We start from the raw sequence: 72,089 nt of genomic DNA, 5'->3' as shown, positions 1-72,089 counted from the left end.
ATACAAATGAATGAGTCTGAAGCAGTGTGTTATCAACTCTCGCACAGAGAGAACTGCAATCTTGTCCCAATTATACAGCCACACTTATCAGAGCCTGTACGTGAACTCAAACCAGAATCTCTGCCCACAGCCAGAGTCAGTGGACAAAGAGAATGATAGCAGAGAGAGAGAACAAGAATTATCCACGAGTCTGATCTTCTGCTGAACAACATTCTGCTTTCCAGAAGGTTCAAGTCGACATGGAATCAAAACTGACCCCATTCACTTTCTTAATGCATGTTCCTGGCCTTATTGAGCACAGCTGACCACAGAGCATGTTCATAATCTTCTATCAAAACCTAAATCTACTCGCTCCACATATGAAAATAGGGTCAAAAAGGGTAAAGCAACTTAATATAATGAGGTTTTGAGATTTACACACCACCGTTAAGATTTGTAATGTTTTAACACCAGATATACACGATCCAATCAATTCCTTATGGATAGAATCAACTTTTCAGTTAATGTAAGAAAAACAAACAGAGCTAGCATGATATCCAGCATTTAATGACCTTGGCCTTTGTCCTTAAAGTTTACTTACAGATTTGATTAACAAGTAGCCGGGGCAGGTTTGACGACCAAATAAAGCCCCAGACGGGGTCATAAACACTGTGGAGCAAAGCAGCACTGAATTAAACTCACACACAGACAGCGATAAAGGTCCTGCCTACCTAGAGGCTAATGAAGCATGAAATCTTCTCAAACCAAAATAACAAACTCACTTACTTGGTTTTTAATGGAGCCAATCTTCATGTATAAAAAAACCATTTCACCCCGCATAAACTCAAACATTTCACGTCTCCTGGAAAACAATTAACGTGCATAAGCAAACAACTAAAAAGCTCTTGCAAAGCTATTACAGCATGTCTGTAAATGCAAAGCAATGAAATGATGGAGAAAACTAGTAAACACAGCCCTCTCAACCAAAATGGACAAAAATAAATTCAGTTTACATATTTAAGTCACTGAAGTCTCAACTTTGAATAAGATATTTCCTTATAAAATTAATACACACAAAATCCTTGTATAAAAAGATTACTACAGGGTTTCGACAGGTGGTCATATACATTGTAAAAATTATTTTGCAAAGATGTTAATAAAACAAAAACTACTAGAGAGAAAAAATACTACAAGAAAATACTATATTAGTCTTTCTACTTTCAAAATGTCAGCGTGTAGTCTGTAGTTTCTTTTTAATTATTTGTGAAATTTACTAGCAATTTCTGAATTTTTTAAGTAAATCCTACACGTTTGTTAGTTTTTTTCAGTGTACTGGACTGAAATGGACGTTTGTTTCTACTACTGTATAAAAAATGAAATTACTTTTTTATCTTACATTCCTGACGTTTTCCCTCACATTTCTAATAAACTTTGAATTCTCACCTTTTTTTTCTCAGAATTGTGTGATATAAACTTGCAATTCTGACTTTTTTCTCAGAACTGCAAGATATTAACTTGCAATTTTAAGTGATAAAGTGCCAATTGTGAGATATAAACTCGCAAGTCTCAGAATTAGATTCACAATTGCAAGTTTAGGCTATATTCCACAATTGTGAGAAAAGAACTCAAAATTGCAAGAAAAAAGGTATTGCAAAAAAATGCAAATTGTTACACATATTTCTTATATATAAACTGATATTAATCGACCAAACCTAAGCTATGTTATGTTTAGAAGCTTCATAAAACCATTAATATTTAGTTACAGGTATATTCAAGAAATTTGTTTCAGAAGAATGTGATAACATTTTTATTTCATATCAAAATTTCAGTAAGTTCTCAGTAAGTCCGAGAACAGTTTTAGTCACTATACTGAGATCATTTTTTTGGGAGAGATGTATCCTCCAAAGGAAAAACTATAAAACAATATTTGATATTTATAAGATCTCGTGTGATTTTTCTTTCCTGTGGTTTGAGCTCTCTTAAATATTTAGATTTCTTTTTATTATTATTCTGTCTCAGTTTTTTTAATTTACTGAAATAGTCAGAAACACCTTTCTGAGGTTAAAAGTTCCTCTTTTCAACACTTTCACAAAACTATTAACATTCATTTATTCCAAGCTGGAGGCGAAACAGTTGTTTCTCTCTCTTCTTCCGTGCAGATAAACGTTTGGTGGTTTTGGCAGTTTAATGTGCTGTGGAGTTTAAAAGCAACACATTAGCATGTCTGTTTCATATTCAAATGTTTGTACAAAACAGCAGTTGTGTTAATTGGTTATAGCTGGAGGAACGCCTCAGAGAACCTATAAGAATAGACCATGTGAAATGACAAATGAGGACAACTGGGAGAAAACCGGGATGTGAAATAAATAAGAGACGGATGGGGAATTTGATGTTTTCCCAGGACACCACCACTGGTGCAGCTACCTGTAAACTAGATTTTAAAGCACTTGGACAGATGCGACGACTCTGGAGAGCAATTCCAAGTCATTTCATCTGCAATAACCACAATAAAACTTTATAATAAATCCAGCAGCCCTCATGTAAAAACAACATCATGTTGCAAACTGCCTATGGTAAAATACACACACCATCCGGATCATTTACTGCCATAACAACAGTTTGTTTGAGGGTTGATCACAATATTGTCAGCTTTAAAAGTATTCTGCTATTTGTGTGTGCGTGTGTGGGTCTGCGTGTGTGTGTGTGTGTGTGTGTGTGATCACAACTGTCAGGAGTACAAGGTTTCACTTTGGATGTTTAAAAACACTCAAACCTTTTATTACTGTATTCAAAAATAATTCCCTAAAGATCTTTCATAGGTGTGCAGAGCACTTAAATGAGGAAAAATGTAATAGTTAAATTGGCTTCTACTGTTAAGCAAGGTCAGATTTCTTAAATTCAACACAAAGCCCCACAATCAATCCATAATAAGAGCCTTAAATCCATTTTTAACAACCATGACCGGGTTGTGCTTAACACTTTGTCATTTTTTGACTCATTTTGAGAGTTCATACTTTTAAAAGGGTTATTTCTGACTTTAATTTGGGACTGAATGAATTGCACTTGAACCTGTAAAATAACTGACACACACTGCAGGACTGGAATTCAATGTATTGTTAAGCAAATTAACCAACTCTCTTGGTGGAATAATATATTTTGAATATTAAATATAATTTAGTGAACATGTCTTTGGCATAATGTGACGATTTTATCATAGTAAAGGGGGTCCCTTTATTTGTAATGCACAGCCTTTTAAAGCTTTATACATTTGGATTTATTTCCAAAGGTTTTACCCGGTTAGACTTCAGAGAAATTTGAGGGAGGCCTAGTCAAAATAGCAGCATTTAAATTCTTAAAATAGCACTTACGGAAGATAAATATTTCATATTTAGATGAGTCAGTCAGTCGCTGCATTATTTATTCTAAACTCAAGATGTTTTCTGATAATTCATATCATTAAACAGGAGTGTTTTAATGATGTGGTATGCCTCAATTTAAACAATGTGGCGAAAACTTAATGAATCTTAGGTCTGAATAAAGCATATTTATGTAATATCTAAATATCAAATATCTAAATATTTGAAGAGATTTTTGTCCCATTTGTCCCACTGAGTGGCCATTAAAAAAATAAAGAAATATTCATCCACTTAAACCTGCTGTTAATTAGGCATTTAAGAAGCACTTAAGAAGTTCTTCACTATTTAACTTTAGACTCCCTGCAAATGCTACAAAACGAGAGAGAGAGAGAGAGAGAGAGAGAGAGAGAAATTAAAAACATCCAGCGAATACAATGAGTAATTCCTTTTGGACTGCACAGATGATAATTTTTCCTCAAGGACAAAAGCCTCAGGAACAAAACTATTCATTTGCTCCATCAAAAGACTGGATTCTTATTCTGTGTTGTGTTTTGCTGGAGGTACCTAATTCCCCTTCTCCAATTTCCAATCTCCTCTTTCCAAAACCACTAACAATGAAGGCAGAAATGCTTTATGATTGCGCTTCAGAAAATCAATCAACACATGGGACAACACTGGAGACTGAACAGTTGTACTAAATATAGCAAATAAATAAACTGCTATGAGGGGACAAAAATCAACTCCTATGTTCCAGGAAAAAGCATGGTTAAACACAACCTGCTCTGTCAATTACACATCAAGATGCAAAAATTGCATTAGCAACCTGTTTTAATGCAGTAATACAACAGATTTCTGAGTGGAACAGAATATTCAAAAAGACAAAAGGTATCCATCTAAATGAACTGATTTGTGCAGATGGAGACATGTAATAAAGGGAGGGAGTGTCGATGTTTTTTTTTCTTTTTTTTTTCTTTTTTTTTGCATTACCTGGAACATTCCTGCAATAGGTGAAAAACAAATTTGAATTTAAGTTACTATTCTATACTACTGCATTTTAAAGCAAAAATGGCAGAAGCCTTAAAGGGTTAGTTCACCCAATAATCAAAATTATGTAATTAATAACTCACCCTCATGTCGTTCCAAACCAGTGAAACCTCCGTTTATCTTCGGAACACAGTTTAAGATATTTTAGATTTAGTCCGAGAGCTCTCAGTCCCTCCAGTGAAACTGTGTGTACGGTCAGCCTGATCTCACAATCAAAACGTACATATTTAGACGTGAATTAAAACTGTCCAATACGTATGTGCCTTTACGTATTTACAGTGTCATTTACGTATTATCTGGACGTAATTACAGGTTCGATACGTTTCGAAATTTACGTAAAAACAACCTCAAATACGTACAGATAGAACGTGTTCTCTGAACATTCAGTTATCCATAAAAATTTGCTCATGAAGCTGCTTTTCAATGCGTATCTGATTAATTTGTTTAAAATGTATGTATATTTTCCCTTTTTACATTTTTTTTTTGATAAATGTAAGATCCCTATACCCCACCCCAACCTAAACCTACCCATTTTATACAGAATGTTAAAAGAATAAAACATAATAAAACACAATTTTAGTAAAAATATAACATTAAAACGATATTTTGAGCCATTAATGTTAATCCTACACCTATTTTCAAATTCGAATAATAACGAGCGCGAGCTTTGACTGTGACGGACGCTGTTGCTGAGAATGAAGATGAAGTTCGATTAATAAAGGGCTGAATTTGGATATGTTCCTTGCAAACATCTGGATTCTAAAGATATGCAGTACAGCAAACAAATAAAATGGATGTGATTTGTAATTGTATACTGTGCTTTTGTGTGTATCTATGGTTTGCAGCATGCACATAAATGTTGTTTCCTATTAAGTAGACGAGTAAACAGCTTTAAATAAATTGAATAAAAACATGTATTGATATGACAATTAAATACAACAGATTTAAATCATTAAAGCCACGATTTTAATATTCATACATGGGAATTCATATACATCCACACTTTACGTTAGAATATTTACGTTTTTTTAGCTGCTAACACGTAAGTATTTGTACGTTTTACTGCTATAAATACGTCTAAATTGTACATTTTTATGTGCATGAAAACGTAAGTAAATGTACGTGTGGTAGAACAACATTTAACGTAAAAATACACACGTATTCTCATGAGATCACGTTGGTACTGCATACTGTCCATGTCCAGAGAAAGGTAAGAAAAACATCATCAAAGTAGTCCATGTCAGAGATGGGGACTCGAGTTTGAGACTCGGACTCGAGTGCGACTTAAGTCGCACAAACAGTGACTTCAGACTCGACTTGAGACTCGTCCTCGAAAGACTTCAGACTCGACTCGGACTCGAGCTCCTGGACTCGTGAACAATGTTAATTTTTAGTAAACGTCAGATGAGCTCGCTGTTAGAGTTGTGACGTTCGCGAACGAACCGATTCTTTTGAACGGCTCATAAACATGATCGATGGGAGCCGAGTCACGGCTGGAGGGGAGCCGTTCTTTCTGTCGCTCTTTTTTCCTATGCGTGTTTCAGAGCGCGTGTTTCACACAGATGCACACAAAAGAGCTCCTCCGCGAGACAGAACAGTTATAGGGGGAGGGGCGCACCCAGCGCAGGCCAACCCTTTATAGCGTGATGATATTAGTTATTAGTTGTGCACGCATCCTTCACGTGAGTACTCCAGTGGAAAAAAAACCTGCGTGCCTCTGTCATTGGGTAGGAGCGGAGCCATGACGTTTTGCACAGATATTCATTGCAGCCCACTTTGTTATTGTTCATTGACTTGAAGGGGCTGATGTCCTATTTGCAAAGTTTACAGTAGTAATAGTATGTAGACATTTCCATTTTATTTATTCTAATTTTATCTACTTTAAATATTTTTGGTTCTCTATCAAAATGTTCTTGTGTGATAACAATGTTCTTGTGTTGAAGTGTTTGTAGTAAAAGCTGTTTTGCACAGAAATTCATTGCAGCCGGCTTTGTTTTTGATGTTTATTTGTGAGTAGGTATTGTATGAATAACATAAGTCAGCGTAGCTTTGTTCATTCTTAAGCCAGACAAGAGGTGTGCAGCTATACAGCCAGGACAGACAGAAGGCCATTACTGAATCCATAAATGCAAAATACAGATATTAACTTAAAAGTAAAGCATTCTTGGTGTTTTTGTCATGTTGCAATAGCCTGTTTACACTGATTATATACCAAAATCAAAGTTGATATTGTATGCTAATAAATAGAGTTGTCATAATAACATTACATGCTTTGAATTCCTTATATATAGCTATGCAGTGTTCTAAGCAGCTTGGATGGGTCGCTGTACGTGATGCAACATTTATTATAACCAGAGACTTAATATAATAAAGAGACTTGAGACTTGACTTGGACTCTAGCTCAGAGACTTGAGACTTGACTTGGACTCTAGCTCAGAGACTTGAGACTTGACTTGGACTCTAGCTCAGAGACTTGAGACTTGACTTGGACTCTAGCTCAGAGACTTGAGACTTGACTTGGACTCTAGCTCAGAGACTTGAGACTTGACTTGGACTCTAGCTCAGAGACTTGTGAGCATCTCTGGTCCATGTGACATCAAAGGGTCAGTTTGAATTTTTTGAAGCATTGAAAATACATTTTGGTCCAAAAATAGCAAAAACTTTGCTTTATTCAGCATTGTCTTCTCTTCCGTGTCTGTTGTGAGAGAGTTCAAAACAAAGCAGTTTGTGATATCTGGTTTGCGAACGAATCATTCGATGTAACCGGATCTTTTTGAACCAGTTCACCAAATCGAACTGAATCGTTTTAAACGGTTCGCATCTCCAATAAGCATTAATCCACAAATGACTTAAACTGTTAACTTTTTTAAGTTAAAATAAACCAATATCCCGGAGTAATATTCTTTGATCTATTGCCGTTCATAGTCTTTTAAAATGTCTAGGCCATTTACATACAATTTTACAAGCTTTTTTTCTGATTTGGGATTATTTTTTACCTTTTTTTTTTTTTTTTTTTTTTTAAGAGTAAGCCATTTCTTTAATTAATTTGCAGGGCTAGTGTTGACATCAACTGCATGCAAAACACTATTTTGCATCTCTTACACGCTATAACAAAAATGATCACCAAAACTTAATAAATAAATAAAAACTTGAGACTAACTTTCACATCACATAACAACCTAAACAAAAGTGTTACTTTCTCTCCCTCCCGCTGAAACCATCCCATGGAGAGAGGCTGGGTTTTCACAGAACCTTGCTTTGATTTGAAGGTCAGTCATTGGTTTGCATTTTTCACACATGAGTGCAACATCGATTCTTCAATTTTATATCATTCTTATTATTCTAGGAGTTTTTATGTTTCTTGACAAAGACGTGTGTGTGAGTGTAGTGCGTCTGCGTCCTCCCTCAGCTATCCTCTGAGCTACGGAAACAATCAGCTGCGTGGGTCCTGTGTGCGGGAGATAGCAGAACTGGCTGTGAGGAATGATCTTTGCCGTAGAGCAGAATACCTGCTCATCTCTCACCGTCTGCACAGAGCTGCCCCAGCCAACACTTCACACTGCCGCAGAGACATAACCTACACAGAGATGCATTTGTCCTTGAAACAATCTCTCTTTTATTAAAGCTCTCACTCTGTGACTGACAAAATGTTTCCGAAGGACATGATACACCAAGCTTACACATAGACGCACAGTGGAATCATAAAGAGCCACTGCGTTTCAGTCAATCACTGCATGGACTCTTCATCACTGTCAACATGAAATCTCTCAGAGAACTGAAAGAGAGAGTGAAATGGCTTTTGAATGGCAGGTAAAAAATAAAAATTAAATAAAGCAATAGGAATACTAAAAACTATTTTGTTAATATATTATTAACATTTTATTTTTCTTTAAAATACATTTTTACTTTTATTCAGCAATTCTGCAAAAAAGCTTTTCTTAACGAGTGCATATGAGGACATTAATGACTGAATAAACTAAATGTGAGAGGAAATACGTTAACAAAAGTGATCCTCAATCACCAAATGACTTGTGAGGGCAATAACTGCCAATGCATTTCACAGTCTTTCAGAAAGAATAAAAGGGATTAGTTAGCATATTCACCAAAATAGCACGCATAAGCAGATTCATATCTTGACCTGATGTAGAGCTCCAGACTAAAGCCCAGAGCAGACGGAGCGAGACAAACTAATAGTGACTGATGTTTAGAGTGCGTCCCTCTCATCTATGCATCTCTCATCTTTCTCTTCTCTCATTCCTTCAGACTGACAACCAATACGCTTTGGTAAACAGCCAAAAAAAAAATGTGCAGGGCCAGATTCATTCATATGTGTTTGAAGGTGGCCAATTCTTGCTCCTCCTTGATAGCAGGATGGAAAAAAAGAAGAATTTGATTGGAATGATAGAACGGAAATGGGAGCAGACGAAGAGGGTGAGACGGAATGACAGAAAGTAATTACCCCAGAGAAAATAGGAGGAATAGAAGGAGCAGCACTGCCTCAGCGGAGGTGCCGAAGATTTAATGTCCGAATGATCATGAAAAATCACCATCATCTCATGAATACACAGGAAAAGACGCTGACAAGAGACAGAAAGATGGAGTGTGACACAGGAAGAGAGAGAGCATGCAAATCAGGAAAATGTACCAATGATTCAAGTACATCCAATCAGAAAATGATCAAATAAATCAGTGCAATCGCTCTCTAGCGTTTCACTCTCCAGAGTCTCGAAATATTACATACACAAAATAAAAACATGGGAAATTACCACCAATTGCTTAATTGAACTGCATAATTACACACATTTGTTCTGAGGGGACTACTGAACACAAGTGAAATGAGTTTTGGATGACAGGCAAATGAACATGTAATTACTCTGAGGTCAGTAAGATTTTATTTTTCTTTGAAAAATTTATTTTATATAGCAAAGTCCAGTTAAAAGAACAGTTTTCAAAAGTGAAAATCCGTTGAGAATTTACTCATCCTCAGGCCGTCCAATATGTAAATGAGTTTGGTTCTTTAACAGAGCAGATTTCGATAAACTTATCATTACATCACTTGTTCACCAATGGATTCTCTGTAGTGAATGGGTGCCGTCAGAATGAGAGTCCAAACAGCTGATTAAAGCATCACAATAATCCACAAGAAATCCACACAACTCTAGTCCATAAATTAATGTCTTATGAAGTGAAAAGGTGTTGTTGTTGTTTTTCAGGCAAACATATGAGTCCTTTACTCATAATATTGCTTTTTCCGGTGAAATCTTGTCTGACTCTTGTCTGACTGAAATCTAAATGAATACTTTGGCAGATCTTGATGTGAGAGAACAACAAGGGATGGACTTTTTCACTGAAGAAAGTGTTGTATTGGATTGATTATGTATACTTTTAATTATACTTTAAGTATAACAGTATAACAAACTTTGAGTACACTACTACAGTAGTTTACCTCTTTACCTATGTTTGTAGTTTGTACTGCAATTATACTAAAAGTGAACTTATAGGTACACTGATAGTTTAGCAATTAAATACTTTGTACACTTTGAAGTATAGTCTCAGTAAACTACTAGTTTAGTAGTTTTATCAACGCTATCTCACGGCCAATTCGTATGTATTTTACGAGGTGGCTTATTCGTACGAATTTGTACGACCTCACTCATATGATTACGATTTTATACGATTTGTCTAAACCCCAGTGACGGTTAGGTTTAGGGGCGGGGTTAGGTGTAGGTCATTCGTACAAATTCATACGAATTGGGCAACTCATAAAATACGTATGATTTGGCAACATTCGTATGAATTTGTACGAGTGTGGTTGTACGAATTAGTACGAATAAGCCACCTTGTGAAAAATGTACGAATGCCATGAGATCGGGTTGGTTTTATAGCTACTGCAAGTATACTCATAAGGTTTACTTAGGTAAGTTTACATACTTTAAGTATACTACTATGTCCCTATTTAGGTTTTAATGTATATATATATTTTGTTACATGAATATCTGAACATACCAAACATACAAAGAAAGAACAAAGAAATCTTCTTGTAAACAAAAACATTTTATTCATATTCATTGTATTATTTTTGAAACACTTTAATGTGTTTCATAAAAAAAATTAAGAAATAACATTTTGAACAAAAAGCTGAAAAAGGACTATGAATTGGATTCAGAATGATAATCAAAACATAGATGGAGTCAATCAACACCCCAAAGCTTGACTGTAGTGTAGTGTTGCACGGTGTACCGATACTTCAAAAGTATCGCGATTCTCGCAAATTAAAAACGTCACGATACCTAAATGTATTAGTATCGATACTTCAGGGAATGACTGCGTTCCAGATTTGTAAGATACGTATTTCACGTTTGTGTGTGTGTGTGCAACGCACGCTTCCAGTGCCTCCCTATGGACTGCTGTTTTTTCTCCTTATACACGCAGCAAAAAAACACTACAGCGAGCGAGATGCCTGCATTAGTGGCTTTGCTAAACTGATTTGGCTTTACTAAAATGTGTGCATAATCGCATTAAATAGTTTGAATAAGTTTTTAAGAGTAAGTACGATGTTTTCTTGCATAATTAACATTTTAATTGTTTGGTCAGACAGTTCATATTTTTATATTTTGATATTTCATATTTTGTTCAAATGTTTAATATATCTGCTGTTCATATGTTCATTTATTAGTGTTATATGATTAGAATGTTGTCCCGGTTTTAAAATAAAGCACATCAATGATATCTGAGAATGTATTTTCCCTTTACGGGAAAAGTATCGAAAAAGTATCGAAATCACAATTCTTGACTAGGTATCGGTATCAAAACAATAATTTTGGTATCGTGACAACACTACTTGACTGTAATTATTACCTCTTCATCTGTCATTTTATTTCATAACATTACACTTCTGATGCTGTTTTATGTCAGATGCTCGTGTTACATGTGTTAGTATCTGGTGTTTTTTCTTCTTCACTTGTGTTTTTCTGGAAATTCGGTACAGAAGATGTGCGCACTCTACTCTACACGGATTCTAGGAGTATAGCTCAAATATATTTAGAATAGTATAAGTATACTTAAACATCATTTTAAGTATGAGGAGTATATAAAGCCCATTTCTGAGAAGTAAATAAAAAGTATACTAATAGCACACTTGAATAAACTTCTTTTTCATAAGGGTTTGAATAAAGTTTCAATTAATTTTAATTTTGGGGTCAACTATTCTTATTGTAACATTATAGTACAGTAAAGACAGTTACTTTTACATTGTTAAAAAAATTTACCAGTTCAAATAAATACTGTTCTTTTTTTAAGAATTTTTTTTTTTTAACACTTTCAATAAAACAAACGATACACTCTCCACAGTCCTGTAATATTTACAAAGTACAAACATGGGAAATTAGTAAATTGCTTAATTGCACTGCAGAATTGCACCCATTTGTTCTTACAGCACTACTGAACACAAGAGAATATATTCCAAACTCCTCGCACAGTTAAACTCTGTCAACAGCTCTTTGGGATAGTTTTAAATGGTTATTTTTAAGAAGTTATTAATGAACACTTCAGATCTATAGCATGGCCCAAGCCGACATCATGGATCATGTCCTAACCTCACTACAGGAGGGGTGAGAGATTAGCGTAATGCGGCATCCTCTTCCAGCTAGGAGACAAATAACTCCAATGAAGCCATAATTACCCATGCACCCAGAGCACGCTAATTAGCATACCCACAACGGATTGGCTCACAACAACAGAAGGTGTCCCCAAGAGGAGGCTCATGGCAACGTTACCCATATTTCAGTGACCAGGTTAACACTAGTGCTGTCTCAATGACCAGCTCATATGTATTAGACTGACTGATGTCAAAAACATAAAATTATAATATATTATCTCTATTCTAAGTAAATATATCAAATAATTTCCAGAAAGTATATTTCATATTAAGAAATAATTATAGTATATTTTCTATTACATTATTGGATTAAATTTTCTTCTTTTATTTTTTTTTTGTAGTACAAACAAAATTTTTCCAGAAAATATTTAAATTGTTTTACAGAAAATTATATTTCATAATATAAACAATTCTTATTTTATCTATTATATTACTAATATATATATATATATATATATATATATATATATATATATATATATTAATGCTATAAATTGTATACAAATAAAAATATTATAAAAATAAATATGCAATAAATATTCACCACAAAAATATTAAAAATAATTTACAAATAATAGTAGATTATTTGGTTCGGCTTTAGTTAAATAACAAAAAGCTAATCATTTCAATTTGAAAAAAAAATATCATAAACAGTCTACAGAATTATGAAAATTCAAGGCTGAAGAAGGCCGTTCTCTATTGTTCTCTGAAGAAGATAAAATGGTGTCTACAACTGCAATTCAAATTTTAGATGTTTAACTTGGGTAACAACATGTCCTTGTATACTGAGGGATGGTTATGTTTACTTTAAAATATTAAATAAAAAATAAATAAATAAACATATTTCTGCTTCTCTGAGTTTGGTCCTTTGTCCTTTTTTCAAAGTGGTTTGCTTGAGTTTTCCGATCATTTTTATGTCTGTATTTAGTTGATGCATTAAGTTTTGACACCTTTCTTTCCACAATGCACAGTTAGACACAAACTGAAAGAGAAATAAGCAAGGCAAAATCAGTTGCAGTCAGTTTAATTGTCTTTTTATTATACAGCATAGCACAATTTCTCAGACCAAACAACCAGAATATAGTCAAAAATCTTGAAAGACTTCCTTCCAGTTGGCACTGAATGAATACTAACTTAAATGAGAATCAAATGAGCTTATATTAAGCTGTGTGATGGCTTGCATAAAAATCATGACTCTAGGAATGTGAACTCTGGGTGGCATTGTTTAAAAAAGATATAACATGGACAGACTAAGACAAGCAATTATGTAGATGAGTCAAAATTTCTCTTTAGAGGCTGAAAGTCTTTATTTTAAACCACAAAATATCTCATAAATGCACACTTTTCAAAATTCTTGTTATTTTTGTAATACAAAATAATCAATTTCAAAAAAAAAAAACTTGTTAAACATCTCTATTAAACTGCAATGAATGAGAGCTTTTGAATAATTAAATGACACATAATGCCATTAAAGTGACAAAATATTCTTCATATTCAACACACCAGTCCAAACTAAAGAACCACAACCAAATTACTAAGGCATTTATACTTTTTCAGAATCTTTCGAACCAATTCAATGAACCAAATCATGTGATTCATCTAAATTGTATCTTTATCCAGAATTATATATTCTTAGGTGACTTATTCCTTTAAGTAATCACCAAATGTGTATATTGTTTCCAAGACATGAACAATTACAGGGAGATGCAAGTATCACAGCTGTTTGTCCTCTGAGAGACAAACCAATATGTTTAATTAGAGCAACGCTGCTCAAGTCCTTGAATAAGTGCACGATACTGACCTTTCAAGGTCTCACTAAAACTTATTAAATTACACAAGTGCCATCCCAGTGCACCGTGTCCATACAGTTACATTTCTCCAGTCGGGATACTGCCATTTATTCCATGTTTGAGGTATTAGCTTCTCTGATATGAAAATAATTCACAATCCTTTACTTAGATCATTCATCTAGTAAATCACTATCATCAAATAATGCTTGATAGACTATAGCTGTCCACAAATGTATGTTCACTGTAAGCCAAAAAACTACAACAAAAAAAAACAGCAAGAGTGTTTGTGATGGTGGGGGATGATGAGATTGTCCTGTCTGCCTCTCACAGTTTTGGATGAGATGTGACAGCAATGCTTCATAGCACCATCTGGCTCTGGGGATAAAAATCATCAATGCTAAAACCTCCCCAACAAAGCAAGTAATGAATGAAGAGGCTCCTTTGCCAAGGAGATGTACAAAGACTGGCCCAAACTTTCTCATCTCCCATTCTCCTCTCTCTGTTGTTTCTGCAGGAGAATGATAAACAGCACCATCCGAACAGAACAGACCCAAGTATTTGCCCACAGCTCAGTCCAGCTCACTGGGAATTTCACATAACAAAAACCAGCAAACTCCTCAAACAAGCCAAAGCAATGTAATGAACAAATCCCCATCTGAAATGACCTCTTCTAATTAGAAAGAATAATTAAAATCTTAATATGCAATGGGGTCTAAAAGTCTGAGATGACATTAAAAATGTAATTTTGAATAAATAAACCAAAAAAATCAGTGAATAAATAAACATTTTCTTTAATGTTAAAAAAGTTAAATAAAACAACAATAAATATTTATGTATATTATAGTGAAGACAGAGAAGGAGATATACACATACTCTACATATATACTGTACATATATAGCCTACCACCTACACACACATTTTTATTTTTTAAGTTTTACAAAATCAATATTTACTCTATTAGAATTCATATTAAAAGCAATTAGAAGGAATAATTAAAACATAAAATAAAATAATGCAAAGATAAAATTATATACATTGACATTTTATATATTAAATTATGAATTATATAGAGTTAAATTGAAAAGTTAAATAAAAATAAATAGAAAACAGAAATTAATTCTGGCCATTTAGTGATTGGTAGACGAGTTACAAGCAGTTATGGCCTTATAAATTACTATATGACAACTGAATTATTGATAAACATTAACAATTTTTCAATCATTTAAAAGAGCACTGACTCAAACAGATGCTGGTGTTTCTAAAACATTTTCTATGAAGGATCCAAGCAATGCTGCTTTAGAATGTGGCTTAAAGAAGGTGTCTTACAAGAAACAGTCTTTACAGAAGCGTGCATGTCATGATGTCAAAAGCTGCCTATAGGCAACTCACTCGTATTTTAAAAGAACTATTGTGTTCTGAAACCACTGAATAACTTTTACAGTCCACAGTATGAAAAAGCAGAAAGTCAAAGGCCACATCGCCTCTAAACCTGCAGGGAAAGGATTATTTTGGGTATTGGTTTGAGTATTTGAGGTTTCCCTCAAATTCCAGTTTTATTAGACTTTAAAACCAAACAATAGCTACACACGAAGATGATGATATCTTGCTTCAGTCATGGGGTAACATTACACAGCAATTCATTAATTTCCATCCATTTATCTCAATATCTGTTAATTAGGGCCAAGAAGAGAAGAGCTAATGTTCAACACATGTTGTTTATTTGATGTTATCACCTTGTGACTTTTCTCTCTTTTTAGGTTATTAACATAAAAAGTACTTGACATTCTGAAAGACAACTTCATTTTAGTTCTAATAGATCCCACCTGTCTCTCATGAATATTCATAACATTTTTTTTATTAGGAATTAATGAGTTGCAAGATACAGCTGGCAATCTAAACGCCTGACTTCCTTTAAAAAGTCCAGTTGCAGTTTCTGCAGTCGCTTCTGTCTTTGAAAAGTAATTTATATCTTGTTCCCATCTAGATGATGCAAACTGGCAATAATGAGCTAAAAAAAAAAAAAAAAACCTTCGCATGACATTCATTGAAATACCGTCATAATTACTTAGCCTGCAGTTAATGCAGTTCAATTCATTCCTGCAACAACAGATTTACTCCATTTGAGGAAGAAAAAATTATATATAACCCTACATTTTAATTTTCAAAAATAATTTAGCATCAAGATGATGCTTTCATAATTGATACTTTGATCAAATTCATTTCTGATTTATACAGATCACTCATATAGAATCTCAGTCTCCAAATTCAGTTTATGGGAAAAAAGACTAAGAGCAGAGAGCAGAGAGCAGTTTTATCTCACTCCATCATTGCCAACATGATACACAACAATGCATGAAATATGCATTCTTATTGATTTCACACCCACTCTGAATGAATTAACCTATAGCACAGATCCATACTCTCGGGACGCACCAATATGCCCGGAAAAATATAAAATTATATTGGCTAAAATATATAATTAATATAAATGGTAACACCAACCTCCCTTTTAATATGTGTTCACACACAAATGGTGAAACATAGGACCAAATGAGCTGCAGGACATCCCAAGCGGGGCTGTTGTGATCACACATCACTAGCAATAGATATATCATCTGATCCTCCAAGGATAAAATGAAAGATTTCAAGCAGAGAAGTAAATGATTTGCCTTCAGGACTATACATGGATATTTTAAAGGGTTTATGGACATCTCAGCTATTCAAACTTGAGCATCAAATTCTGTCGGTGTATACACATGCTCAAAAGTTACTGTTCAAAAATGACTTACTTAGAAAGGACTCATTCAGTTTATTTAAAAATTACAATAAAACATTTATACAAATAAAATAAAATACAATAAAATACAATAAAAATCCAGCACACAATTAAAAAAAAAAAAAAAAAGTAAATTAGATTGAGGTTTGTGAGATTAAAAAGTATTAGTCCTGGTGGTCCTGTTTATTTTGTAAAAAAAAAAAAAAAAAAAAATCAGTTATTTCATTTTTCATTTAAATCAAAAAAATATGTATATAATTGTGACTTTTACTCTCACTATTCAGATTTTTCTTCCATAGTTTTCAGAATTGAATCAATGGAATTGCTTTGCACTGTCATTGACATGAATGAAAATACTCATGCTTAGTGCAGTTTTTACAATGTTTGTGACTAATACATTTAACTCAAATGTATCTACCTTGGTGTTATTGCATTAGAGGTCAATAGCCATTGATCACCACAGGCTCATTTATGGATCAGATATAAAGGAGAAATTAAATAAACGGCCCATAAAACAGTAACACAGAGCAAACATCGACACACAGCATGTAATCGATCCTAAAACGCTTCTGCAGATATGATCTGAATGTATATGTTGGTGCTATAAGCTGAATTGAATTTTAAGTTGAAGTTTATCGACCAAACACGGTTTGACTTAATCTGGAGTGCGAACTGAACACCCACATGCAAGTCAGCACTTAAACCCAGCAGGTCAAATGAGTGAGAGACTCTGACTCATCAATTAAAGGCCGTTTTAGAGTGAAACTGGTGCATGGTGTAAACATAGCTTTATCGGTTTTATTCCATCAGTTTTTGCTTCATTAGACCCTCCCAGGCACTCGATACCCTCATATATGATTAAAACTTCTCCCCCATCAGTAACCACATACTGAGAGCCAATTCAATGTCCCATCCTCTCTAAGTGCTCTAACAATCAGAATATTTACAAATGCAGCTCTTTACGAACTGCATGAAACTGATGCTGTTTTAGACAGTAGCCCAGTGGTTGATCATTACGTTCAAACTAAACAATGAATATTTATCACACCAGTAAATCACTGGCCATGTTTACAAGCACATCATTTTCTTTTATTCTGACACACATACATCGCAGCTATAGGAATATTCCAGTAGATATAGATATATATATATAGAAATGCACATATCCCAACTTCATAAATAAATAAATAAATGGTAATGCTTATCAAATTCTTTGCAAATCATGAATAAATAAATATATTACAAAAATATTAGTTTTTAATAATAGTTATGTTATTCTGTTGTTGTTTTTGTTGTCGTTATGCACATTTCTCAATACAAAAAACACTAGAATAACCCAATTAAGCTAATACTGTGGATATTTTTTCTACAAAATAATTAAATAAATTAATGTATGTGTGTGTGTGTGTGTGTCAAAGATAATAATTCAAAATTATATATTTAAACTTTGTTTTCCATGAAAGTAATTTCTTTCTTTTTATCTTTTTTTTTTTTTTGTAATGGTTTGAAAATAACTTTCCACCCATACCTCACTGAGTATATGTGAATCCATAAATATGCTAATTAGTCCCCGCCTCCACCTAATCACAGAAGCATCCACGTTTACTCATTTCTGAAAGTTATCACAAAGTTCTATTATAATAAGATCCGTGATAAAGGATTAGTTAACCAAAAAATGGAAATTAGCTTGTGTTTTACTCACCCTCCAGGCATCCTAGGAGTATATGACTTTCCTCTTTCAGACGAATCCAGTCGGAGTTATAAACTGTCCTGGCTATTCCAAGCTCAATCATTGCAGTCTGTGTGTGTTGCAGTTGAACAGTCCAGAAGTTGTCAAATAAAGCACACGCATTCATAATAAAACATGCCACACACTGCTCCTAGGGGTGAATAAAGGCGTTCTGTAGAAAAATATCCATATTTCAAATGTAATAAACACCTTCCTCTCACTTTTGTTATCTGTCATTTGTCACTTTTGTTATCAAGTCGTCGTAGTACGTCGGCATTACGTGATAAGTGACGAATGCGGAGAGAGTACAAAACAAAACCCCAGTCACAGATTGACCGAGGAGTACAAACTGAGGATTTGGAAAGAAAAATGTTAAAGGATTTCGATATGCTTCCTTTGCTCCTATAATCAAACTCATGAGATTAGCATTTCTTAGAGGAGCACGCATTGTGCATGCGTCCTGCGTCATCTGCTGGAAAGGCTTCCACGTTTGACAGATAACGGAAGTTAGTGACCTTTATTCACCTCCCGGCACGTTTTATTATAGAGTAAAACGAAAGCTAATGTAAGAGTTGCTGTTGACCATAGGAGGAAACTTCCGTCTCTTGAGAATGGGTCTGTCGAAATAATGTAGGCATACACATAAACTGGAAATTTACGGTCTTTTATTTGACAGAGCTCAGGATTGAATTTTAACTCGCAGCTCGCATTACAGACTTTTCTCCCTTGACACACTCCCCGCGGCACGGATGCCCCGTTTCACTTGACAACTACTGCGCATGTCCTCGCGCCAATTCAGTGTGCATGTCCTCGTGCCAACCGGTCATTCACGTCACATACATAAACCAAACAGATTATCCTACTTGTATAACAATTTACACATAATATAAATAATCAAAAGAAATCTCACACTAATTTTAATTTTTGGGTTAAACGTTAATGAATCTTTTCTTTACTCATAAGTCTCAACACTTATGATTCGAAAGCTTGCAGAACTGAGTCTGCCCTGTAACAAAAACTCCAGCATTTCAGCTGTGAGTGGATTCTGAATTTCTGGCTGAATTAAATGCCTCTGATTGGCCACTGCATTCAAGAAATCAACAAATGTGTCTGTGATTGGCTACACTGCAAACACACATTGTAAATAGAAACCTTGGTCACACTTTATTTAAAGTCCAATTCATACTATCAACAAACCATTAACTATGACTTTTGCTCAAACTCCTAATTTGCTGATTATTAAGAGCCAAATTAATATTTTGGGTAGGATTATAAATGTGGAATCTGGTCGTGCAGAATATGTGCTCCGTAAGTACTTATAAACAGTCAATATGTTAATAATAGGCAACTAGTTCATAATGAGAATGGGTCCCTAAACTAAAGTGTGTTGACTGATGAAGTTGCACATGGAAATAACATTAAAAACGTAATTTTCTCCATGGGGCTCTTTAACTTTTATTAGTCCACAACAAAGTAATGCACAATATATGTCCTCTACCTTTTACTCAAACTAACACATAGACATATCCAAATGTACAGCTGCCGCTTCCTTCAGCATCTCTTAACAGCGTTTAAAAGTATCATAAAATCCTCAGCTGATTGAATTGGTTCCAACATCTCTCATGTTCCTCTGCGTTAAGTATGACACCCTGAGGTCTGACAATTTTATGCTTAAGTTTATTGGCTGCAGTAAAAGACAAGTGAAAGCCTCCTGCCCTTGTCATCTTTAGCAGGGGATCCGTTGCATCTGTGTAAATGTCTGTGTAACTTACAGCCTCGTTTGCTTTCAGTGCCATCATGACACCTGCATTCGGAGCCACTTACGAAATGTGAGCCCATCCTGTGCTGACACGATCAGAGGGAAGGGTTATGGGTCTCCGCCGGTGGGTTAGGTCATCATGACATAAACTGCATCTTTAGAGCATGTTCAACAGCTTCAATTAATGCTGTCACTCTTACCTGAATATAATTTTATGTCCTTGAATTACAGATCTGTAAGGAAAGTCACAAGAGAAGCTGAATTCACACTGTAATTTACCCACAAATACACTCGTGAAAGTGTCATGTCGTATCGTGTCGTGACTTAAAGCCGAAGTCAATTGAAACAGGTGCTATTGCTATTGAGTCTGACCTGCTGCTATAGAAACGTGCAGAGAAATTGATCTAAAATTATATTTTTTTTAATTTTTATTTTTGTAGCCAAGGACCCATGTGATTGAATGTTTCTAAATATTATACATCTGTGACCATGCATCAGTTTAAGCTTTAAAAAGCCTAAAATGAGCTACAATAATTGGTGGATTAAATAGATTTTTTTCTATTTGTTTTTCTATTCTATTTATTATATTTTGTAAATTAATTTATCAAAATATTAGAATATATTGAAACAAAGTTTATTAAAGCACAAAAAAAAAAATGTAATTACATTTGAGTTGTTTTTTTATATTTTCAATAATTCTGGTAAACTGTTCTATTCCTGCAGTTGCAAGAATTAAACTTTTGCAATTAATTCAGCCTGAACCACTTAAACACTAATTCAACCTAATCAATTTTATTATTTGTAAACCTCAGACTTAGAAAAAATATTCTAATCAATAGTAATGCCTTCATTGGGAAATGTACACCTTTTTGCATACTAAATTGTGAATGCTCTTATCTTTGTTGCATATGACCACTGCAAGCCATGTTTCCACTGCACAGTTAATGTTTCATAATGATTCTTATAACAACAAGACAGTTCCTGAGTGCCATGACAAAAGAATTTCATTTATACAGAACCAAACCATAAAACCTAAAATTGTCTAAAAACGTAACAGCAATTTAACAAAATTTCATAAATTTCATAAATTGAAAAGTTAATTTGAAACAGGAACTATTCGAGGCGTTCGTGCCAGACTGGAGAGAGAGGTGTTGTAATAATGTAAAATATTTTCAAAAAACCTAGAGAGCCTGTTCTAGACTAGTACACTCCCAAAATACTAGTATAATAGGACCGCTTTAAATTCTCTATAATACTCTTCAACAGAAAACTGTTGGTGTATATCACATCAGTGACATCTAGGTCATTGATTTTTCTGAAACACAGACAATGTCACTGGCACAAACAACCAAAAAAAAAAAAAAAATGACTGATAATAATCTCCAGCACCTATAGAAAAGGTCATCATGTGTGTTAAGTGGGTAGCATGACTGCACGGATGTGTTCTGAATGTCACTGCAAATCTGAAGGTCTCATTAGCAATAACCTTTGTAGTACACACACTTCTCTAGATATTTAGAGTTAACACATCATAAACACAAGCTGCATCGTATGAAAGCTTATTGTTTCCACAACAGTGTTCATCTTACAATTCAGAATTCAATTTAAAAACGGATATAAATAACTGATTCTGAGATGAAAAATCTAATCCAGAAGAGTCAGAAACAAAACAAAAAAAATAATAAAAAAATAACTGTGAGATGTGCCAAAGAAAAGTCTGATGTGTAAACTAAGACTTCTGAAAGAAGAAGAAGAAAGTCAGACCTGAAGATATAAAATCAGAATTGTGTGATTTAAATTCAGAATTCTAAGAAAAAGTCAGAAAAAAAGAAAGACAAAATTCTGCATGGCTAAAGAAAAACTAAATTCTAAACTGTTAATCAGTTAGTAGTTGAACTGAACAAACTCAAGTTAAAGGAAAATTAACCATGCCAATGATCCACTGTTTTTTTTTTAATAAAACATCATAAATATTAATTGGATGATTTGTCCTTTGATTCAGAAGGGGAATTAAATATACACAGTTTCACATTTTTAATCCTTAAATCAAATCTAGACTTGCTTTGATAGTCATATAAGCTAGATGGTTAGAGGGTTGGACTCCCAATCGAAGGGTTGTGAGTTCCAGTCTCGGGCCGGACGGAATTGTGGGTGGGGGTAGTGCATGAACAGATCTCTCTCCACCTTCAATACCACGGACTTAGGTGCCCTTGAGCAAGGCATTGAACCCCCAACTGCTCCCCGGGCGCCGCAGCATAAATGGCTGCCCACTGCTCTGGGTGCTCATAGTGTGTGTGTGTTTGTGTGTTCACTGCTCTGTGTGTGTGCATTTCGGATGGGTTAAATGCATAGCACAAATTCTGAGTATGGGTCACCATACTTGGCTGAATGTCACTTCACTTCACTTCTATCTAAAATGGTTTGGCATAACTGCCAACCAGAGAGCAAACCGAGTTGAACCTTCACCATCAACATTGTCACTATGTAAAATTATGAATCGTTTGGAATCTCAAATTTTTCTACATTAGATGGTTCAATCAACCTTTAAAATAGCCATGTGTGACAAATTAAATGTTGGATTTTGTACAGGGAACAAGCAGGCAGTTGTCTAATGATGCGTGTCCTATACTATATAAATAAATAAATAAATAAAAATACTGTGGCATTCTTGTGAGAAACCGAATTGCTGCAAGAGGATTCAGTACTTCAGATTTCTTCCTCTTGTTTTGTTCTCCCTTTCTGCCTCTCAATTACTACTAAAGATGAATATTTCAGCAGATGGAGCCACAGAGGTCCAGTGAAACTCCACTTCTCCAGCCCTGTCAATGAGAAGAAAAAAGTCTGTTCTACTTCATGTGGATCCAAGATGAAAGATGTCAGAACCTTTCACATGCATTAAATCCTACAAGCCCAATGCTTCATGACAGATCAACTCATCAGATACAGCAGGTCCAGTTGTCTCTCTCTATCCTGTCTTTCCTCTCTCTCTCTCTCTCTCGCTCCAATCCATTTCCCATTTAAAGTGTCCTGGAATCTTCCTGCAAATGTCAATTAATAGACAAATAGATTTCATCTCCTTTGCTGTAGTCCTGCGGTCATGGTGAATGAATCTGACCTTGTTATTGTTTGATATGTTTGTTTTTTTTTACCTTATTTTTGGTGGGCTGGCAGGAATGTTAAACAGTATATTGCTTCTGAATGTCCTTTAAGAATTTTACTGAACAAAAACAAAAATGTATTTGTAAGTCAGAATTGGTTTGGAAAGTACAAAAACTAAGTTGAGTATCAGCAATAGTTGATAACATTATCAGGGACTGAAGCAATGCATGGTTTACATCAAATTACTGGAATAACACTATTCATCACTGATATAAGAGAAAAAAATGTTGCTACATCTTCTGGAATTTTACTTAAGTGGAAATATTATAATAAAATATTTATTCCTCTAAAAAAAACTAAATACGTCTTCATGTTTTTGTCAAGGCAGAGACTGATAATCTCATATTTGAGTGTTGCCAAAAATTGCTATTGTCAAAACCAAAATATTTCAGCTGTCAAAGGGACATAAATATAATACTTAATTGAAAAGAAAATGTAGAAAATATGAGTGTCAAAAATATTCAATATTTATTTTATTTAAAAAAAAGTTGTTTTATCCAAGTTAATTTCAGAACCTGGCAATGCCCTTGTACACAGAAACTGAAAAATTCAAAGAGAGACACTTGATGAATTGTTTGGGCATGGCATTAATAATTAGAATTTTTTTTTTTTTTTTCTAAATGAAATATTAATAGAGAACATTGAGGACATAAGAGCCACTGCGTGTGCTGTACTTGAGCCTGGAGCATGTGTTTCTGCTCTTTAATTCAGTCTTCATGCTCTTGGTCTGTTCACTGATAAGAGCTGCTTTACAAACCCCTCACACACTCACATATTCTAGAATGATGTCTGACTCACACCTAAACAAAGCTGCACTGTAGAAATGAGCAAATTAATTTTATAGTGAACCTGTTGATCTTAAAACAATACAGAAACATGTTGGAATAATATGATCATTAGAGTATCCTTATTCTGTGGACCCTTTAGTTTTACTTTGAATCAGAAAAAAAACACCACAGTACTCAAAGTTGTTTTAAATAATACATATCTTAAAATTGCAAGCAGCGATGAAAGGCACCTCGCACCTGGGCTTACCACCACTCAGTGGCCATAGGAAAACAGTGAACAGTGGGCAATACTCTTTAAAAGTGGTAAATATAGGAGGAATATATCAAAGTCATTTATATCTGCCAATTTCCCTGCTGCCAACAGGTGGCACTATGATTATAACCGAATACTGGCATGTAGATGTCTTCAGCCCAGGACTCTTACCAAACTTGTGAAGTTCAGGGCAGATCAGACATTGCATGTTTAAGTTGGTGTAAAACGAGTCATTTCCTGTTGCTAGCAGGTGGCAGTATGATTATAACTGAATATTGGCCTTACTTAGTAAGTAAGTCAAGTATATAGCACATTTATCACAGCAAAGCTTACAAAGTGCTGAACTAAGTCAAAGGTAAACATAAAATAAACAAAACAGATGATACAGTAAAACAATGGAATATAGATAAAATCCAATAAAAAAAAAAAGCGAGCAATGGATGACTGAGGAAGACCAAAATATAATGAATTACAGTAGTCAAGGCGGGAGTTAATAAAATCATGAATGACTTTCTCTGGGTCATTAAGAGATGAACCGTAACTGATAAAAACTGTTCTTGACAACTGTATTAATTTGCTTAGTTAAGCAAAGTTCAGAGTCCAGAATGACACCAAGGTTCCTTAGATGTTGTTAAGGCCAGGAACCTATCAAACGTGAAGTTTAGGGCAGATCAGAAATTGCATGTTTGAGTTAGTGTGAAACGAGTCATTTCCAGCTGCCATATGGTGGCACTATAATTATAACTGAATATTGGCCAGGACTCTTATAAAACATGTGAAGTTTGTGGCAGATGGGCATTGTATGAATGAGTTACAACAACTTCCTGTTTCAAGGTATTAATAGCATGCTTTAACACTTAGTAAGTGTTGCTAGCATGTTTGAGCATGTAAAAATTCCAGATTGAATCACTATTTGTAAAAAAATTGCGAATGACTTACTCATAAATCAATAAAAATTCTTAATAAATCAGTGAATGAATAATTTGAATCAATTATTCAATGACTCGTAGAGACAAAGAATCACTTGTCGCCACCTACTGGCATTATGATGTATTCTCCTTCAGTTGCTGTTTCCCATTGAGATGTATAGTGTTTTTTTCAATACTAGGGAAGTCAAAGGGGAGAAGCAACTGAAAGGTGAACTATCCCTTTAATAAGCACAAATGCCTGCTTGAACTATACGAACAAAAGAGCTTCAATAATTTTCCCCAATCAGTTCTGTTTAAGATTCTATTTGTTTCTATTTACACTTACTGCAAACAGAATCAACAACTATTCACTCTAATACACTCAGTTTAAATAGCTTCTCCTGTATTTGAGAGCATAAGTGTTTCTGCTCCTGTTCTGACACCTTGACCTCAGTTACTAAGAAAGATAGAACAGCAGAGCGACTCTATTTCATTTCCGATGCTTCCTTATCTTTTCTTTGCTTGGCTTACCTTGGTCTTCCTCATTATTGTCATGTACGAGCTAGAAAAAAAAAATGCCTGCATTTTGTTTTGCTAATTTTTACCCTTGTCCTGACTCTTTCATTATAATAACCATAAAATCGCCTTCATATGTAAAATCCATTAAGCCTTCATGTTTTACAATCCTGAGTGGCATCTCAATCCGCAGAAGTCTGAGTCACTCACAATGCTCTTGTTGAATTGACTGACATCTTTGACCTTTTTTGTTGTTGTTTATGTTTGTCCTTGGGAGCAATAATGTAATTTGCTAATCCACCCTTTTCTTCAACGCAGAAGTACGCCTATGGGCAAGACTTCCCGTTCATTAGACGCTATAGGGAAATAAGGAGAAGAATAACAACGTGCAGTAAATGGTAAAACTGTTTGCATTATAAACCAGTGTGTTCATAATTAAGACAACACATTCAAATAATATGGTAAGACACACCAATTTTTCAATATCAAGCTGCAAAACAAGCGGTTCTGACACGGATGAGACCGGAAGCCAGACCGATAAAATTTACAAATGGCCACGGCCATTTTATGAGAGGAAAAAGGTGGATAGACGCAGCCTATGAACAAAATAAATACCTTCTACAGCTTTTCTGCTGTAGCTATAATATAGAGCCAACTGGTGAGACTTCAGTAAGAAATCAAACACTGCTGGAAACGTCAAGAATGTTCTTGGAAATAAAACAGGCCAGTGAATTATATTAGTACGGCATGTTAAGGTTCAAGAGTTTCTCTAAAGAAAAAAAGCAGAACAAAGATTCACATGAATATTATTTCATTTGAATTCAACCGCAACAGAATACAGGCCTTTCAATGAGAGCTAATGTTATTCAACCTTAGAACAACATTCATATCATTTGAAAAAGATTAGTCTTTCAAAGATACAAAATACCACAAAACAGCTCTAATATGCCACCTTTCACAGTCCCTATGGATTTTATTTACAAGCCTTTGACGTGACATTTCCATTGAACTGCACCATAAACCTATTACATTGGAGGTTAACTGAGGTTAACTCTCTTGCTCAAGGCCGCGTGGTCATAACTAATGAATCACTGTTTCAATGAATCAAACCAACAATGATCTGGTTACCAGCCCTGAGACTTCACCACCACACCAAGCACTGGCCATGAACCTCTCTACGTTTATCAAACCTACAAATATCATTCCAAAGAACCAAACATCAGACATCCATAAGACTGTTAAGAAGACGCATTAGGAAACTTTTCCTTTGGTTTCATTCAAGGTACAACTAATAGTAACGCCTTAAGAGCATTGCAGACCTCAGCATGTGCAGTTATCACCCATTTAAAAGCCTGGTTTTGTGAGAGTGCACCTACTGCTCAGCAGAATGAAAATATATTCCGTTAGGATATCCAAATGGTGTAGAATTTGTATTTTTAAGTGCACTACACAGCAGCATAGTAGTAAAGGTTTGTCCGAGTCATAAAACAAGAACATTCAGCAAGATATTCTCTGAAGATAAAGTGGAACTGGCCCTTCACTAATAGTAAGAGTCCTACCTTAACATTGCTATATGACACTTAAGAAAACCTTTGTATAGATAGATTTAAACAGGATTCATGTAAAAACATTCCCCATCTCATATTTTTGATTTTGATAATATTTTTTTTCTGAAGATTGACAGGCATGTATACAGATGAATGTTAAATATTAAATATCAAGGATAAATATTGACTGAGTAATCCACTATTTTGTAGAGGGGGGTCAAAATGATTCAGAAAGATGTCAGCATCATAATGTTATTTTTACACAGAGATTGCAATCTTGGAATCTTTGTTGCATTATGTGCCAATGGTATCCATTCAAATATGGGGAAACTGCACTTTTCACGTTTTTTCTCCAAAGTTTGCATGCCTGTATCTAAAGAAGTATTAATATATATATATATATATATATATATATATATATATATATATATATATATATATATATATATATATCTTAATGTCCTTTTAGATGGGTCTTAAAATTTCCTTTTGGTATGTTCAATTTTTAAGTCCCTATTTGATTCAGTTCCAGAGATATTGATAATTTCAATATGGCTCTAGGAGCAAATTGGTTAAACGTACACATTTTCAATGGTCAAAAACCAAAGGTGGGTCAATTTGCATAAATATGATACTTTTTTTCTTTAAAAAAGAGGAAAGTCTGAAGAACAAATATTGTTTTAAACTAGAGATGTATCTCGTTTACTTCTGTCAAAACAACTGCATTGAACATATACCTCTCTGAAAGCCATAAATCTTTTTTTTTTTTTTTTTTTTTAAGTTTGCATGCCTATAACTCAAGAAGTGTTAAAGATACTGCAATACGATTTTGGATTCTAGTTCTTAATAAACTTTTCTTTTGGAATCCTCATTTTCAAGGTCCTACATTGTTCAGTCTCAGAGTTACGAGCATCTCAATGAGGCTCTGTGTCCAGAATGCCAAATAAATACTACCTACATTTAGTGGTTGAAAACCAAATGTTTGTCACTTTGAATACAGCTGATACTTTTTGTATATAAAACAGATTGTCTGGAGAATAAGTAATGTTGAAACTAGGAATGCATCTTGTTTCTGTCTATCAAAACAATATGCACAAAACATTCCTGTTGGAGTGCTAAAAATGCCCTCTAATGGTCACGTTGAGGCACATTACCTTTCTCTCAGTAGTCTATTCAAAAGATTCTATCATTTTAAATCAGTTTCTGGAATATTTGTAAGAAGGAATGTTGTTCATCTTATCTACCAAGAGTTCAAACATGCAGTATTTGAACATCACTGTTCATACTCTACCTAGATTTAACAATTAATCCTGGTTATTCATATACTGATGTGTCACACTGTACATTCCTAAACCCTGGGTTACTCTTATTATTAGCATGGTCAGCAGTGATGATAAAAAAACAAAACCACATTTGGTGAGAAAATGGTAGGATACAGCAATTTGGACATAGAGCTGCAGGATAAACCCATAGTTTAATGTCTTCAAAATGAAAATTCCAAAAGAAAAGTTTCATAAGAACCAGAATCTAAAATCATATTGATGATAACTTTATATAACTTGAGTTACACAGACACCCAAATTTTGAAGAAAAAAAATGCATTTGTATATGTGAACATTACATATTCTTCAGACATTCTGCTTTAAATACAGTTAATATCAGCTGTAAACAAAGTGACCAAAATTTGTTTTTCAACCACTGAAAATAGGTAATTTTCAACAATCTGAAAATGGAGCCTCATTGAGATGCCCATAACTCTGTGACTGAACGATGTAGGACCTTGAAAATGAGGATTCCAAAAGAAAAGTTTATTAAGAATTAGAATCTAAAATGGCATTAAGATATCTTTAATAATTATTGAGTTACAGACACATAATGCAACGAAGATTACTGAAGCCAACAGATTTACCAATCTCTATCTAAAAATAACATTATGATGCTGCCATTTTTATGAAGTAATTTTTACCCCCCTGTAATTAGGTTTTGAAACTCGCATTTTGACCCCCCTCTAGAAAATAGTGGATTACTCAGTAAATATTCATCCATGGCATTTAATATTTTAGTTTTAATCACTATACATGTTTAAAATTAATAAAATGAATTAGTCTATGTAATGCTTCAGCTCATAAAGCCTACAGTACCTAGTAAGCTGTTAACTTTAACAGCCTAATATTGTTGGCTGGCTAGAGCTGGTCTTCCAGCCTGGTCATTGTTGGTTTGCGGTTGGTTTTAGAAGGGTTTGGACCACTTCTATAGCTGCTCAAGGCAGGAGACCAGCTGACCAACTGAACACCAGTTTAGCCAGACAGCTAAAACCGCTTCCAACTTATGCTGGTTTTAACTGTTGATTTATATCACTTATAGCCTAATCACTCTATATCTTAACAAGGCTATCATTATTTAAATAAGTCATATTTTATTGTTAAATAAGCCCAGAGTTTCCTGTGAAATAACAGCAAGAAAATACTTTAGTACTGAGAAAGCATGCAATGATGCCCGAGTTTTTAATGCATTCATATCATGGATCAGAATCAATTAATGAACAGCTGTTTTTATTTGTTTTTGTTTTTTCCTTCAAAAAGACAAAAAAAAATAGAAAAGTCAGTTGAATCCGTCAGTTTAAATCAATAACAAGTTCTTATTACCGCAAGTAATAGTTTAATATATTATTTTTCCCAAAATAGAAGCGAAAATTACATCCTGAAATACTATTTGTAGGCCTATAGCATTACTTAAATTAATCAGAAGTGCATTGCATTGGGGAATGTATATCGATAGCCTACCCAGCCGTAATTCACTTAAACTAATCTTGTAATATCAGTAATCACTATCAAATAAGGCTTTTCTTTTTAGGTTTGTGGTATTTGCCTTGATTAAAGTGTGGAGACGGCAAACCAAATCATGTCAGTGTAATTGAACAATTTCTTTAAAAAAAAAAAAACATCTGATAAATGCTTTGCAATGTCACACTTCATTCCAGCCCACGAGGGAATATCCATTTAAATGAAAACTCCATTTTTTGAAAATAGACTAATTTTCCAACTCCCCTAGAGTTAAACAGTTGAGTTTTACCGTTTTCTAATCCATTCAGCAAATATCCAGGTCTGGCGATAGCACTTTTAGCTTAGCTTAGCATAGATCATTGTATCTGACTAGACCATAAATATTTAGCTCAAAAATGACCAAAGAGTTTCTGTATTTTTCCTATTTAAAGCTTGACTCTTCTGTAGTTACATCATGTACCGAGACCGATGGAAAATGGAAAGTTGTGATTTTCTAATAATCAAGGAACTTTGCTACCGAACCATGGGTGCAGCAGGGGAAATGATAGTACAACCTAAAAATACTGTAGGCTTATTAGAAGTTACCTAGCTCAGACTAATTTCAGGTGCTGCATAATATCACTACGCCTGCTTCACCCATGGTACGGCAGCAAAGTTCCTTGATCATTCCTTGCCGGAATAAGAGTATAGTTCCTAGCTATATCGGCCTAGAAAATTGCAAATTTTCATTTTCCATCTTAGTACACAATCTAACTACAGAAGAGTCATTTTTTTAAATAGGAAAAATACTGAAACTCTTTGGTTTGAGTGAGAAGCTAACCGTCTAATCAGATTCAATGATCTGTGCTTAGCTAAGCTAAAAGTGTAACCACCAGACAAGGAGATCGGCTGAATGGATTCAAAAACGGTAAAACTCAACTGTTAAACTCTAGGGGACTTGGAAAATGTGCCTATTTTCAAAAAAGTAGAGTGTTCCTTTAATATTGACCACTTTAAGAGCACATTTTAAACATGCTGTTAGCAGAAATATCTATGAGGGGCAATGTCTAGGATGGGGCATAGTCAATCATAATCGCTTCAATAAAATGCATCATGCTTAACTGTACAAACATTTTGAACTGTAAACAGAGGGGCGGAAGATCAAAATGAATTATGATTATGATATTGCTTCGATTCATGAAATAAATGATTTGGATGCACATGTTTGAGCACTATGAGATAAAGCTTGTCATTTTAATAAAGAATCAATTCCACTTTTAATTAGTTTCTCTCTTTTCCTCCTTCCCTCCATCTCGATCCCGCCATATATTGATTCACTTCAACAAATCACATTTAAACGCTTCCAGCATGATCAATGGACATACCAACACACAATACTGAAGAAAGGGGTCCAGCACAGAAGTGTGCAAATAAAACAGCGTTTTTTTTTTCTGTCTTGTCTCAAGTTCATCTCAAACAAACTCTCACAAGTGTCGTAAAGGAGAAGCATGGATCCTGAAGCAAAATAACCAAGAGCTCTTTCAGAACAACACATAGAAAGCAATATAACAAGCACATCACGTACCCTGCTACATATATCATGGAGTGTTTTTCGTTTTCCACTGAGTTTCTTGCCAGGATCTGATGCCAATGGATTAAGTTCTGCGTTTCTCTCCATTTCCAGTCTTTCAATCAATGCGGCCAAACAGGAGCCACAGCGCCACCAAATGAACATGCGAGGAAACGCACACACAGTAAGACAGCCAAGAAATATAAATATAAAATATAATGTATGTCATGTATGATTTACTAATTCAGAGCTGTGAGAAAGCATATGAAATGTTTTCCGATTTACACATGCATACATGCTTAAAATAAAGAGATCAAAAGACATTGGCAAATGCAAATGCAAAAAAAAAGATCTTAACCCAATAAATTCCATTTTTGTGTTTTTAATAGACACCTCAGAGCTGAGCTTTTCTGAGGCATTTGATGGGAAATTGCTTCTGAGCTTCCAATTATATATCAAATTACATTCAAATTAGGAATAATGGAAAATCCCTGCAGTTTAAAGAAGAGAAGGAGGATTGAATGACAGTGAAAGTGTAAATGAAGAAACACAGCAGGACAGCAGCGCAATAACTGTGTGCTTATCCACATGAAATTTAATTTACATTCATTTGTCTGTTTTAATCTATTTTAAAACAACTTGATTATTATGCTGTGATGTCTCCGTCTTGACTTGCTTGATCAAGTATTAAAAAGAAATCTGCTTTTTTTGCACTTAATTTGCATAAATTAAGAAGTCTTTAAGCTTCAGAAAAGAATTAGGTAACACTTTAGAATAAGGTTCCATTGGTTAATTTATTAATTAACATGAACAAACAATGAACAATACATTTATTACTGTATTTATTAATCTTTGTTAATGTTAGTTAATTGAAATACAGTTATTCATTGGTAGTTCATGCTAATTCACACTGCATTAACTAATGAGCACAACTTTTGATTTGAATAATGCATTAGTAAATCTTGAAATTAACATTAACCAAGATTAATAAATGCTGAAGGATTGTTTTTGTTTTGTTCATGTTAACTAAAGTAGTTAACTAACATCAACTAATTGGACCTTTTTCTAAAGTGTTACCAAGAATTAAAGTAATTGTTTTTTGTTTTTCCGTTTTCTCATTGTGATTTGTCTATATTAAACTGTAGAACATCGCAAAATTAGTTTTGTCCAGTCTCTAATTATAAGAGCCATTTGGTGGAAAGTGTTTCTTGTTGCTCATGTGAGAGATAGTTCATGGATAATAACAAACTTTTATGGGAGAGATGAAAACACAAAGCAACCATTAGGGAGAACTGTAAGTCAGTGAAGAATCTGAAGCTTTCAGCAATGCTAAATTTATCCATATTATCACAGGAGAGGAGTGCTCTTATAACTTTTAAAGCATAAGAGAACAATCAAGGGCTCTGTCGGTTGAACATTTTATGCTTCACAGACATTTCTAGTCCATTAGACATTTTACACACATTATGTTCTGAGATTTGAGACATTTAGGGTAAAATGTCAAAGGAAAAGTATAGCTTTAAAATGCTATTACAATTAACTTAGTTGGATCCTTCCAACAAAGAATGTTAGCAGCATAAAATCAGTTCGACATTTTTAAAACTTAATTTTATTTTGAATTCTGTATATTTAATGTCATACATAAAGGTGAAGGAGCAGGAAGCAGTGATTTGAAGTTTACTTGCGGTAACTTGATGAGAACTGGTATCGTGTGGATTATTGGAAGGTTTTTATCAGCTGTTTGGACTCTCATTTTGACGGCACCCATTCACTGCAGAGGATCCATTGGTGACCAAGCGATGTAATGCTACATTTCTCTAAATCTGTTCTGATGAAGAAACAAACTCATCTGCATCTTGGATGGCCTAGGTTTGAGTAAAGTTTCCGCAAATTTTCATTTTTGGGTGAACTATTCCTTTAATGACTGCTCACTGCTAATTCTGTTTTGTTCATAAAAAAAATTATATGTAATAAATAAAGTATTTCACCCATAACATGTTTTATGTAGAGATGTGATTTTTTTTTTTTTTTAAATGTAAGTGAAAGGAAAAGAAAGAAAGAAAGACAGAAATAAAGACAGAAAGAAAGAAAGAATGCATGCATGCATTCATTGTATAACTTTACATTTATTAAAAAAAAAAAAACATTGAGCATGTTCTTGGAAAACGTTTCTTATTTTCAGACAATTACAGTTCTTAAGTAAATTTACTAATGTAATTCAATATAATATAATTTGAATGCATTGTTTTTACAGATTTAAATCAGCCAAATTTATTTTTAAATATTCATACAAATAAAATACATTACTTTTCTAAAATTCACACCAATGTGGATATTTTTGACAGTGATAAGGTAAACATAAATGTTAAAAATAAATCTAACAATAATTTACTTTGGAATCAAAGCGCATTTTTTTGAATAAAAACATCAATAGTTGCATCAGAAGTGGAGTCATTATGTGACATCAGTAACTTACATTGTAAGTGTCTTGACAGCACAGATGAACTGCTTTATCATATCATAATTTAAGATTATTTTTCCCTGAGTTCTACAGTACCTATTTTTAGTAAATGTTTAGTTGTTGACAGCAAACAGTGACAGCCTTTCTTATCCAGAGTCTTAAGTTATGAAAGTTACAGTATGTTTTCATAATACAATGAACCCTTTTATCTCAAAAGATTAAGAAAATTATCCCTATAAATATATTACAAAACTATCGTCCAAATTAAGGCATTGGCAATGTTTGTGTATGTGTGTGAAATGATCTGCACTGGCTTTAAAACAACAGTCAGAAACATCCAACCAGTGAAGAGAGAGATGGACAGATGTCAGTCCTTCAGTATTTGTTCTAAAGTTGAGAGAAGGTTCCTGAGTCCGTACATGTAGCTCTCATCCGGACTGTCGCTTTGAAATACATGAGCAAAATCGATCATCTTCACCTCCACTGCCTCCTCCTGTCCAAACTGCTTCTTATCCCCCATTCCAATTTCCTTTGCTTTCTTTTCTTCACTTCCTCCATGTTTTCCGTTGGTGTTCCCCTCAATGTTGTGGCAGTACGGGTGACTGTGTGTTAAACTGCTCTGAAAGCTCAAAGCCTTGCTCTGTGGCTCCCCCTGCTGATGTCCTGTTGCTGGATCAGCTGGCTTGTGTTTGGATGTATTGATTGTGTGAGGAGAGCCCTCATACACCAGCAGCAGAGAGCTGGCGTAGAAATGCAGCTGGGTCTGGCTCTCAAACCAGCGGAGAATGCGGCGGATTTTGGAGATGATGAGAGAAACTGCATGCCTCTGTAGTTCTTGACCATTGTGGAAGAATCTGCTCAGGCCTAAGGGAATAAAAATTCACAGATTCGACTTCATGATCAACGTGAACCACTATTTCATCTTTAGCATTATTATAAACATAGTTCACATTTTTACCAATTCTAATAATGTGTAAAATCTATCAATCTATCTTTCTATCTATTTATTTATCTATCTGGATAAAAGAAGAACTAAAGAAGAAACCCCAATATAAAACCACAATAAAAAATTAAAATGTTATACAATTAAAAATATATAATAATAATTATTATTATTATATTAATAATAAAAAATATATTATTATTATTATTATTTGTTGTTGTTGTTTCTTTGTTTACTTGCTCTCCAAACCTGGAAATCACTATTTAAATAATGATTACATTTAAAATAAATAAATAAAATGGTTAGATCCCTGTGCATAATAATAAGAATTATTATTGTTGTTGTTTGATTGTTTCAAAGCCTGGAAATCACAATTAAAAACACAGCAACAACAAAGGAAGAAAAGAAAGAAAGATTGAAAAAGAAAGCAATTCCATACACATAACATTAAAGTAATAATAATAATAATAAAGTTGGAGTCAGACCATTTTTTAAAGTGTCCTTTCTGAGACTGCGCCCATAGAACTGGTCATGAGTGATGTAACTGTCTGAGTGGATCTGGTACACCTGAGGTGAGAAGACGAGAAAAAGATCAGAGGAGATCCATCACAAGCCCTGCAATAAAGAGAAACATAAAAGAAGCTCTGTTTCAAAACAACAGGCCTGCCTTGAAGTCTAGAAATGAGCTTTAGCTAAATACACCGCACAGACAGATATTAGGTCAAACAGTCCAATCTTCATTGTGCCTGGGAGGCCTTAAAATGCTTTCTACATAGGCATCTCACTAGGTTTAGAACAGCTCTGGAGAGACTGGCATGCATTCAGACTTAAAACTGTGATGAGTCTCCCTGAACGGATCCTTCCACACTACAAAACAAATGAAACAAACAGAAACAAGTAACAGAGAGAGAGGGGAGAGGAAGGGGAGGGTGACAGTAGCTGGCAAATACTTCCCAACCTTGAGACACTGAAACCAATTAGGTGCAAAGAAACAAGAACACGCAGAAAGCAGAGAGAGAAGATGATTTACTGAGAGGCTGGAGGATGGAAACACTGAACCGGAAGAGAGATGGAGGCATCACACCTAGTGGAACTCATAAGGCTGCAAAAAACATCAATAGTAAAATGCATATGTAATTTCTTTATCCTAATAATTTGATTGTCTTATTAATCCTGAGAGTACTGTCTCTCTTTACTGTAAGAAAAATGCTGCAGTCAATCAGAACATGTTTGATTAAAGCTGTGTAGAGCAGGATTTCATGGTGGGCGGAGCTATTCAGTGTGACATCATTGCAAAATCTCCTTTCAGCTGTAATTTATAATTGATAATATTTATCATATTTAGTTTCAGATTAACAGGGCATGGATGTTAAAGCTGGCAACACCTACTGGCCATTAGAAACATCGTGATTAACCAGGTCAGGGCTTTTCCAAGTTTTGATGCCTATGGCCCCCAAATATGACATTTTTAATGAAGTATTTATTTTTATAGAACTTTTAGGAATAAATATTTTTTCAAAAGTGGTTTTACAAAGATTATTAGCAACAGCGGCAAGGACAATCTTCCTAGAAAGACACAAGTGCTGTCTATTTAAGCAAATTTGTTTTATAACACATATAATTCAGTGATAAGTGCATCAGAACCAGACGATGCTGAATTAATTTGATCTGTCTCTTCTCCTGTGACCTTCTTCACAGCCAGTGCAGATGAGGTGTAGAAAGCAAAAGCAGAGGAGTGTGTGCACTGAGCGCTGGTTTCATCACAATCTTATCATCAAATGTCTTATCAGTATTCCTCAGAGGTAATTAACTAAGTGTCCGGATAAGCTTTGAATATTGATCAAGCCTTACAAGACAGCAGACGGGGATTTCTGTTGTGCAGCACTGACATCGAACCTTCAGAGGCCTTCACTTGGGTGATCTGAAGCTTCATATTTGTCTTTATGAAGCCTCAGTTTGTATTTAAAAAATCAGATAACTAGAGGAGGATACAGAGATAAAACAGCAGAAAAACAGGAGATCCTGCATAATGAGAATATGGAAAGTTAATAAATCACACACACACTGTCTCACCCTCATGCCCAATAACAGGAACCCGATCTCTTCCATCAGAGGATACTTGCTAATCTGCTCTTCACGTTTTTCTTTTGATGCAAACGGGTCATAACTTCTCCTCCCGATCTTCACATCCATGATGCAGGGCCGTAAGAACCTCCGCGTAACATCCTCCAGTTTCAGATACAGCTCTGAGAAAAAAGGAGAGAAGAGTTCTGAGAGTACTTTCACAATAGAGTTTTTGTGGACCCAAATGACAGAAATACATAATAATAATTTTTGGGGAAAATTTTTATGCCTTGCAATTAAACAATTGGTTTAAAACACTATTGATCTTTAGTCAACAAGATGGTGCCGCAAATGGCAGCCAAGACGCAATTCTTCTGATGTTTCTGTTTGTTTGTTCTGTTTTTTTTTTTTCATTCTTCTTCTATAAGAACAAATTCCTTAACATTAAGGAATACATCCCAGAAACTTTTTTTCAATTTTTTGTTTATTCAAACGTTTTGCTGGACATTCTAGTCAAAGGTACAGCTTTGTTGTTCAAATGCACTTAGACTCAGAAGGAAACGCTCCAGTGCTCTGGTTTTGAACTGCGCTCACAAAAATTCATCTTGCAAATGTCCATTCCCTTTTCAACAAAACGGATTAACAACTTCTCGCCCACACCAACAAGGTCTTTTCAAACTGCTGCACTGCTCTTCAATGAAACCTGGCTGAGTGAAGTCATTATGAATAAATTTGCTTCATCTGCTGGGCTAAAAGCTGTTCAAATAGGGAAATCGAGATGTGGTGGATCGTGTTTCTACATCTACTAAAGTTGGTGTTCAGATATAACACCGATATATCGCCAAGGCCTATACGTTTTTCTGCTTGGCAAATGTGTTTGAGGTGGGACTTTTATTTTGATGGCGCTAAGTAAGGCACCACCTGAGCGCACACAGTGCTCACACTCTCTCTCATTTACTGTCGTTGTTAACAGTTCTATTTAATATGGATAGAAGTCTGTCTAGTAATCTGATAGAAAGGTTAAACAAAGGAATTAATCAGTGCTTTAAGTGGCCCAAAAGAGATGCCGGTACTCTAATATAGCCACACACAAAAAAATATTTTCTTAACAACAACTATATTGAAGGGCTTTTATATAAAGCAGTCAACAGGCAACCTTAACAATAAATCATTTTATTAGTTTGTGGATTTGCTTGAGCTAGAAAGAACTACTGAACATATATAAAATGTGCAAAAGGATTTTGAAAAAATACCCTTAGAAAGAGCTACTACATTACTGCATTCAAACTTCGACTTTCTTTCGCGTTCCCCAAACTGACTCAAATGATTCGCGATCTCACTCCGAACTCCCGAACTGATTCAAATGATTCGCGATCCCCAAACTGACTCAAATGATTCGCGAACCCGCTTTGAACTCCCGAACTGACTCAAATGATTCGCCAACCCGATACGAACTTTCGAATTGATTCAAATGATCCGCGAAGCCGCTCCGAACTCCCGAATTGATTCAAATGATTTGCGATCCCCAAACTGACTCAATGATTCGCGAACCCGCTCCGAACTCCCGAACTTACTCAAATGATTCGGGATCCCGCTCCGAACTCCCGAACTGATTCAAATGATTTGCGATCCCCTAACTGACTCAATGATTCGCGAACCCGCTCCGAACTCCCGAACTCACTCAAATGATTCGCGAACCCGCTCCGAACTCCCAAACTGACTCAAATGATTCGCGAACCCGCTCCGATTTCTCGAACTGATTCAAATGATCCGCGAAGCTGCTCCGAACTGACTCAAATGATTCGCGATCCCGCTACGAACTCCCAAACTGCTTCAAATGATTCACGCTCCATACTCCGAACTAGGAAGAATTAGGAAGCGTGCATTGTGAAGGGTGCCCTGAAAAGCGGCAGTGAAGGCAAAGGATTAAAACCTCTATTAAAAAAGAGGTCCAAATGAACGTACCAGTACACTAAAAGCGGTGGTGGTACACTCAAGAGCTATATTTGGAAGTGGCGGTACTGAGTACCTGTGCATACCGGCTCACTTAAAGCACTGGAATTAATGTATACAAAAAGTATTATAACGATTGCTTTTTTTATTATTAGCAATATAAGCAAATACACATTTATTTCATTAAAACAAATCTTTGAATGACTAATGAATATTTAATTTCACAAATCTTGCAAACTTAGTCGAATCCAGCTGTGAGATCTTGTGAAGTATGTACATTATTTTTATCCAACATGATCGCGTGTTCTCTGAGTGACAATCGGCCCATGTTAATTGAATGCTTTAAACTTTAAACGTGATTTCAAATTATGCTGGCTTTATGCAGTCGCATAAATGCATAAACCTAGCTTTATTTATTTATTTATTTATGTTGTATTTTTTCACTGTGTGCTGTTTGTAAAATGAGTGTTACCTTGGTTTTATTTGAAAAATATGATTCCCAATGGATTAGAAAAACATTACATTTTCTCTATAAAAGCAGAGAAAATATATATTCAATATATAGTCTCTTTTGAAATTTTACATTTTAAAACAACTGTATATATATATATATATATATATATATATATATATAAAACAATTTAATTTATTCCTGTGATGATAGATCTGAATTTTGTTGTACTGATCAATTTTATGTAAACTGTGATTTATCTATTTATTTACTTGCCAGAATAATTTGATGAATAAAAAATTAAAAAGAACAACATTTATTTGAAATAGATTTTTTGTTTGTTTGTTACACTGTCAAAGGTACAGGTTGTAGGACCTGCCACGAGACGGCGCGCTACCAAAACAATAACAATCGCGTGGTTTGATGACGCTAAGAAGGAGCGTGGAATGATGGGATTTGTATCTACCCAACTGCTGAAGGCCATCAATCAGACGGAAAGATAAATCATGGATTTAACGCGAGTTCATCGATTTGCGCAAGTAGACTGCATACAAAGTCAATGCAAAGACGCGATCAGACTATGGATCAGACGCGATGCCCCGTGTTTGGCGTGAAAACGAGTAAAACACAAGAGAGATCGGCATCTCTTTCTAGTTGAAGTTTGTCGCGAAGCTACTTCCGCATTTGTCCACAACACTGTTGTCATGTGGTTTCTACGTCAGTAAAGGCGGTAACAAAGGGTAACTAACGTCATCGGCTGGCGACTGCACGGCCCCGTCTCACTGTTTGGAATGGGAATTATCTCATGATTTACAAGTAGTTGAAAACATCAGAGATATTTTTAGCTGGACAAAATATATAACACTAGCCTAGTGGTTTTTGTATATTCTACTGCAAATATCTTACAAGTTGTACCTTAAAGGTTTTTACTGTCATTTTTCTATTATTAAGTATTAACTTAGTTTAGAATAATAATTGTATTGACTCCAACTTTTGAGAAATATAATATTTTATATTAGATATTATATTAAGGAACATTTTAAAAAGTAAATTAACATAAAAAATGTTGAGTATTCCTTTGAGGTTGGGCTAGTGAAAATGTTTGCAGGGCAAGAAATATAACCTACATGCCTGACTGCATCTTCAGAAAATAAACGTTACTCTTCAGTCTAACAATAAAACATCTTTAAAAAGCAGTGATGAATTCATGAATGATTTTAAACACTGAAGCTAGAGATGTTTTAGAGGCGAAATGACAATATGTCAACAGATACGCCTCGATGACCAGTCAGTTATTTCTGACAAGTTCTTTCTCAGTACTGTCGGCTGACACAATGATTTATGGCGTGTCATTACCGGGATGGTCACACACAAACACAAGAGAGCAGACAGAACGGCAGTGTAAAGTCCAATACTGATCAACTGAACACTCCTTTAAAGTACATAGACTATACACAGACTAAACAAACACATCACCCACAAAGCGCATGTACTTTGGACACATGGCAACTCCCATAATGAGGCACAAAATATGATTACATAAGCATCTTTATGAGCTTCCAAAGAACATACCACTGCTGGATGACATCCCACACCACATACCAAACCATCTAGCAATTATTAACTTATTAGTTACCCCCTAAACTCATCAAACACAGATAACACTAACTAGAGTGAACGACCTTCAAACTGGACTGCTAAATGAACAGTTTTAATGAACATGATTGCGGAGTACAACCAGGACTGACAAAATATGTCATTGAATCGCATCTGACCTTATTTACTTTCCTCATCAATCATCTTGGTCTTATTGTGCATATTATTTCAAATAGTGTCAAATCTTTGCCTTTGTAATCTTATCAGAATGTAACAGCACACTCCACCCCTGATGAATATCCTGTTTTATTCTTAAATCCATAAGATTATGGAAGTAAAATGGTTTGCAGATGTTGTTTCAAATTCACTATCCATATATGATCAATACTGGGTTTCCTTAGCTAGTAATGTTCTCTCAGATTTATGAAATAACAGTCTTCCAATAACGCTAAGAGAAAGCTTGAGTTCAAGGTTATCTGGTTTGTAATAAGGTTCTTAAATAGTTCATGGAACATTTTTTTGTTGTTGTTTGTTTGTTTAAATAATCTTTTTTGTTTTTTAGATGCGCATTTTGAATGTTTTTTTTTTTACATTCAAAATGCGCATCTAAAAAGCAAAAAAGATTTAATTAGCAAAGCATAGAACATAATTTGTTTACTGGGTTGTTGTTCTATCTCACCATGTGACTCTCGTGGCATCCATGTGCCATAAAACTTGGGAAGATGTTGTCGCAAATCCAATAGCCTTTTATCTGTACAGTCCTTAGCAAATACCTGCAAACATGTGAAAAAGAATACATTCAAATAATGTTTTCATAACATTCTTAGAACATATTTTTATTAGCTGGGTATACTCTTTCATTTTGACACTCTCAAAGAGTGAATTTTTATCGAAAACAAGGAGTTAATATTAATTGAAAACAGATGTTTTACTTATTTTTTTGGGAAACTGGAATCATTTTTTAGGGGTCCTTTTATGAATGGAAAGTTCAAAAGAACAGCATTTATTTAAAATAGAAATATTTTGTTTTATAATGTTAGAAATGGCTTCACTGCCACTTTTGGTCAATTTAATGCATCCTTAATGAATAAAAGTAGCTAAAGGAATAGTAGTAGTGTAAAGAGTGAAAGACATTGTAATTCATTCATTTAAATGGAAATTTACAGTTAAGTTATTTTGGCTTGCAGTTGTTTTTAGTTTTTATGGTTTAGATGTTTGTCCCTCTGACATTATTTGCATGTGAAGACTACCGCTGTATATATTCTGTACTGCTTACAGTGATGTGGATTCTTCTTAGTTACCTGTGTGTAGAAGTTCATCTCTCGCGGGCCTCTCGGAGGAGCTTGCAGCTGTTTCAGGATCGTTCCATCAGGATGCTGCAGAACACCTGTGCAATTCCAGAGACGCAAACACTGAAAACCTGCTAACACTTCATCATCATGACAACTGTGGATATTTTGAGTGGGAAAGCTTTTATGAAAGCCGGGAAAACATTTGAGAAATGTTTTTCTAACAAGAAAATAAGCCAGTTTGAAACTTCATGAGGGTAGTTAATACTGAATCTGAGGGTGAACTATTCCTTTAACACAAGAAAAGACAAAGCACTGACTGCTGACAATCTGACAGTCCATCAGATAACAGCTCCCATCTCATTCATTCAGAAAATCCCCATGACACATAAGAGTTACTACAACAGAGGAAATGATGTCATCTGACTGTTGGCAGAAGCAAATTAATACATTTATTCCATGTTAAACAAGTGACAAATCCTCGGACCCTTTAATAAACTATAATTAGTTCTCTTACATGATATATTGCCCAACTAAACCTTGCAAGCCTGTTAGAAAAAAAACCCAGTGAAAGACCTCCACAGCAGACAACTGAATTTGCTCTCATTAAAATGTACTGAAGAAATGTGTAAAGATTCATATCATATTGCAAAGGATAAAGTCTCATATATAGGATTAGGAAAGTCAATTAAAGAAAATCTTTTAGGCTTTTACATTTCCTATAGATCACACTGAGATTCTCTTTTTATCCCAACATTATTCCAGAATAATTCTACAAAAGACTCTAAATTAGAAAGTTCAGTTTATCCAGTAGGATGCCATTTCATTCTGATATGATTTAGTGATCTCTTTAGGATTGGTTAACAGATTATGGAAGAAATATGTCCTGTATAAACTTTTTGATAGGTGTTCATCCTAATCCAATCCAAACAGTATACAGTACACACAATAGTTCAAACGATTAACATTCCTTCATTATTCCTTTTAAATTCCATTTAATATAAATATTCCACTGTCACTGTAAACATAAGGTTTTCTTAAAATAAAAAAGGAAGATTCAATGAAGAGCTTCAGAAGAACTGACCAGTGTTATTGATTCCGCATTTATGTCCAGCCACTTGATGAGAAAAGGGCACGCATCCATCCACCTGCTTTACTGACCCGTTCTTATTATTTTTATTTTCCAGCTTTTCCAGCGTTCGAGATGATGAGTCCATGATCTGACCATCTGCAGACATGTTCAACTTCAACTTATCCAAGTTTGACGGAAGCTGGCAAAACTTCTGTTAATCATTTTCCATATCTGACAGTTATTCTAAAAGAACATAAACGTGTTCATTAAAACTCGAAATGTCTCTTTCTTCTGAGCAGCTGCGCTTCTGGAGCCTCGAATGTTTTGTTCATTTACTCGCATATGTGTCCGTAGTTTAAATCTACACTAGAGCGCGACGCGTGGTTCGGGGATGGTTCGTGACGTGAACACAGAGTTTACCAATCAGAGATGGCATTCGTGCGCGACGCGTCTCTTGTGACGTGAACACGCGTTCCACCAATCCAAGTTCAGCTGCTCTACTCGTTTTCATGTTCTATTTACTACAAACTTAATTTGTGAACGAACGACAGTACAGGTATTTCATGAATCATCCCTTATTCCTAATAAACACAGAGTCTTAATTATTGTCCAACTTCCCTGTAAACCCCTTTGGCCTATAATCTAACAGAATCTACAATTTAACAAAATACACAGATAAGGTACATTCATCTTTTTGAAAAAATTAAATAGATTTATTTTAACACACTTTCTGATGTTTAACCAAATACTTTGTTATGCATCTTGTCCTCCTGAACAATTACACGCATGTAATTGTAACGCTCATCGGTTCTCAAATCGGAAGCGTCTGACAGAATTGGTTCTCGGTTCAGTTATTTATTTATTTATTTATTATTATTAAACAATACAAACATTAAAACATTAGGACAGTACACTTAAAATCAAAGACTATATATATATATAGAGAGAGAGAGAGAGAGAGAGAGAGAGAGAGAGAGAGACCCACAGTGTACTGGTGATCCGAAACCGATACAACCGGTTCTTGACTCGAGAACGAGAACCGCTCCAAGGCGTGTACGTTCTTTATCTGGCTCGGCTCCGTGTTCATCTTCAGTTCTCTCTTCACAGCAGTTCAGTCAGTGTACTGTTTGAGTACATGAATTACTCCGGGATATTAGTTTATTTTGACTCAGATGGAGTGTCAGAGACGTTAAAAAAAGTTTCACAATTCAGTTCGATTCGGTGAACTGGGTCAACCGGTTCATTAAGAAGAACCGGTTAAATCGAACCGGACGCAATCTATTAATGGTTCTTACAAAAGAACTCACACTTGAAAATCTGTTTTTAAATGACGTAAGGTCACTATCAATAATTTAATTTCATTCAAGCGACACAAACTAAACTGCTGAGCGTTTCATTAAAGTTTTACTCTGAATCCTGTGCTTGGGTGATTCTCACACGACCTGTTTGAAACTGTTTATTTAACATCAAACTTGTACAGTGTACTTTTCTGAGAGAGAAAACAATAATTTCACAGAAAAGACAAGCTCATCAAAACGTGATTTTCTCCATACAACATTTGGTTCAGTTAGAGAAACAGATCTTGCATTTCCACAAGTACATATTTCTGAACGACAAGGCAAAATACTACAAATTAGATTTTAAACGACATAAAACAGTAGCCTACCTGTCAGATTCTGTGGCTAGGATTCAAAATACAGGAGAATGCCATTTTAAATACATTTAGTGTCAGTAATCAGTCAAGGTCATGTGTGAATAATTTAACATAGCAAGAAAACATTAGAAAATTTCCATTTGGTTTTCATACTACATACCTTTTACATTCATATTTATCTCCTAAAATGAACAAGTTTCTGTTCAAAGTCATGTGTTTTTTTTTTTTTCTCAATTCAAGTTTTTGTCTCTAGTGTTTCTACAATATTATGACCAGTGTTTAAGCACAGAATCATATTTAGGAGAGTTTGGTTAAACCAGAACATATCCCATAAAGTCTAAGCAGATAAAAAGAGAAAATTGATATGTATTGCTTAACAACCACCCAGATATATATGTGACCCACAAAACCAGTCTTAAGTCACTGGGGTATATTTGTAGCAACAGCTACAAAAAAAACAAAAAACACATTGTACTATGGGTCAAAATTATACCAAAAATTATGCCAAAAATCATTAGGATATTAAGTAAAGATCATGTTCCATGAAGATATTTTGTAAATGTCCTACCTTAAATATATAAAAACTTAATTTTTGATTAGTAATATGCATAGCTAAGAATTCATTTGGACAATTCAAAGGCGATTTAGATTTTTTTTTTTTTTTGCACCCTCAGATTCCAGATTTTCAAACAGTTCCCAATTTTCCCAATTCTTGGCCAAATATTGTCAGATCCTAAATACATCAATAGAAATCTTATTTATTCAGCTTCAGAAAAATGGACACTTAAGACTGGTTTTGTGTTCCAGGTTTACAGATAGTACTGGTCTGAAAGCTGAAAAAAAAAGAAACTGAGAAACCAATCAAGCATACATACACAGGATTACATAATCACACATTTAATCCCATCAGCCCTGAACACACATGGAAAGCGAAGACACACTAATCTCAATCACTGAGAATGGACGGTCATGAACAGTAGAAATGCTCATGCCTCCTTGCGTTTAATGATCAGAGGACCAACGTTGTCTCCCGTTTCCTGATTGTGTTTAGCATGTGCGCCATCACAGTATGGAAACTGTAAGAAACCAGAGAAAACAATTACATTAAAAATGCATCACAGCAAGATTGATGTCACTGATGTAGTTTATACCGCAGGCACGCAGAATAAACTGATCAAACGTTTATGCAATGTTACAAAAGATTTCTTTAAAATAAATGCTTTTCTTTAATGATTTTTATTAATCAAAGAATCCTGAAGCAAAAAATCATAGTTTCCACAAAAAAATAGGAATCAGCACAGGTGTTTTCAACATTGATAAGAAGAAGAAATGACTGATGAGTAACAAATCAGCATATAAGAATGATTTCTGAAGGATCATGTGAAGGATCAAAGTTTTTTCGCTTTGGATGAAATGGAAATTTTTCCCTTCTGTTGATTTTAAGATCACAGATCTAAATAGCCACTAGTGATGTCCCCATGGCTTCAGCACAATAATAGTCACATGGAATTTAAAACTTAGGTGATTGGCTACTAAAAAACCACAAACTAAGACATCAACTGCTTCCAAAACAACATATTTTTGGAGTATTTTCTTCTTTTGAATAAGCAATTACTTACTGACCATCAAAAGAGTGAATGAGTGTAGGATAAATGTAATGTAGACATACTACATTCATCACAGTAAGTCATCCAGCAACATCTGCTTTTTATTTTTTTGGAATGCTGTAATTTTGGAAATACTATAGCTCACATACAGTTGCCTACTATATTCAGTAGTAGGGAAGTATGTGATTTTGGATGCAACCAAGAGCCAAAAAGTCACCAGTTGCAGGGCCAGGTCAATGACAGTTGGATCCACCCCTGCAATACGTGACTAGCAAGCAATGCACGAGTTAAATGGGAATGCTATCAGACAGGTTTAAGATAAAACACCTCGTTGTATTCATCACACCCAACTGTCTATGTATTATATTTATGTACATAATAAAAAATTATCCTGGTTTCATGGGGGTTAGTTCCAGATTCTGGTTTCAGCAAGATGTCCAGGAGAAAATTCACATTTCTGATGCAACCGTTTGTGTATTTTGAGTGTTGATGGATCAAATTTAAAAGTTTCTGTGTAATTTCTAATGGCAGTTTCTGATAAGTTTTTCATTAAGCACTTTCTCACCTTTTTGGATCTCCAGCACCTACAGTACACAGCTTTGTCGCCCAGGTCCTCAATGTCAAATGCATGTACCACTTTGGGGTTGTCTTTCTGCAGATCAAGGTTAACCTTTGGCTTCACGCATTCGCTTTTGCTAAAAAATGTTTTGTAGATGAGGATTCCCACTGCTGCAGCTCCAAATGTCACAGACACTGCAGTGATGATCTCAGCTGGAGGAGGACAGAAAACATCTTACCATACAGAGAAATATACTCCAGTGAAATTACAGTGACAAATTTAACACATTGAGTAATCATAGGACCTAAATCCATGTTAGTTAAAATAACCGATTTTTAGATATGCATGCATAAATATGATATTAGACTTATATTAATTAGGCTAAATCTAAATCATTTAGTATCAAAAAGATACTAAATAGTTTACGTTTCTACACAGTTACAGATCTACTGTTTGAACCATTAAACGTTGAAACTACATTAAATAATCATAGCAACTAAATCTATGTCAGTTACTGAAACTATATTTAATTTCTTGAAACCTGATACGAACAAAGATAGTCGGATTCTCAACGATGCAGCGAGCAAAAAGAGAACAAATGAAGACATTCAGAGACGCTCACTTACATATAACAACCTGATGATGTGTGTTTATGAACCATATCTTCCATATTTCGCTTTATTTCAGTAGTTTATATTATTCAACAGCTAAAACTCCGACAATAAACACATGCAGCTTGAGTAAAACAGTATATTGCCTTAAAAAACACATCTTAAAGGGAGGTCTTTACCTTTATGGAAGGAGTTGGACGCGCTCATGGTTAATTATTATTGTTTTGTATTGTTATGATTATTTTTTGCTCATAATTTGAAGAGCTTCAGTCGTCCTCAAGGCCAAATGGAGAATTCAATCTGATTAACTGTGCGCTGTTTTTACGCAGAACGCGCGTTATTAAGCAATAGTTGGACTTTTATTTTGACTTTGCGCTTGCCATATGGTCGGTGAAAGGTGAACCCAGTGTGATTTATTTTTATTTTTTACAGGTCACTAAGAGCGTTAAAAACTAAATAACAGTATCTCTGATTTTTTTATGTGCAACAAAGTTTAATATAAACTATTTATTTCTTATCGATTTATTTAAACGATCTAAATGTTTTTCAAATTAATTCATATTATTTTTTGTTGCCACTATTTTCAAACAGTGAATGTGGATTGTTTTAAATACAGAGCCCCAAATATTTTCTATTACAATTCTGTGTTGAAAGGCATGACAGTAGCCAATAATCAATTTTTATGTGACTTATTAAAACCATTAAAACATACTTTTATTTTGAAGTAGTGTACAGGAAGTCTTGCGCTACTTCCGAGATCACGTTGACAAACACACACGTGTGTGCCCAGCAGCATGGATCTTAACAAGTGGTGCAATTTAAAGTCCGAACCGAGTTTAAAACATTTGACAGAGGCAGGGTTCGGTGTCCCGAAGGAAAAGCAGCGCGTGCCCGTGCAGGAGCTGGTGAAGGCGCACATTGAATCATTCGACCAGGCAGTTACTGATGGATTATGTCGGGTTGTGGAGGTGAGGTGCACACACACAAACACACGTGTTTATATACCCGTGTCAGTTCTCTGCATACACTTGACAAATGCATTGCAAGTGCAAGTGCTGCCCAATAAACAAGTAAAATATCTCTGTTTTCAGGCCATTCCTCCTGTGGAGTTCATGTACAAGGGAGACAGGATCAGTCTGTCGTTCGTGGAGGCCATCATTCACACTCCAGCGGTCTCTAAAGGAGGAATCAGCAGTGACCTGCGGGTCTTCCCTGCTGAATGCAGAGGCAGGCGCTGTACTTACAGAGGAAAGCTAGTGGTAAGTCTGACCATTAAGCCATTAAATATAAGTAAGTTCGTGCGTGCGTTTGCGCACAAGCATGTAGTAAAAACAGGTCCACACAAATATTTACCAAATCCATATTTGTGTATTTCACATTCATAAATGCATGTGATGCATGCAAATATACACACGTGTTCATGTGAAATTATATAAGAATTTATTGAATATTTCACTTGCATCAATCATATAGTGCTGTAGATTTTGCAAGCTTTTTATTTGTTATATAACACTGGTAACAAATCTATTGTTCAAGCTATTAAACGTTGAAACCATATTAAGTAATCATAGTAACTTAGTGGTTAAACATAAATAGTTTTTAAAAAGATATGTAATATTTAAATTGTGTTCAATCACTTCTTGATATCCAGTCTGATTCCTAAAACAGAGCCAGCTAACAACATCTGTGTTTTTTGTGCTTGTGTGTGTGTGAGAGAGAGCATGTTTATGTGGTTAATGAGGACACAGATGTGTATAATGACATGGTTATGACATAGGTATTACAATGAGGTGGTGGTTTATGAGGACCTTTTCAGTGTAATTCAAAAGGCTTATAAATCATTCAGAATTAGTTTTTTTGAAAATCCAAAAATGCAAGAATTTTCCCGTGAGGGGTAGGTTTAGGTGTAGTGTTGGGGTAGGGCAATAGATAATACAGTTTGTACAGAATAAAAACCATTACGCCTATGGAGAGTCCCTATAAACCACATATACCAACGTTAGTGTGTCTGTATGTTTTTCACAGGCAGACGTGAGTTGGTCTATTAATGGCATTCCCAAAGGAATTATCAAACAGTCTCTGGGTAATGTGCCGATCATGGTCAAATCAAAACTCTGCAACCTTCATGGTCTCTCACCCAAAGAACTCATCGAGCATCACGAAGAAGCTGAGGTAAAACACACAACTATCATATGGTTTTCTCCTGGATAAAATGACACTTAATCTTGCTTTACTTGTAGGAAATGGGGGGCTATTTCATCGTTAATGGCATAGAGAAGGTGATTCGTCTTCTGATCATGCCGAGGAGGAACTATCCCATCGCAGTGTCAAGACCAAAGTTTAAGAGCAGAGGACAGGGCTACACTCAGTACGGTGAGTGCTGCATCTCTTCCACACTGAATAAATCAATATGATTTAATAAATATACATATTGACTTGGGCGTTAACTGTGTGCAGCTATTTCAATGCGCTGTGTAAGAGGCGAACACACAGCCATTAATATGAATCTTCACTACCTGGACAATGGTACGGTGATGGTGAATTTCATTTACCGAAAGGAGCTGTTCTTTCTTCCCTTGGGCTTTGCACTGAAGGTAAAAGGAAGTTCTTTTCTCTCATAAGCTTCTGCAGGTGTTTCTTTTGTGATAGTGGCCAGCTGACTGTACATTATCCTGTGTTACTTAAGTATTATTTATATAATATTTTAGTATTAATATTTTAATTGGCTTCCTTTTTTAGTTATATAAGTAAATGTTTGTATTTACCTGTTTGTTCAGATTCTAATTTTATTTTGATTACTGAATTATATATTTTTTTTAATTGATTAAAAATCTTAAGTTTTAGTTCTGATTAATAATACTGTTTATTACACTGCAACCTTCCAAAATAAATTTATGATCATGATGAATTGATTAGTTTTTTTTCTATTTTTATTATGTTAGAAGTAGGTGGCATGGAATCAAGGACAGTTTAGCAGTCATTATACAAAAAAGTAACCACCTCGACTGACCAATCAGAATGAAGGTTTTCTGAGAGCAGTGTAATATTTAGGCAGTTTTTGTCTAGTGTACATCTGAAATGTCTTTTTATAACCTTTTGTTAATAGTGTACCCTGTATAATTCAGAAATCACCATAAAAATAGCTTTGATGCTGGCATGGTGTTAAAAAGCGAATGAATAAATAAATATTTAGGCACTGGTGCATAATTACTTCTAAATGTAATGTTTCATATTAAAATGTCTTTCTTCTGCCAAGGCTCTAGTGGACTTCTCCGATTACCAGATCTACCAGGAGCTGATTAAAGGTCGAGAGGAAAACTCCTTCTACAAAAGCTGTGTCTCAGAAATGCTGCGTATGGTCATGGAGCAGGGCTGCATGACTAAAGCCAAGGTGCTTAATTACCTGGGCGAGCGTTTCCGGGTCAAACTCAACCTCCCAGACTGGTTCACTCATGAGCAGTGTGCTCACTTCCTGTTAGAGTAAGTACAAGGTGTTACTGATCATGATTCAATATATATATATATATATATATATACACAGGTCCTTCTAAAAAAATTTGCATATTGTAAAAAAGTTTATTATTTTCCATAATGTAATGATAAAAATTAAACTTTCATATATTTTAGATTCATTGCACACCAACTGAAATATTTCAGGTCTTTTATTGTTTTAATACTGATGATTTTGGCATACAGCTCATGAAAACCCAAAATTCCTATCTCAAAAAAATAGCATATTTCATCCGACCAATAAAAGAAAAGTGTTTTTAATACAAAAAAAAGTCAACCTTCAAATAATTATGTTCAGTTATGCACTCAATACTTGGTCGGAAATCCTTTTGCAGAAATGACTGCTTCAATGCGGCGTGGCATGGAGGCAATCAGCCTGTGGCACTGCTGAGGTGTTATGGAGGCCCAGGATGCTTCAATAGCAGCCTTAAGCTCATCGTGAGTGTTGGGTCTTGTGTCTCTCAACTTTCTCTTCACAATATCCCACAGATTCTCTATGGGGTTCAGGTCAGGAGAGTTGGCAGGCCAATTGAGCACAGTAATACCATGGTCAGTAAACCATTTACCAGTGGTTTTGGCACTGTGAGCAAGTGTCAGGTCGTGCTGAAAAACTAAATCTTCATCTCCATAAAGCTTTTCAGCAGATGGAAGCATGAAGTGCTCCAAAATCTCCTGATAACTAGCTGCATTGACCCTGCCCTTGATAAAACACAGTGGACCAACACCAGCAGCTGACATGGCACCCCAGACCATCACTGACTGTGGGTACTTGACACTGGACTTCAGGTATTTTGGCATTTCCTTCTCCCCAGTCTTCCTCCAGACTCTGGCACCTTGATTTCCGAATGACATGCAAAATTTGCTTTCATCCGAAAAAAGTACTTTGGATCACTGAGCAACAGTCCAGTGCTGCTTCTCTGTAGCCCATTTCCTGCACACACCTGTGCACGGTATGTTTCTACTCCAGACTCAGTCCACTGCTTCGCAGGTCCCCCAAGGTCTGGAATCGGTCCTTCTCCACAATCTTCCTCAGGGTCCGGTCACCTCTTCCCATTGTGCAGTGTTTTTTGCCCCACATTTTTCCTTCCCACAGACTTCCCACTGAGGTGCCTTGATACAGCACTCTGGGAACAGGCTATTCGTTCAGAAATTTCTTACTGTGTCTTACCCTCTCGCTTGAGGGTGTCAATGATGGCCTTCTGGACAGCAGTCAGGTCTGCAGTCTTACCCACGATTGCAGTTTTGAGTAATGAACCAGGCTGGGAGTTTTTAAAAGCCTCAGGAATCATTTGCAGGTGTTTAGAGTTAATTAGTTGATTCAGATGATTAGGTTAATAGCTCGTTTAGAGAACCTTTTCATGATATGCTAATTTTTTGAGATAGGAATTTTGGGTTTTCATGAGCTGTATGCCAAAATCATCAGTATTAAAACAATAAAAGACCTTTAAATATTTCAGTTGGTGTGCAATGAATCTAAAATATATGAAAGTTTAATTTTTATCATTACATTATGGAAAATAATGAACTTTTTCACAATATGCTAATTTTTTGAGAAGGACCTGTGTGTGTGTGTGTGTATATATATATATATATATATATATATATATATATATATATATATATATATATATATATATATATATATAGATATAGATATAGATATAGAGAGAGAGAGAGATGTGTTGGAGGTAAATCTTTGAAATATGCCAAAAAAGTAATATTTGATGATCATCATTATTTATATAAAAACAATCTAAAATTATTTGACTCTTTTCTTTGATCTGTTTGCAGTGAATGTCTGTGTATTCACCTGAAGTCAGATGTGGAGAAGTTCTACATGTTGTGTCTGATGACACGGAAGCTCTTCGGCTTTGCCAAGCAGGAGTGTATGGAGGAAAACCCGGACAGTCTGATGTTCCAAGAGGTTCTGACACCAGGCCAGCTCTACCTCATGTTCCTAAAAGTAAGATCAGTGTTATTATTTGTTCATCTGTGTGTGTCAAGCGCAAACGTGTCAATACTTATTTTCATATACACCTATTCCAAATTTTGAGGTGGGGGGGGGGGGGGGGGGTTTATGCTCACCAGTCCTGCATTAATTTATTTTTTGTACATTTTAAAATGTAATTTATTTCTGTTATGAAAATGAAATGGTTTTTTTTTTTTTTTTTTTTTCATTTATTAGCGTCTCTACTACAAATTTTGAGCAAAAATAAATCCTGACTTAAAAATAGTACCAACCCCCAAATTCTGTGTCGTGGGTGTATAGACTGCTGCAAGTACATAATGTAGAATAGATAAAACCATTTGCTGCTTCAAGATGGCTTTTTTTGTGTGCAATGATTTTCCAAAGCTGTTCTGAATGCTCTTTAGGAGAAAATGGCAGGCTGGTTGGTATCGGTAAAACTGTCATTGGACAAGAGAAGTCAGAGACTGGGAGGACTGACTGCAGATAGTATGACCAAACTCTTCAACACGGGAACAGATCTCACCAGAGCCTTTGAGTATCTGTTAGCCACAGGAAACCTCCAGTCTAAGACCGGTATGACACTGGCATTACAGCTAATAGAGTCGCAGAGCTGAAGTGCATTCATAATATAACATTTGTCTTTTTAACCTCAGGTCTGGGCATGCTGCAGGACACCGGACTGTGTGTCGTGGCAGATAAGCTGAACTTCATCCGTTACCTGTCTCATTTCCGCTGCGTGCACAGAGGAGCCGCCTTCGCTAAGATGAGGACCACATCTGTGAGGAAGCTGCTGCCCGAGTCCTGGGGTTTCCTGTGCCCCGTTCATACACCGGACGGAGAACCGTGCGGCCTTATGAACCACCTGACAGCCCACTGCGAGATTGTGGCCCCGATGTACCCCACAACAACTCTGCCTGCCCTGCTCTGCTCTCTGGGTAAACAACATATTCAAGATATTTAATTTTTAAACAAGACCATCAGTTTAATCCAGTAATTGTAAAATGCTTATAATTAAGGCTGCATGACAAATCCAAATGAATCCATAAGCACAATATGAACTGTACAAACTGTAATGTAAAAAAAAAATATATATATATATATATATATATATATATATATATATATATATATATATATATATATATTAGGGATGTCAACGATTAATCGATGATCGATTAATTGTCGATAAGAGATGCAATCGATTAAGGCTATCGATGGTCGGTTAACCGATTCAATGTTGGGCTGCGTGCGGCTCATGCGCACTCAACACGTGCGAGCGGCTGTGAGTGACGGTGACGATATATAAAAGCATCATCATTCATTCACAATGTACAAATTAAGCTTTTAATGTGATTTAAACTTTAAAGTACATTAAAATAGAAACAACATAAAAGTTCTCCAACATTAAATGCAATAGAAATGTAGTTACTAATCATTTCATCAGATAACTGTTTTATATCGTGCGCTTTGCAGGGCTGCGGGACACAGTGACAGGACAGGTAGTCTATTCATTCCTACAACTTGTTAATTCATTCCTACGAATTATTAATGTGGCAATTGTCCATGTTTCATTAATTTTGTTCCCTAAATAACCCATGATTTAAGTGAAATAAGGGAACAAATTAATAAATCGAACGAATTCTTAATTCATGAAATCTTTAATTTCCCTTCCCATGTTTACCACAGTAAGAGATGCGAAAACAGTTATTAAAAGCGAAAGATAATAAAATAAACATGGGAAATTAGAGGGTTAGACTATGAAGATTTAGGAAAAGAAACGATGCCTAAATATACTGAATTTGTGGAAATTCGTGACCAACCGGCAAACCAGAACAAAGCCGCGTAAATGAAGACTATGGGGTCCAAAAGCATGGTCGCGAGCTAACATTTTCCAGTTAACCTATTATTCCTCTAATAAACAAAGCTTTTATACCACACTTGTCATAATCAGATCTTATCATTTCTAAATAAATAGCTAATTGCTGGATTCAAAACAGCGATTAATAGGCGCTGTGACCGACAGATTCCTGGAGCATTCACTGCTGTCACTAAACGGTGACGCCGAGCATCGTTCACAAGTTTCTGCATGGACCTGACTAGGGCACAGGTTCTAAGCCCTGGGACAAAATGGGATGCTTTAAGGAAAATTTATAGCCTACTAAGTAATAGGCCCAACATAAAAATAACAATTTGTTTTCATGTTTTTTTTTTTTTTTTTTTTAAATAGGCAAAGCGAAATATATCCGACTTAAATAGGCTAATTAAGATTAACGGATTTAAAACAGAAGTGTGGGCGCTCCATAAGTTCACAAAAAAAAAAAAAAAAAAAAGGATGACAACGCATTCTGTTTGTTTGCTTTATTTTACAAGAGCACAAATCTTCTGTTTTTATTGTGAGTGTGCACAAATGAAAGTAAACACTTCTGCGGAAAATATATATATATATTTAATGTCTCAGCTGTTTCGATCGCCCCGGAGCCTGCTGCACACGTATTCTAGCGATTCAAACTTACATCGCAGTCTGTTCATTATCAAAATAAAATGTCAACTAAACATTAAAAGGTTACACTGGTCAGTTTAAATAGACCGTAGTATACCGGTCCTCTCTGCTGTTCCAAGGACGTTTTTGTTCATATGAAGAGGATCATCTTTTCCGTCTATATGCGAATGCGTGTTAAGTACAAGCCTAGTTTACATTATAAATAATAGTTTAACATTCAAATACATTGCGAATATGGAAACATTTCGATTTGTGCCGAATGAGACATGAGCAATAACCTCCAAATAGCCAAAGCCGCGCTCGCTCATCCTCGTCTGCACGCATGCACTGTCACGATCTAATGCGCTGTATGCCGGATTTTTAAAAATCGGACATTTTCTAGGACAGAATCCAGCAGGATCAAATTAATGTGAGCAACTGTGTTTTGGTGCAGCAGCGCCGATGTAGTTCACTTAATGTGCAGCGCAGTCACACGCGCTCCACATTTCGGATAATTTTATACAATAATGTCAGTTGAAAACATTGCAATTGTGCTTTAAAACACAACAACGAGCACCACAAAACCATTTAAAGATGCGCGTTCAGCGTTCTCCGTGCGGGATTGGAAACTGTCAACAAAGTAAAATGACCTCAAAAGTATGGCGCGCTCTCTTCATTTTATCAAATGATCATAATCGCATCTATTCATTTTATAATCCTGCTACTAGCATTTTATTCAGACTAAAACCTCTTTAATTCAAGTGAGAAAGCGTTTTGTGTGTGTGTGTGTGTGTGTGTGGCTTTTGCACATCCTGTCATACCGCTGACTGCGTGCCTGCAATAGACGCATTTTGCAGTATTATGGTTAACGATTAATCGATTAATTGATCGTTAATTTAAACGACGATCGATCATGGAAATAATCGAAATTTGACATCCCTAATATATATATATATATATATATATATATATATATATATATATATATATATATATGTATATATATATATGTATGTATGTATGTGTGTGTGTGTGTACATTTGGCAATGTAAAATATGGCAACCTTCTTCCTAAACATGTAATGAGAGGAACTTATAAACCGGCTTTTGGCAACAAAACAGAAGCTTTAAGGCCTCCTGCAGTTCTCTGAAATAAGTTTGATGAAGTAATGTTTAAAAATGTAATAAATTAAGACGGCTATTTATATTGGTATTGTAATCTTGCAGTTGTACTATTAAAAAATAATAATAATAATCACTCTTAAATACTTTTAGCTTTAAATGAAATTTAAAGAATTTTAAACCATGACCCTAATTCTGCAGTCCTACCTATTAATTGTATGTTTACTATTAAAACTGTTTTCCTCCATCACCAGGTGTAACTGCGGCAGACGGGAGCCCCGGTCAGCCGTATTCAGACTGTTATCCTGTCATACTGGACGGAGCCATGATTGGCTGGGTGGAAAAAGAAGTGGCACCATCAGTCATCGAATCTCTTCGCAGATTTAAGGTGGGTAATATATATATTTTTTTTTCTGTAGTTTAATTATCCTTGATCAACCTCAAAGTTATGCTGATAGTTCTGATATAATAATTATAATATATAATATAAATCTGAACATTTGTGTCACCTGCAGGTGCTGGGAGAGAAGAAGATTCCGCCCTGGACTGAGATCGTTTTGGTTCCTCAGACGGGTAAAGCCAGCTTGTACCCAGGCCTCTATCTGTTCACGACACCCTGTCGCATGGTGCGGCCCGTCCGGAACCTCGGCCTGGGCAAACAGGAGCTTATTGGCACCTTTGAACAGGTGATTTGTGAAAGTTTTTCTAACTCCAGTTACCCCAGTTAATCAGTAGAACAAAGCAGTTGGCATGACAGACTTCTGCAGAAGATAATAAAAATTCCCATATACTCTCTTTGATCACTTCTGACTGTTTTATATTTTACTGGAGCTTTTAAACTCGGCTTCAGATTCTTATGTGCTAAAAATTTGTCCATATGGGAACCTATAAATCTGTAAAGCCAGACATACTGTGAGACAGCAGGTTGTTAATCAGTGCTTTTGATAAAGCCATCAGTCTGCATTATTTTATTAAAAATAGTTTGGCAGCAGAATTCCTGGTGGAAAAACTTCTTTACCCATGATTCTGCAAAGATATTCATCAATCAGAGAATCAAAATGAGCAAATCTTGCCAAAAGTCTTTAGCACACACTCACTCCCATCATGCACTGCAAATTGCATAAGTCCTACACTTTCAAACTACCTAAATGCATTAAACAAAAAATATATCTTTCAACATCTTTCAAATTGTTCTATTTTTTGTTTTTTTGTTCATTTCACATTGATTCATGGGATTATATATATCTTTTGTCATGAAAGCCTTTAAGTACAGTTTTGCATTTAGTTTTCTGCATCCCTTGGATGTTTCTTTGTGTTCAGGTGTATCTGAACGTGGGCATCTTCGAGGAAGAGCTGGAGCAGGGAGTGACAACACATCAAGAGCTGTTTCCTCACAGCATGTTGAGTGTGGTGGCAGAATTCATCCCGTTTTCTGATCACAATCAGAGCCCCAGGAACATGTACCAGTGCCAGATGAGTAAGAACACCATGTCCTTCATCCTTTTCTGATGTGTCTTAATGAATTCTATCAAGACATGTCAATTAAGACATCATCCTGTCATAGGTAAACAGACTATGGGCTTCCCGCTGCATTCATACCAGGAACGTTCAGACAATAAACTGTACCGTCTGCAGACCCCTCAGAGTCCTCTGGTCAGACCTGCGATGTACGATCACTACGACATTGATAATTACCCTATTGGCACAAACGCGATAGTGGCTGTCATTTCTTACACTGGCTACGATATGGAAGACGCTATGGTAAGCATAACTTCCATGATTATGCTTGCTCCAAAACATTCTTTTGCGTATGTTTTTGTTTAGTGTTTTCTTTTTTTATCAGATTGTCAATAAGTCTTCATGGGAGCGTGGCTTTGCTCATGGTTCAGTTTATAAGACTGAGCTCATAGACCTGTCCGAAAAGGTCAAAGGTGAAGACAGCATCGTGTTTGGGGTGAAGCCAGGTGACCCCAAAGTAATGGACAAGCTGGATGCAGACGGATTGCCGTTTATTGGCTCCACGCTGAAGTATGGAGACCCTTACTACAGCTACATCAATCTCAATACCGGCCAGAGCTATGTGACCTTCTTCAAGTAAGACATTAACAATAAAGTAATATAGAAAATAATGTTTAATTGGCTTTTATTTATGGAAGCGTGTTTCACCCACTAAATAAAAATACAACAAGGTAATTTTTTCTTAGAATTCTGACTTTTTTTCTTAAAATTATTTATTTTCATTTTATTATTTCTACTTTTTAATAGGAAGCTTAATTATCTAATTTTATGTAATTCTGTTATTTACAAAACTGTTTTTTTTTTTAAACAAAAAATTCAGTTTTAATAGTTTTAGTTAAATAATAACACTACCTATGTGTGACGAAAAAGAAACATTTTAGTTAGACATTTATTTAAATGCATTATAGTAAACTATTGTTGTACAATTCTGTTTTAGTTGCTCATAAAGGAGTGCATTAACAATGTGTGTCTTGAGATTGATTCGTACTGTTCTAATTTTGTTCTTGAAAATACTGTAATAAAAAACAAGATTAACACTTAATTTGGCAAAGTACTGAGCACATTTTAAGCGCTTTATTTTATTTTTTTTACTCCATTATAAAATTTTTCATTCAAAAATATGAAGTATTCTAATTGTAAATGCAATTGTCACCAGTTAACAAGTCAATGTACAAAGCTTCAGTCTACTTAAAACGGGATTTATTATTTTTACGTTTAGTGGTGTAGATTTTCTTGATTTCTGAAGCTCTGTTTTTCCGCAGGTATCAGGAGAGCTGTGTGGTGGACAACATCAAGGTGTGCAGCAATGACACCGGCACTGGCCGCTTCAAACGTGTTTGCATCACAGCCCGTATTCCCAGAAACCCCACCATCGGAGACAAGTTCGCCAGCAGACACGGTCAGAAGGGAATCCTGAGCCGCCTGTGGCCTGCGGAGGACATGCCCTTCACCGAGAGCGGCATGTGTCCGGACATCCTGTTCAACCCGCACGGCTTCCCCTCCAGAATGACCATCGGGATGCTCATCGAGAGCATGGCTGGAAAATCCGCAGCCCTCCACGGCCTGTGTCACGACGCCACCCCATTCAAGTTCTCTGAGGAGAGTTCTGCGCTCGAGCACTTCGGCGAAATGCTGAAAGCAGCAGGATACAACTACTACGGCACGGAGCGCCTCTACTCTGGCATCAGCGGCTTGGAGCTCGAGGCGGACATCTTCATCGGGGTGGTTTACTACCAGCGCCTGCGTCACATGGTCTCCGACAAATTCCAGGTCAGAACTACGGGAGCGAGAGATAAAGTGACCAATCAGCCGCTGGGAGGGAGGAACGTTCAGGGAGGAATCCGGTTCGGAGAGATGGAACGAGACGCTCTGCTGGCTCACGGGACATCGTTCCTGCTCCACGACCGGCTGTTTAATTGCTCCGATCGTTCTGTGGCACAGGTTTGCATGGACTGCGGTAGCCTGCTGTCACCGCTTCTGGAAAAGCCTCCTCCTTATTGGTCAAATACACGCCATCGGAAAACCATCTGCTTGCTGTGCAACAAGAGCGACTCTATTGAGACTGTGTCCGTTCCTTATGTGTTTAGATACTTCGTAGCAGAGCTTGCGGCAATGAACATCAAAATCAAATTAGACGTCAAGTAAAATTCTTTATATCTTTCTTAGCATAGATGGAAAACCAAGTGCCTGAGCATATCATCTTGAGTGTTTAGATCTCATTCGTATCATTAAACAATGGACTGGTGAGCAGTGCCACCGTTTTCTATCAATCACAGGATTCATGTGGACTGTTTAAACTTGTCAAGAACATGTATAGGAACTCGAGTCATAATTTACTTGCTCATAATTACTAAAAATACTATATAGTGAATGATGAATTTCCAATTGATGCCAACCTTTTTTTTTTTTCTTTGCACATAAAGATCAATAAACAGAAACGGGATGAATACATGACATCTTAATTTTAGTTTTATTTGTTTTTTTGACCAACCTTTTAAGGTACCAAAGAAATTAAATATGCAAGCTTTATATATATATATATATATATATATATATATATATATATATATATATATATATAAATTTCACGCAATCATGAAAATACGCAAAGACATACATCACCCATGATTAATTCATAATTCATTCCACAATTTAAATGATTTTTAAAGTATTGGCAAATATTAAAATTTCTAGTAACATTTCGCTTGAGCAATTCCAGTAATTTGGTATTTTAATAATGCATTTATAATATGAACATAAGAGGCATGCAATACAGTTTAATGTTCCTTGAACAGAGCTGTATAGCTAATGTCCTGTTCAATAAACTTAAAACTGAATTAAAAAGGGCATTTGCATAATCACCGTTACATGATGTTTTGTAGTTAGTCTATTGATCAAATTAGACATCCACTTAGGAGAAAGAATATTTAGTAGTCGAACATTCAGATTGTCATTTGGCTGGTTATGTGGCCACTGTAAGAGAGGACAAGTTTAGGTAAACATCAACTCAGTTCAAGTAGAACATCGTTCAGATTCAGTACACTAGGAACAGTGTAGTCTGGAGTCACAGAGCCCTGTGGGAGAGATTTACAGTCTCTGTTTATCCACACGGTGGCCCGCACTCTTGAATTAATGCCTCCCTGGATGTCTGTGCTGAGAGAATCTCCCACCATGATGCAATCCTTCGGCCGGACTCCCGCAGACTCGAAGCAGTGAGTAAAGATTGAGAGCGCAGGTTTCTGCTCAGGATGATCTCCTCCGACCACCACCAAACTAAAGAGGCCCTCACATCTCACCGCTTCGATCTTCTCCCACTGCGTCTGAGTATCGCCGTTGGTGAGCAGAAGCAGTTTGTAGTTCTTCCGCAGTTCCTCCAGGAGGGATCGAACCTCAGGAGTAAGAGTCAACACCTGTAATCGTGTGTTCTTCCATGTGTCGTAGCAGCTATTGGCCAGAGCCGGATCAGGATCGGTGCCCTGCGTCTCCTGTAGGGCTTCATACCAGTGATGGATCCTCACATCATCTATTGTTTTTCCTTCTGACGGGTCGAACGATTCGCGGAGAAGCTTTCGCAAAAAGCGATGACAGATGTCTTTGATGTGGCTTTCCTGTACATGCATTGAGTTCAGCAGCTCACACACCTAAAGAAAGAACACAGTGTAGATCTACATCAGGTTGGATTCAAAAAATATCTCCAAATATTTTTGGAGAACAATGTTATAGTATTACCAGTGTATGTGTTAAAAAACATGGCAATATCATGGCACTTTGATTTAAGAGTATTACAAAGAACACAATTACATTTTCATTATGTGTGTTGAAAAACCATGGTAATATTAAGGTACTTTTATACATTCTTTATGTCCAATAATACCATGGCATGTGTTCAAAATCATGGTAATACATTGGTATTTCCATATATGCTTCAAAGTTTGTCAGACAATATCATACGTGCCGCCGAAACTATAGTAATACCACGGTAATGTCAACAGTTATTTTAAATGTTCGTTTAAGCGTTTTTCTTATTTATTTAACGTAACCTTCTCAATGGCAATTCGTCCTGCGCCGGCTGTATCGACCAGCGTGTTATCCAAGTCAAATATAATCGATGAAACTCCTCGACTTTCCATCATATTCCACATCCACGTACGATATTAACAACACATCCGGACACGCAGAACTCCGGCTACTGACGTCAGGCAGGTGTTGTGACGCAACGACACATTGCATTCTGGGAGATGTAGTTCCCGAGGAAAAGCACGGGGATTTATGACAGGTTTGTACATGACATGAAGTTTTTACATGCCGAGATTGCTAGACCAGTCTAAAACTTCCAATTTCTTCATTTTTGACCAAGTAACTGTAAAATGATCAAATAAAATATTTCACTGAAAAAAAAATCTTATTCTTATTAGTCCTGTAGTAATATTATCTATCTATCTATGTTGGTAATCTCATGTGATCAATATGCATTAGCCTGATTTATTAAAAACTATTAATATTAAAATGGCAATTGTATTTGTGAAATGTATTTTTAAAAGCTGCATTTTGCAACAGAAGCTTAAGCATGTTATATTAACATTTTACAGATCTTTCTAGCAGTACCACAGCAATGCAGCACACCACACAGTAATCAAGACGATCTGAGCAGCAGCTGAATGCAGGAATACGTGCGAGCTGGCAGCTATGAATCGAGGTTACGTGAAACTCTTAACTCCTATGCTTTGCTCTCAATAAACATGACATTTTTCAGGTTCTTATCAGATTAAATGTGCTGGTCTTTGAGAAACTGTGTGAACTTATGTCTAAGGTTTCATCTCATGTTGTTGTACGTGTAAAAAGTACAGTCTTCAGGAAACAATGTGACGATTTACTGTAGGCCTAATTATACAGTTGAAATCTAGCCATAGATACAAATAAAAGAGTTCACAAAGGCTGCACAAATGCACTTTTCCTATTAAAAAAGGAAGCTTAAAATCGAGAAATACTGTTAAATATTTAAATATAGGCTATTACTTTTCTCATTTTTAAACATGAATAGGCTATAGCCTACATGTTTACAACCAGCAAATAGGGCCTATTGTTTTCGTTCACTAGTACATTTAATTCCAAAATGGAAAAGGGTATAGCTCATTACTATACACTATTTGGCATTAATTTATGTACACGAGTAATTTATAAGGCAAGCAAATGACATGCACTTACAATCATGGCCACATGAGGGCCTCCGGTCACTACTGAGTGCACTGAAAATCAAACACATCACTGAAACATGACCTTTCACGACCAAAGACTGAAACGTTTGGTTCCTTTAGTTATTGGAATGAATTAACACTAAAACAAAGCACCTGGTCACCACAACACCTGTATAACATGCGGCCATATAGTATTTTTGTAATAAATCCACCTTTGAGGACAACACCATAGAGGTTGAAAATGTATAACCCGTAGAGTAAATCAACTGGGAAATGTGCACACCTATGAAAAGTTACTGTACCACATTAGATGTGCTAATTGCACATTGTCACACAATTATTGCCTACTTTCAAAACCACGGAATGTTCACTGAGAGGAGCAAGAAATTACCCATCATTCCATTTATCAGCATTTTCTTAGTGCAAACTCACCTCAGATAACCCTGCTGTGATTCTTCCTTCTTTACACTCAGCACGCACACACCTTAAGGGCTCTTCACTCACCATGAGGAACACTTACAGTTTTCATAGTAAGCTTTTGTGGTTTGATACTTCTTTAAAAAAGGCTGCATACAGGGGAAACCGCAGCAGCACTCCTGGATGCATTAACCGCCTTTCTTTACATACAGTGGCCCCAAAAATTATTTCTAAAACCTGAGCCACGAAGCATGAATTTCATTGTATTACATATTAAACTGCAAACCAAAGTGCTGTTTTTTTTTCAAAGTAGGACAAGTACAGCATACTTTTTCAACAAACCATCTCACAAAAAAAAAAATACATTACACATTTGTTAGGTTATAGATCATGATGTACTGTTCAGTTAGGTTATAGATCATGATGTACTGTTCAGATTGAAGACAAAAGGTATTAGGAAACTTTCTGGTTGTGAAAGAGTTACCTTATTAATCTGTGTTACTCAGCATATGACTTCATAAATCACTTCAAAAGTCAAAATAGCTCATAAAGGTGAAGCGAGTTCAGAGAAAAGGTTTAATTCTACCACTTTTATTAGTTAGGATCTGTATTTAAAACATGCATGTATTATGACAAAAAAAAAAAAAAGTGAGCCGATCTGTTATCTGTTGCTGATTACTGTGCAGCTTGCATGTAGAGGAAGACATTGAGAGCAGTTAGCGTATCCAGAGGAAGTGTCATGTGTTGTTACTTTAAGCACTAAAATGACACTTGAGATGACACTTCTCACTCCCTCTCTGTCGGATCTCGCATTATGTAACCTTGCGTGCACTTGCACCTGGCCCAGCGCCAAACGTTGACACGCAAAAATGTGTGACTGCATTCTGCTCTCATTCTAAGCACGATCAGAAATTGGAGCATTTCTCACGCATGCAGATTCTGCTCATAGCACGGATGCCAGTCTCTGTTCGAACAATTCCTGGTCATGTAACGTTCCTTCCAAAAACACGTTCTGTAAACAGAAGTTTCAGGGAGTGGAAGTGTGAGAGAGTTAGTGAGTGTGCTGATGCCTACCAAAACAAACACTGCAGCAATCACAGCAACAAATCTCAGCTCACTGATTCAGACTCATCCTTCTGATGGATGCATTGTTAGAAGCAATAATAGAAATTTGAATAGAAATTTAAAAAATAATAATTGTAATTAAATGCAATTTCAAATACTTTAAACAATAGTTATGTGCAATGTTATTTTGACTAAGAATTGCACTCCATTTTTTTATTAATTAATTGATTTGGATTCAATTATTAGACATTTCCGAACCAAATATCAGAAAGATGTTATTTTATTATGCAATTTAAACTACTGTAGTAAGCAGTGTTAATTTGGTATAATTTCAATAATATTATATTTTAGTACAACTGCAATAATATTATAGTTTTTATTAAAATTTAGAATTAATTTGTATATTTTCTGTTTTATTTTAATTTTAGTAATTTATTTGCTTTAGACATTTATTTGAGTTGTTTTATATAAAAAGATCTATATAGTATTTTTTATTATTTTTTTTATTTAATTTCAGCATTTAGCTAAACTAAATCAAAATTAAATATGTTACCTCAATAACCAGACATGAAATGAAAACATGAAATGTTGCCTTGCCAACTAAACTAAATGAAACAAACATTTTTCATGATTCCAAGTATGATTCCAATGCTTTATGGTTTTAGTTTTAGTTAACTATAATACAGTAACCTTTTATAAATAATAACATAAGAATAACAATTGGAAATCTTGCATTTCATTTTCGTTGCTCTTTTGTAATTTTTATATTCATAATTTCAATCATAGGCATCTTTAAGAAATGTCTATTTGTACACACAAAACTGCAATATAATAATAGAATTAGTTATAATTGGTGATTAAACCTTTTTAAGGAATTGCATATTTACCTTTAAGTACCAAGAGTTTTTTTTAAAGGTGGCATAATATACTGTATTAATCTGAAGTAATTTGTTTTATGAATTTTGCACTCAATTGCATTGTGTTCTATGGTTAACAGAAATGACCATACAATTAAAGGACAATCTCCAGGAAGAAAATTAGCAGCTTTTTTTATTTATATATATATTTTTTTACAGTATAATAAAATTTGCATAACACATTTAATTTGGAATTTTTACTAGCCAAAATTGGCATATAAATGGCTTGCCATGTGTTGAAGTGCATGAGAAATGACACTGGAAACCTTGTAGCTGCTCTTCTCCATAGGCACACAGCGCTCTGTTTTGCGTTTCAGCTCAGTGGGTGGTCAGGTCTCCAGTCACACGCGATCTCTGTGTTCAGCACAAGCCTCCCCCACAGACAGCACGGCGTTCGGGTCACCTTCTGTTTAAATAGCTCAGATAACACCTGCACAACAACACATCCAGCAAGTGCACGAGGGTGCGGATCCTTTATTCTTACAGTTTTACATGAATATATTTTTCACGAGAAAAGCAAATGGCATAATTGGATGTTCTTGTGGAGGGAGTGTTCAATAAACAGCATAGTGTAAATTTAATTTAAAAACAAGGCTAAAGCAACACTCATTACATTAGCAACCTGACTGTCAACGGCAGTAGTGGCACTTATAGTGACACAATGTGTCATTTATGTAACACAAGATCTGCTGATATTGCTTCATTTTTAGCACCTTACACAAACACACTCTGTGGTTTGGAAAAGAAAACTCAGCGTACTTCCACACCTGCTTTCAACCATGCACCGTATTCAGCAGGGAAATGTTTCCTTGGTTCACACCACTATGACTCTGTGGAATCAGTGAGTCAAAACTTGTATTGCCAAATTGAAATCATTAAATTGCATTGCTGAAATGTTGCGGTACTGTTAGCAATAAATCAATATGATTAAGAGTGACATCATCAGAGATGAAACTGAGTTACAAAAAAAAAAAAAAAAAGAGCAAAAAAAACATTCTTATTATTTACCTTCACTGAAAGTGGCAAATTTGCTTTCATTTTATAATTACAGTAGACATTTAGTCAACACATCCATGAGATGATCAAGTTGTGCTGACAGGTTTTTTTTGTGTTTTTTTTTTTCATCAAATGTTACACCAACATAAATTAATAGTAGCTACTGTCTGGCAATATCAGTGGTAGAGCATTGCGTTAGCAGCCCTGGGAACACACATAAATAAATAAATAAATAAATAAATAAATAAATAAATAAAATATAACCTGAATGCACTGTATTATATTAAGATGCTATATAAATTCTTACATTTATGATCAAAGCTCTGCTGTTTTTATTTTGGGGGCAAAACATATAATTTAACGCAATACATATTTGAGAGAGAACACAAACATTCCTCAAAACCCTGATTCATTATCCTGATTCATATTTGATATTCAAATTTTAACATGTTTTTTTTTTAAACAATCATGTATGTATGGAGCTCCGCACATGACATGCAGGAAAAAATAGAAATACTAATTTGTTCCCTCACTGTAATAAAATATGCGCACGATTACTATTGCGTTCCCTCAATCTACTATTTCGTTCACTCGATTTATAAATAAATGTATTTATTTTTTCTTGCATGTCATGAGCAGGGCTCCGTGTATGATCAAATAAACCTACAATAAGTTGCTTCTGTCTAGCAAGCGATCATATTGACATACTACTAATAATTTAACATTTATTCTTATGTCTACTTAATAAAAATCAGTAAAGATTTCACGGCAAAAAGACACGTGAACCACAACCTGAAGTAGCCGTTTTTATAAATCTATGAAGAGGTCGTTTACTTACTAAAAATGTATCAACTTTCAGTCAGATGACAGAAAGGCATGTAGTAGAGTCTAGTTTGTTTACAACAGCAAAGTTTTAAAAAGGCTTTAGAAATCTATGTATCAAATATGACATGAGACTTGGGCTGTTAGACAACCACTACAGAACAGCAAAGCACAGTAACACAGTAAAACTTCAGAAACCTCTCAGAGAACTACAGCCACAGCATTAGACTCCGGATACCTGCACAGTTGGACAGGCAGAAGTGAACGAGGCCCTCAGTCAGAGACTGAGAATGTAGACAGGAAGTTCCTGCATCCTTTATGATTAGTGATTGTATATCACTCAACGCTGAAGTCACTTCAGCTGAACGCTGACTGTTTTCTCCCTCCTCAGGCTGTTGATTACCCGAGTCAGTGTTTCCATTAGAGTCATGGAGTGAGAGGGATACCAACACATCATAAACCAGATGGGTTTATGGACATTAACTACACACTCCACACCCAATAACAACACATACCGTTAAAAACACCAGCACTGATCCGGATGAAAAGACCAGCAAGAATTCTGTCCTTAATGGTGAAAGCATACCATGCTCAGTTGTGACCTGCTTTGTGAAAAAAAAGGATATTAGAAATATAATTAATTCAATACAAAAAATATATCTATAACACAATTAATATAATGTTATGAAATAATATACAACATCATGCTCAACCCACCCATTAGGGTGCGATAAAAAAAATTATGCTTACCAAGTAATCGTTTATTTGATCAAAATAATAATAGAAAAAAAACAGTAAATCTGAAATTATGTAAAACATTTTTACAATTTAAAACCACTGTTTTCTATTTGAATATATATATATATATATATATTGCAATATATTTCTGTGACGCCAAAGTATCATAACTTCAATCTCCAGTTTCACATGATCCTTCAGAAATCATTCCGATATGTTTATTTGCTGCTCAGGAAACATTTCTTATTACTGTCAATGTTTTATTTATAATAATAATAATAATAATAATAATAATAATAATAATAATAATAATAATAATATATATATATATATATATATATATATATATATATATAGTTGAAATATTCATGTATTTGAGTAGTTTTATAACTAAATAAATTTATCAGTCTTTACTGTCATTTTTGATCATGTTAATTCATCCTTGCTTATTAAAAGTATTCATTTCTTTACTTTCTTATTTTCTTTAAATGTATTTACTGAAGGACACATGGACAAACATTCAACATGTGATTATAAACTTTATAATGCATACATATTTCTTTGAATATTTATAAATGTGCATATGAATATTGACGTTGAGGCAATGCAAAAGGCACCAGGAACATGTGATTAGAGTTCTCGTTCTCTGTCTGCTTCATTATGCGCTGCAGATGGTCATTAATAAGGTATCTAATGACAGATGTCTTTTTCTGAGTGATAGAAACATGACGCTGATGTGAGGAAAACTTCTTACTCCATTATCACATCACCGGAGCATTTCTGAAGAAACTTCAGGGTTATAACTGTGCTAAATATAAAAAGAGGAACAGTTTTAACAAAACTGTTTATTTATGTCAAATGATGACGTCGGATTGACATTTTATACTTGTGGAAAATTTTATGTAAAAGTTATTTCCCTCAATGCAAATCATATTCCAGAGGCATGATCTGTTTAGATGAATATAAACTTACAGATATTTAGTGTACTATAATGAACCGATTCCATCCAACCTTAATTTTGTGTACATACAGACAGAGTCACACACACACACACACACACACACACACACACACACACATATAATGAGAGAGAAATAATATAGTTTTTATTTTTCATTTTAGTTTAGGTTTTAGTAAATTTGTTGTTGTTTTTGTAGTAATTTTTTGTAATTTTGTGTCTTACAATGTGCTTATATGTTTATATATTTCTTTTATTTCAGTTTTAATCCTACAATTTTAATGATTATTTTTTTTTAATCTAAATCTATTGCATCTGAATCAGTTTAATCATGCAAAAAAAAAAAAAAATTGTAAGGTTATAAAGACCAAATTTAAGGTTATCACAACAATGCAAAGTAATGCTTGACCTCTACACAATATTAAAACATTATTATTCTGTCAAGTCTAAATATTTGCAATAAACCTATATTTAGTTTCCATGTACAGTGAAAACACAGATTCCAGCATTTTGCAGGATCTTGCGTGTGAATCAATATCAAAATGACATTGGATCCTCGGCTCATATTAACGGTCTTTTCACAAACTTCAGCCTTTTTTCTTTGCTTTTGGGTGACATAACAAAATACCAGGAACTTGTAAATCGCTTGATAATAGACACAGACAAAATGGCACCACAGTGATCTCTAGCAACCATCAGGATAGATTGCATTTTCTTACATACAAAAGCAAATTCACACCGTCTGCCACAAACAAGCCCATACAATCTTCACCCCAGAGAAGATCTGTCCAAAACAAACAAAATATCTGCTGGAATCTCTCTCAAAGACTAGTGTCAGGGGAATAATAGGAGCTGTCACCGAAACTGGAGAGGATGGATAGACACCAGCTAGGGAAACGATGCAACTCTGCAGAGTTTCCCATCAATGAGATTTCTGTACGTGCAACATGCAAAAAGGAGAACATTCTGCAAATGTTTGTGCATGGAAAGTCCATTATCTGATGATCTGGTGGCCTTTAGATCTAAATATAAGAGCTAGCTCTTCAAATGCCATTTATTTTAGTCCTTGGTTTCAAGGAAAATAAATTACAGATGAGCAGTATTAGATTAGAGGGGAAATTCACTATGGATAAACTGTGTCCAATGACTGCATTATTTATTTGCATGCACGGTCTGCTGTTTTACAAGTTGATTCAGAAAAAGAATTATGCAAATTAGGTAAACGGCACAAAATCCCAATCACTTCATTAGCATATAATACACTCCTGCTACCATAACAAATAAAAAATGCATAAAAAAATATGCATTAAAAAAAACTCCTATTTGAAATCTGTGGGGGAATTTCCCTTACAATAAATAGGAAAAAAAAGTAGCTTTTGCAATGTTTTTGAGTTCCATGGATGAAACAAAATCATATGCCTTCCAAAAATTATGAGTATTAATGACTGAATTTCCATGTTTGGGTTGAACTGATTCATTAATGACAAATACACGTACTAATGGAAGCTGACATCAATGCTGACATTAAATAGCAAGACACGCACAAACGGAACAAGAATGCGTCACCAGGCTGAAGTGAAAGTGTTGAATTTATCACCCTGCTGTAAATTAAAGCAGAGACTTACCACTGTCACTACAGCAACTGGCTGGCGAGAAATCAAAGCTTTCGTTAATCCTAGAGGAAGGGCAGTATTATACGAAACGTTTACAAAATACAGGATGACTGTAAACTCAACGCAAAGAAGAAAGTAAACTGAGAAACTGTCATAGAAAATACTTAATAGGTAAAAATTAAATAGGTGTATTAAATAAATACATATATAGTCAAAAATAAATTTAACAATTGCAAAAAATAAACAAACAAACAAAATGAATAAGTAAATAAATAATCAAGCAAGCCACTAAAAAGGCCAAAAGTGTGAACAAAACTTAAATAAATAAAAATAAACAATCAAACAAATAGATAAATGTATAGTAAATAAATAAATAACCTTTAAAAATATAGGTGTATTAATTAAATAAATATATAGGTAGTAAAAAAAGTGGTGAAATAAACAAACAAGCCACTATAAATAGGCCAAAAAAAAAAGCATGAGGAAATGTCATTTTAACCAGCAATGAAGCACATTATCCCTTTTGAGATAACAACAATCATTAATAAGAGAGAAATATGAGAATACTAAGTTAATTTCACAAGTGAAGAGTCTTTTGCCTGTCAGTGTCTGTGTGACTGTAAACAGTGAAATGAGATACTGCAGCTGTATTGTTCAATAAGGGACAGAGGTCATAAGTTCATTTAGCAAAGAGTATTGCTTCTTAACCATACATTATACTAGAGTGTAGTTTTGCACCAGGAGAAAATTACAATTGGCTAGATGCAATGAAGTCAAAAAGTCCAGCAGTGAAAGTGCTCCTATTTTGTATTTTTAAATCAATTAATAATTAATTAACAGTGTAATATTTCAAAATTTTGTTCATTTATTTATTTGCTTGCTTGTGTATGTATTAATGTGTGTAAAACATATTATCC

General features: G+C 35.1%; 4 protein-coding genes and 1 long non-coding RNA gene across 5 annotated transcripts; 1 reads left to right on the top strand and 4 right to left on the bottom strand.

The window, feature by feature from the left end:
• Nucleotides 1-22,565: 22,565 nt before the first annotated feature.
• On the bottom strand, nt 22,566-31,928 carry LOC127970318 (uncharacterized). The gene is made up of 4 exons (XR_008156586.1): nt 31,610-31,928; nt 23,241-23,308; nt 22,998-23,129; nt 22,566-22,910 (listed from the first exon to the last, which is right to left on the bottom strand). It is a non-coding gene; the product is annotated as an uncharacterized LOC127970318 (long non-coding RNA).
• Nucleotides 31,929-33,700: 1,772 nt separating this feature from the next.
• On the bottom strand, nt 33,701-43,820 carry ipmka (inositol polyphosphate multikinase a). The gene is made up of 6 exons (XM_052573481.1): nt 43,436-43,820; nt 42,364-42,449; nt 41,742-41,835; nt 37,072-37,244; nt 35,484-35,565; nt 33,701-34,919 (listed from the first exon to the last, which is right to left on the bottom strand). Exons 1-6 carry the CDS (start codon nt 43,587-43,589, stop codon nt 34,423-34,425), a joined length of 1,086 nt encoding a protein of 361 aa, XP_052429441.1. The 5' UTR covers nt 43,590-43,820; the 3' UTR covers nt 33,701-34,422.
• A 1,046-nt stretch (nt 43,821-44,866) lies between these two features.
• Nucleotides 44,867-48,198, bottom strand: cisd1 (CDGSH iron sulfur domain 1). Its single transcript, XM_052572647.1, has 3 exons — nt 48,034-48,198; nt 47,250-47,455; nt 44,867-46,153 (listed from the first exon to the last, which is right to left on the bottom strand). The coding sequence occupies exons 1-3, from the start codon at nt 48,059-48,061 to the stop codon at nt 46,064-46,066; spliced, it is 324 nt and encodes a 107-aa protein (XP_052428607.1). The 5' UTR covers nt 48,062-48,198; the 3' UTR covers nt 44,867-46,063.
• A 401-nt stretch (nt 48,199-48,599) lies between these two features.
• Nucleotides 48,600-60,913, top strand: polr1b (RNA polymerase I subunit B). Its single transcript, XM_052572631.1, has 15 exons — nt 48,600-48,822; nt 48,946-49,113; nt 49,880-50,026; nt 50,095-50,227; nt 50,312-50,448; nt 51,111-51,334; nt 53,156-53,327; nt 53,738-53,906; nt 53,987-54,268; nt 57,188-57,321; nt 57,449-57,619; nt 58,254-58,410; nt 58,498-58,694; nt 58,777-59,027; nt 59,714-60,913. Exons 1-15 carry the CDS (start codon nt 48,649-48,651, stop codon nt 60,594-60,596), a joined length of 3,399 nt encoding a protein of 1,132 aa, XP_052428591.1. The 5' UTR covers nt 48,600-48,648; the 3' UTR covers nt 60,597-60,913.
• A 176-nt stretch (nt 60,914-61,089) lies between these two features.
• On the bottom strand, nt 61,090-62,657 carry nanp (N-acetylneuraminic acid phosphatase). Its single transcript, XM_052572646.1, has 2 exons — nt 62,492-62,657; nt 61,090-62,092 (listed from the first exon to the last, which is right to left on the bottom strand). The coding sequence occupies exons 1-2, from the start codon at nt 62,591-62,593 to the stop codon at nt 61,454-61,456; spliced, it is 741 nt and encodes a 246-aa protein (XP_052428606.1). The 5' UTR covers nt 62,594-62,657; the 3' UTR covers nt 61,090-61,453.
• Nucleotides 62,658-72,089: the final 9,432 nt, after the last annotated feature.

The sequence above is a fragment of the Carassius gibelio genome, chromosome B13 (genome assembly GCF_023724105.1).
Source record: "Carassius gibelio isolate Cgi1373 ecotype wild population from Czech Republic chromosome B13, carGib1.2-hapl.c, whole genome shotgun sequence".
NCBI lineage: Eukaryota > Metazoa > Chordata > Actinopteri > Cypriniformes > Cyprinidae > Carassius > Carassius gibelio.
Note: the sequence above shows the minus strand (reverse complement) of the source record. Positions and strands in the feature narration are given on the sequence as shown.

What these genes read in the sequence shown, in the direction of transcription:
- ipmka (XM_052573481.1), bottom strand. Translation starts at nt 43,589, where the DNA reads ATGTCTGCAGATGGTCAGATCATGGACTCATCATCTCGAACGCTGGAA. An exon ending in ATGCGGAATCAATAACACTG is followed by an intron (nt 42,450 to 43,435) that starts GTCAGTTCTTCT and finishes GGAATTGCACAG; the next exon opens with GTGTTCTGCAGCATCCTGAT. An exon ending in AGATGAACTTCTACACACAG is followed by an intron (nt 41,836 to 42,363) that starts GTAACTAAGAAG and finishes ACATGTTTGCAG; the next exon opens with GTATTTGCTAAGGACTGTAC.
- cisd1 (XM_052572647.1), bottom strand. Translation starts at nt 48,061, where the DNA reads ATGAGCGCGTCCAACTCCTTCCATAAAG. An exon ending in GTCCAACTCCTTCCATAAAG is followed by an intron (nt 47,456 to 48,033) that starts GTAAAGACCTCC and finishes GTCCTCCTCCAG; the next exon opens with CTGAGATCATCACTGCAGTG. An exon ending in GGTGCTGGAGATCCAAAAAG is followed by an intron (nt 46,154 to 47,249) that starts GTGAGAAAGTGC and finishes GGTTTCTTACAG; the next exon opens with TTTCCATACTGTGATGGCGC.
- polr1b (XM_052572631.1), top strand. Translation starts at nt 48,649, where the DNA reads ATGGATCTTAACAAGTGGTGCAATTTAAAGTCCGAACCGAGTTTAAAA. An exon ending in GATTATGTCGGGTTGTGGAG is followed by an intron (nt 48,823 to 48,945) that starts GTGAGGTGCACA and finishes CTCTGTTTTCAG; the next exon opens with GCCATTCCTCCTGTGGAGTT. An exon ending in ACGATATGGAAGACGCTATG is followed by an intron (nt 58,695 to 58,776) that starts GTAAGCATAACT and finishes TTTTTTTATCAG; the next exon opens with ATTGTCAATAAGTCTTCATG.
- nanp (XM_052572646.1), bottom strand. Translation starts at nt 62,593, where the DNA reads ATGTGGAATATGATGGAAAGTCGAGGAGTTTCATCGATTATATTTGAC. An exon ending in GACGAATTGCCATTGAGAAG is followed by an intron (nt 62,093 to 62,491) that starts GTTACGTTAAAT and finishes TTCTTTCTTTAG; the next exon opens with GTGTGTGAGCTGCTGAACTC.